This window comes from Salvelinus fontinalis, chromosome 6, assembly GCF_029448725.1.
Source record: "Salvelinus fontinalis isolate EN_2023a chromosome 6, ASM2944872v1, whole genome shotgun sequence".
Classification (NCBI taxonomy): Eukaryota; Metazoa; Chordata; class Actinopteri; order Salmoniformes; family Salmonidae; genus Salvelinus; species Salvelinus fontinalis.
Genome location: NC_074670.1, coordinates 31,935,410 through 31,997,833, shown reverse-complemented (window position 1 = coordinate 31,997,833; position 62,424 = coordinate 31,935,410). Strand labels below are relative to the sequence as shown.

At 43.5% G+C, this 62,424-nt stretch overlaps 2 protein-coding genes across 5 annotated transcripts in view; one reads left to right on the top strand and one right to left on the bottom strand.

The window, feature by feature from the left end:
- The first annotated feature begins 11,364 nt into the window (after positions 1-11,364).
- On the top strand, positions 11,365-27,567 carry LOC129857686 (PR domain zinc finger protein 1-like). Of its 2 annotated transcripts, none has more exons than XM_055926173.1 (7): positions 11,365-11,735; positions 18,393-18,710; positions 20,469-20,588; positions 21,581-21,833; positions 23,993-25,056; positions 25,165-25,293; positions 25,417-27,567. In XM_055926173.1, exons 2-7 carry the CDS (start codon positions 18,414-18,416, stop codon positions 26,008-26,010), a joined length of 2,457 nt encoding a protein of 818 aa, XP_055782148.1. In that variant the 5' UTR covers positions 11,365-11,735; positions 18,393-18,413; the 3' UTR covers positions 26,011-27,567. The 2 variants fall into 2 exon arrangements, with proteins under 2 accessions (XP_055782148.1, XP_055782147.1); XM_055926172.1 differs by lacking the exon at positions 11,365-11,735 and adding an exon at positions 15,994-16,187.
- Positions 27,568-32,303: 4,736 nt separating this feature from the next.
- LOC129857684 (autophagy protein 5-like) overlaps positions 32,304-62,424 on the bottom strand; it is a 44,438-nt gene continuing 14,317 nt past the window's right edge. For 2 of the 3 annotated variants that reach the window (XM_055926169.1, XM_055926168.1), the window contains exons 7-10: positions 58,383-58,545; positions 57,419-57,513; positions 48,227-48,344; positions 36,255-40,821 (exon numbers count right to left, since the gene is read on the bottom strand). In XM_055926169.1, coding sequence (XP_055782144.1) covers positions 40,685-40,821; positions 48,227-48,344; positions 57,419-57,513; positions 58,383-58,545 — 513 coding nt within the window. In that variant the 3' untranslated portion in view covers positions 36,255-40,684. Of the gene's footprint in view, positions 32,859-36,254; positions 40,822-48,226; positions 48,345-57,418; positions 57,514-58,382; positions 58,546-62,424 lie in introns of those variants that run through there. The other variant, XM_055926170.1, reaches the window with a different exon arrangement.

Below are 62,424 nucleotides of genomic sequence, written 5' to 3'. Positions count from 1 at the left end.
CATTCTCTCAACTAGCTTCATGAGGTAGTCACCTGGAATTCCTTTCAATTAACAGGTGTGCCTTGTTAAAAGTTAATTTGTGGAATGTATCTCCTTCTTAATACGTTTGAGACAATTAGTTGTGTTGTGACAAGGTGGGGTTGGTATAAAGAAAATAGCCCTAGTTGGTAAAAGACCAAGTCCATATTATGGCAAGAACAGCTCAAATAAGCAAAGAGAAACGACAGACCATCATTACATTAAGACATAAAGGTTAGTCAATACGGAAAATATCAAGAACTTTGAACGTTTCTTCAAGTGCAGTCGCAAAAACCATCAAGCACTTTGATGAAACTAGCTCTCACGAGGACCGCCACAGGAAAGGAAGACCCAGAGTTACCTTTGCTGCAGAGGATAAGTTCATTAGAGTTACCAGCCTCAGAAATTGGCAATTAACTGCACCTCAGATTGCAGCCCAAATAAATGCTTCACAGAGTTCAAGTAATGACAATCACATCACACCATTTGCTCTGCCAACTGTTCAGAGGAGACTGCGTGGATGAGACCTTCATTGTCGAACTGCTGCGAACTAACCACTACTAAAGGACACCAATAAGAGACTTGCTTGGGCCAAGAAACACGAGCAATGGACAATAGACCACTGGAAATCTGTCCTTTGGTCTGATGAGTCCAAATTGGAGATTTTTGGTTCCAACCGTCGTGTCTTTGTGAGACGCAGAGTAGGTAAACGGATGATCGCCGCATGTGTGGTTCCTACCGTGAAGCATGGAGGAGGAGGTGTGATGGTGTTCTTTGCTGGTGACACTGTCTGTGATTTATTTCAAATTATTTAGAAGGCACACTTAACCAGCATGGCTACCACAGCATTCTGCAGCGATACGCCATCCCATCTGGTTTGCGCTTAGTGGGACTATAATTTGTTTTAAAACAGGACAATGACCCAATACACACCTCCAGGCTGTGTAAAGGCTATTTTACCAAGAAGGAGAGTGGTGGAGTGCTGCATCAGATGACCTGGCCTCCACAATCACCCGACCTCAACCCAATTGAGATGGTTTGGGATGAGTTGGACCGCAGAGTGAAGGAAAAGCAGCCAACAAATGTGGGAACTCCTTCAAGACTGCTGGAAAAGCATTCCTCATGAAGCTGGTTGAGAGAATGCCAAGAGTGTGTAAAGCTGTCATCAAGGCAAAGGGTGGCTACTTTGAAGAAACTAAAATCTAAAATATATTTTGATTTGTTTAACACTTTTTTGGTTACTGCATGATTCCATATGTGCTATTTCATAGTTTCGATGTCTTCACATGTAGAAAATAGTAAAAATAAAGAAAAACCTTTGAGAGAGTAGGTGTGTCTAAACTTTTGACTAGCACTGTATGACAATCACATCACACCATTTGCTCTGCCAGCACACACACATACATACACCTAATCTCCACTAATTTCCCTAATTTAATATTCATTCATTCAAAACACGCATGTGCACACAAACACACACACATGTGTGCAGACAGACATACATACACACACACACACACACACACACACACACACACACACACACACACACACACACACACACACACACACACACACACACACACACACTTCATTCAGCCCCCTTTCCAGTGAAAGTGCTTTTCTCCGCTTCCTTTGAGTTCAAAGTAAATGAATAAAATGTGTCGAACCGCGGGAGGAAGTGGTTTCCAGACCGCCTCGGCATGTTGGAGCTCACAGAGACATGTTTACAGCAGCTGTGTGCGTGCATGTGTGTGTGGAAACGTAGGGGTCCTATGACAAACAGACAGACAGACAGACAGAGGTAGAGGGCGCGATGGCCGAGCAGCCTCTGCAGAGGAAACCACAGCTCAGATGTTTCTCTGTGTCACTCTATTCAGCAGTAATTGAAGACCAAGTCTTCGCTGGAAGAGGCTAATGCTGACATCATACAGGCCATACGTTTCCCTGAAAAGGCATCTTGCTAACTGCATTGTAAGAACTCTAACACTAAAACATTGCTAGCTGTCCTCTTCTCTGGAAGTGGTTAACACTAATGTTAATACTAAATTACAAGAAAGGGGCCAACAAAAAGGCTCTTTCTTTGGTGGTTCACAGGTGGCTAATTGTAAGTGTCTCTGGGGAGCTTGATCATGGGCCAATAGTGTAGATAAAATGGGCTATATGAAACATGGCCTCATACTTACCACACTTGATTTGATCCATTTACACTTCAAATATACTTATTGAACACACTCATTCACTCAATGAATGATACTCTAATGGTCAATACAAATAGCCCTGATGTGTAATTAACATTAACTACTTAGCATTGTCACTCTGATCAATCCACAACTTAGCACTAACTCCATCTCACACGCTCAGAAGCAATTCACAACTTTCACTCACTTGTTGTCAGAGCCTAACCAGTTAACATGTACACAATACCCCTCACAGCTTGAGTAGTGGAGGGAACTGTTAACCCCCGCCTCAAACACACACACACACAATCACGCCCACTCACGGTTATTCAAAAACCAGTCCCCGACACACACTGACCAAGTAGAGCAGAAATAAGCGGAAGGGGGACAAGTGTCAAAGACTGGCTGGAAAGTGGGTCACAGTGGGGTGTCTTTACATCCTCACAGCCAAACACGCCAGTGAAAAGAACAAGTCCAACTGACCTACCTAATGAAGTCTAGTACGAACAGACTCAGTTTGTTATTAAAAAAACATACACATTAGGGTTGCCAACTACAACAGATTTGGAAAATGTATTGTTTTCTAAAAACAGGTATTCATTTTATTCAGAGATAATACATTTTTTTTAAATCCCAGAATACAGTGCGTTCCAAAAGTATTCAGACCCCTTGACTTTTTCAAAATGTTTGTTACGTTACAGCCTTATTCAAAAATAGATTAAATAGTTTCTTCTCTTCATCAACCTACACACAATACCCAATTATGACAAAGCAAAAACAGATTTTTTGCATTATTGTAAATGTATTAAAAATAAAAACTATTTAGACCCTTTACTCAGTACTTTGTTGAAGCACCTTTCGCAGCGATTACAGCCTCGAGTCTTCTTGGCTATGACGCTACAAGCTTGACACACCTGTATTTGGGGAGTTTCTCCCATTCTTCTCTGCAGATCCTCTCAAGCTCTGTCAGGTTGGATGGGGGGCGTTGTTGGACAGCTATTTTCAGGTTTGTCGAGAGATGTTCGATCGGGTTCAAGTGCTGGCTCTGGCTGGGCCACTCAAGGACATTCAGAGACATGTCCCGAATCCACTCCTGCGTTGTCTTGGTTGTGTGCTTAGGGCCGTTGTCCTGTTGAAAGGTGAACCTTCGCACCATTCTGAGGTCCTGAGCGCTCTGGAGCAGGTTTTCATCAAGGATCTCTCTCTACTTTTCTCTGTTCAGCTTTCCCTCGATCCTGACGAGTCTTTCAGTCTCTGCCACTGAAAAACATCCCCACAGCAGGATGCTGCCACCACCATGTTTCACCGTAGGGATGGTGCCAGGTTTCCTCCAGACGTAACGCTTGGCATTCAGGCCAAAGAGTTCAATCTTGGTTTCATCAGACCAGAGAATCTTGTTTCTTTGGCAAACTCCAAGCGGGCTGTCATGTGCCTTTTACTGAGGAGTGGTTTCCGTTTTGCCACTCTACCATTTAAGGCCTGATTGGTGGAGTGCTGCAGAGATGGTTGTCCTTCTGGAAGGTTTTCTCATCTCTACAGAGAAACTCTGAAGCTCTGTCAGAGTGACCATCAGGTTCTTGGTTACCTCACTGACCAAGGCCCTTCTCCCCCAATTGCTCAGTTTGGCTGGACAGCCAGCTCTAGGAAGAGACTTGATGTTTCCAAACTCCTTCCATTTAAGAATGATGGAGGCCACTGTGTTCTTGGGGACCTTAAATGCTGCAAAATGTTTTGGTAGCCTTCCCCAGATCTGTGCCTCAACATAATCCTGTTTCTGAGCTCTACGGACAATTCCTTCCATGGCTTGGTTTTTTCTCTGACATGCACTGTCAACTATATAGACAGGTGTGTGCCTTTCCATATCATGTCCAATCAATTGAATTTAGCACAGGTGACTCGAATCAAGTTGTAGAAACATCTCAGGGATGATCAATGGAAACAGGATGCACCTGAGCTCAATTTCGAGTCTCATAGCAAAGAGTTTGAGTACTTATGTAAATAAGGTATTTCTGTTTTTTAATTTTTTTATAAATAGGCAAAAATGTCTAAAAACCTGTTTTCGCTTCATCATTATGGGACATTGTGTGTAGATTGATGAAGAACATTTTTTATTTTATCAATTTTAAATTAAGGCTGTAACGTAACAAAATGTGGAAAAAGTTAAAGGCTCTGATTACTTTCCAAATGCACTGTAGATTTACTGTTCCCTAGGAGATAAAGTCCAAACCTTACACACATACACACACCACACACACACATACACAAATTATAACACTGACAAACTTAATAGACCTGTGGCCATGCTGATTAAAACTATTCAGTCACTCCAAACTGGCTCTCCCAGGGGGGTGAGTCTGAAAGGACTCCTGATAGTTCTATGGCAGTTTAATTACATCATGACAACAGCCAGTGATTATGATTAATAAACGATAAATCAATGATTGAGTGAATAGGCCAAATAGCAGGGGGTGGTCAGTAGTAGAGTGTGTGTGTGTGCGCTTGGATGGTTCTGTGCACTCGTGCGTGTGTGTGTGTGTGTGTGTGTGTGTGTGTGTGTGTGTGTGTGTGTGTGTGTGTGTGTGTGTGTGTGTGTGTGTGTGTGTGTGTGTGTGTGTGTGTGTGTGTGTGTGTGTGTGTGTGTGTGTGTGTGTGTGTGTGTGTGTGTGGCTAGATTGAGTGACCACTCATTAGGGGTTAAAGGGAGCCTTTGTCCAGGCCATGCTGATTAAGCTGGACTGGTGGCAGCAGCTCCCCTCCACCTGCCAGAACCCAACTCCAACTCATCCATCACTCACTTGACCTGGCCAGAGAAAGGCCTACAGCCCCAGACCAAGCAACATCACCAGCCAAGAGTTGGATATTAGTCAGAGTGCCAGCCTTAGACCAATTCCAAATCCCAGCCCTGCCTACCTTAGCCCCTAACCCAGGCCTGATATTTGCCCATCCTAAACCCCAGCAAGTACCTGACCCCAGTCCAGCCTTAGTATGTGAGGCTCAAACTGCTCTGCCTTAGACCCATCTAAACCCCAAGCCCCTGCTCTAGCCCCTATCCCAGCCACCCCAGACAGGCCAAAGAAGCTTAGCCACCACCCGCTACATGCAACAACCCATCAGCCCAAGGCAAGCGTCCGCCTGTCCTGCTCCAGTTTAATTTCATTGCCTTTAGCTGCAATTTAAAAAAAATAATCAATAACCATAATCAGCAGCATCCTCCCAGCCCCACGCCACAGATGGCAGCTATAAATCTGAATCAGATTAATAACTGGATTATTACCGACATCCAATCTGAATGAAAGCCTACATAATTGTTTTAATTAGGTCAAAAGACAATAGGACAGGGCTATATCCTCTTAATACATAGGAGACTCATAAAGACACGGAGACAAAGTGGTGAAAGTAAATCTCTGTCTGTAGATCGTATGGAGCATCACAGTTTGCTATTCATTATATATTATTGTATCTCTAAATTATTGATGTATTGGAGGAAACAATGGGGGTATCCGGCAAACAGAAAATGTTCCTAGAAAGTTAGGAAATTAGTATTGCTGTAGGCTTAAGTGATATAGACTGAGTGTACAAAACATTAAGGATACCTTCTTAAAACATTAAGGGTACCCCCCCCCCCCCCCCCCCAGTAGCGTTGCACTTCTTGACAAACCGGTGCCCCTGGCAGCTACTACCATATCCCATTCAAAGGCACTTAAATCTTTTGTCTTACTCATTCACCCTCTGAATGGCACACATACACAATCCATGTCTCAATGGTCTCAAGGCTTAAATATCCTTCTTTAACCTGTCTCCTCACCTTCATATTGAAGTGGATTTAACAAGTGACATCAATAAGAAAACATACACTACATCTTTTTCCAAAATCATGAGTATTAATATGTAGTTGGACCTCCCTTTGCTGCTATAACAGCCTCCACTCCTCTGGGAATGCTTTCCACTAGATGTTGGAACATTGCTGTGGGGACTTGCATCCATTCAGCCACAAGACCATTAATGAGGTTGGGCACTGATGTTGGGTGATTAGGCCTGGCTTGCAGTCGGTATTCCAATTCAACACAAAGGTCTTCGATGGGGTTGAGGTCAGGGCTCTGTGCAGGCCAGTCAAGTTCTTCCACACCAACCTTGTCAAACCATTTCTGTATGGACCTCGTTTTGTGCATGGGGGCATTGTCATGCTGAAACAGGAATGGGCCTTCCCCAAACTGTTGCCACAAAGTTGGAAGGACAGAATCGTGTAGAATGTCATTGTATTCTGTAGCGTTAAGATTTCCCTTCACTGGAACTAAGAGGCCTAGCCCGAACCATGAAAAACAGCCCCAGACCATTATTCCTCCTCCACCAAACCTTACAGTTGGTACTATGCATTCGGGCAGGTAGCATTCTCTTGGCATCTTCAAAACCCAAAATCGGCTGTTGGACTGCCAGAGAGTGAAGCGTGATTCATCACTCTAGAGAACCCGTTTCCACTGCTCCAGAGTCCAATAGCGGCAAGCTTTACACCACTCCAGCCGACGCTTGGCATTGTGCATGGTAATCTTAGGCTTGTGCCTGCTTGGCCATGGAAACCCATTTTATGTAGCTCCCGACGAACAGTTTTCTGACATTACTTCCAGAGGCAGTTTGGAACTCGGTAGGTCCCGTTCTGTGAGCTTGTGTGGCCTACCACTTCGCGGCTGAGCCGTTGTTGCTCCTAAACGTTTCCACTTCACAATAACAGCATTTACAGTTGACCGGGGAAGCTCTAGCATGGCAGAAAGAACTGACTTGTTGGAAAGGTGGCATCCTATGACAGTGCCACGTTGAAAGTCACTGAACTCTTCAGTAAAGGCCATTCTACTGCCAATGTTTATCTATGGAGAAGCATGGCTGTGTGCTCGATTTTATACACCTGTCAGCAACTGGTGTGGCTGAAATAGCCGAATCCACTAATTTGAAGGGGTGTCCACATACCTTTGGCCATGTAGTGTAGCTTTCACCTGGAGTCACCTGGGCAGTCTATGTCATGGAAAGAGCCGTTGTCCTTAATGTTTTGTACACTCAGTGTATACAAAGTTAGAGGAAAACGTTTGAAAATATTTAACATACATATAAAACCTGCTGTATAGCATAACATAATAATAGTTTACCTTATATAACCAGGAATATCAATATATTGTATTTACACAGCATATTTCACTAGGTCTCAAAGCACCAATGTATTTCATAGCACCCAACTATATAAAACAATCCTGAATAGGTTTATCGGTCTCATTCAGTGCGTGTCGAAAGTAGGTCTTTAGAGCACAATCCGATCACTGGACTTAGTTAGTTCAGGTGTGATCTGATACTAGGGGAGTTCAGTGGTTTTTCACACCCGGATCACTGATCTCTTATCAGTTCCTAGTCACAAGAAAAGACACAGTAGCACTTTGTAACACAAACCCACTGACCTCCTAGCATTGCAAAGTTAAATTGCTCTATTGCCGTTATATTTTCCCATTCATTCATCTGCACACACACACACACACACACCTCATTGTTGCTGTCGCGTCATTCCACCTCAAAAAGCACAAGAACGAGGATTTCGACACCCATCATCTCAGATTGTTCTGAAATTGTTGTTAGAAACAGGTAAGATTAGCTTTCCTTCCACATTGTTTTGTTGAAATATAATTTGATCTCGGAGAAATTAAGCTAATTGATTGCATACAAATTGGCCATTTTAATTTATAGCATTCATATAATATTCAAGAAATATAGTACCTATCATCCGATTTGGACCAAACTTGTTTCTAACAATGAGTTAGACAAGGAATCCAAAGAAATAGTCAAAAGCCACTCCCGGACCACCACGCTAATCCCACCCCAACAACATGCTCAAAAAAATTTGTCATTGAAGTTGTTAGGTTTATGTCCCATCCCACATGCTGATATTGCCAGGTTCTGACCACTAGATGGCGCTGTTCCTGATATTAGATTATGTTAAAGGATAGTTTAACCAAATTACAAAATTACATAATAGTTTCCTTACCCTGTAAGCAGTCTATGGACAAGGTATGACAGCAATTCATGCTTTGGTTCTGTTGTCCACTGTTTCAAATGCTAACTTTTTAACATTTAACTATCCCTTTAACACCTAATAGCAGGAACAACACCATCTAGTGGCCAGAACCTGGTAATATGAGGATGTAGGACGGAACATATACCTAACAACTTAGATTACTAATTTCTCTGAACAGGGAGGAAAAAAACATCACCAAATTAAATGAGAATACATTACATAGGATGAAGAAACAGTATTCTGAGGCGCAGCTCAATACTACTTGTCAAACATAAAGAACTGATACTGTATGTTTGTTGTTGAGGTGGGATTGCCGTGGGGTGTGGGGGGTCCGTGGTTTGTGGGGGTCCGTGGCTGGCTTTTGACCATTTACTTGGATTCCTCATGTCTTACTCATTGTTAGAAAAAAGTTGGTCCAAATTAGTTGTTAGGTCCTATATTTATTGAATATTATATATATATTTTAAAATGTAACCTTTATTGAACATGCAAGTCAGCTTCTTATTTACAAGGACCGCCTACACGAATCCTATCAATTAAAATAGACAATTTGGGTTTAATACAGGGGCGCAACTTTCACTGGGAAAGGGGGGGGGGGGGGGGGGGCATTTCCACCCACATGCTGAAATTGCATTTTTGTCCCCACCAGTTTTATCATTGCAATGTGATACAAAATGAGGCAAAGGTGTGCTTTAGGACCATGTAAACACCTCCGAGCGTCGGATAGGCTGTTTGGAGTGTTTCTCTGACTGCATTTAAAAATACAAATGATCAATTAGCTACATTTTTCAGAGATCAAATTATATTTCAACAAAATAATGTTGAAGGAATGCTAATCTTATCTGTTTACTACAGAAACGATTTCAGAATAATCTGAGATGGTGGGTGTCATGGCTTGCTGGAATGACATGGAACAACCCTGTCAACAAGTTTCTTTCTTACACACACACACGCAACACACACGCAACACACACGCACCCACACACAAAACACTCACACCCTCTTTATCTCTCTGTTCAGGCAAGGTCATGTTTTTTTGTTGACAAGAAGAGATAGACAAAAATAAAGAGAGAGAGTGAAAGAGAGTGACATACATTCTGTAACAAAACGGTGTTACTCAGCTCTGTGGTTTTGTGTGATAATCTTGTGGGACACATTTCCCTCAACACCTGACAAAATGTTGTCATCTGCAGACTGCAGTTTCTCTTATACAGATACACAAAGACAGCACTCAGCACTCACTTACACACAGCAAGACACATTTATAAGCCCACTAAGATTCAGATATATCAGATACACGCAAACCCACTGACACACACACACACGGAGTTGAGCTGGGGCGTGTGGCTGCCATTGTGGGTGAATCCCAGCTTGGCTCAGCTTTGCCTCGCTGGCAGCCTGCCAAGCTAAATATTTCTCCTGGACGAGAATGTACACACACTCACAGCTCAGCACCAAGCTGTGATAAAGCAAAGGGCTTCCCTCGAGCCAACTAGGTGTGTGTGCATGTGTGTGTGTGGGAGAGAGAGAGAGAGAAAGCGAGAGAGAGAGAGAGAGAGAGAGAGAGAGAGAGAGAGAGAGTTAGAGATAGAGATAGAGTTAGAGATAGAGAGTTAAGGAGGTCAACTATAGCAGCGGGAGCAAAGAGAGAAAGTGTTGATTAGTCACAGCTGTGACGTGACAGAGAGAGAGAAAGAGGGATGAAGAAAGAGAGCGAAATAGAGACAGGGACATAACGAAGGATGCGGTATACCTCTGAGCACCCAGGGTTAGAGGCTGGTAGGGGCAGGGCACTAGGAGTGGGTGGAATGTGTATGTCTGCTGTGCTCAAAGGGTTTGGATCCCCCCCCATCACATCCATCGTCCCACACACACTTCCACAGCTTTGATGAGGAGTGGGCTGCATCACTGTGTGTGTGTGTGTTGGTGGGGTGGAGACAGGAAGAGTGTGTAAGTGTGTCTGTTTTGCGTAAAGATCTGAGACTTCTGGGCACAGCGGAAGTGTGTCACTACAGCTAACCCTGCTCAGCATGGACTCCAATACCACAGAGATGGGGAGACTCAGTGGAGAGAGAGATACCTGAATAGAATAGAATAGAAGAGAGAGAGAGAGGGCGAGAGAGAGAGAGAGAGAGAGAGAGAGAGAGAGAGAGAGAGAGAGAGAGAGAGAGAGAGAGAGAGAGAGAGAGAAGGGGTACAGTACAGGCCCTCATATCAAATGGGATAAGGCTACAGGGGGTCAGTCAAAGCTCAACAGGTGCTCACGCTCCCCCTTCACTCAAACATGCAGGACAGATATAAAACATTGGATTCAAATGGCTTCCATTTTCACTCAGACATAAAACAAATTCCCTTTTACTTGGAACGATTTTAAAAGCACTTGACAATTATTATCATAACAATTTCCTAATAACTATAAAAACATGCTCAGCCCCCAAATAGAAAATACATGTAATATAGTAAGTAGTCAAACACACACATAAAAATGCAAAATTCTCATAAAAAGTTGCAATATGACTAGGCTACACAGGATATACCTTCACCAGACCGCAATATAACCAGACCGCTTCTGGTGGTCTAAGCCACATATTTACATTATTTGCCTACCAATAAAGATAACTTTTTTCAAGCAAATATTATGTATTTTATTAAAATGAAATGTGTTTAAGTTTTACAAAAAAAAATTGACCAAAAATGTCATCCAAACATTTGGATGCAATTTTAAAAAGAAAAACCTTCAGAAAATAGACTAATCCTGATCAAATGTATTTATGCTTGATGAAAAACGATCCTTTAAGAATATTTTTCTACCAAACAATAAAAGGCCTGACAGGGTAGAATATGGTAGGCCCGCCTCTGCCTAATAAATAGGCTAATTATTTCAGAATGGTCCTTGATTTCGTATCAATAAAGCGTTCAATGTCTTATATTAATCAATTCCGAATTTCACCTATTGCTTCGAATTTTCCCTTTTCTTTCAAGTTTTTTAATCGTTAAAATATGCACATTACAAAGACATGACTTTGTAACTATTGCCTATTGATTCATTGTCTCGTCTGTTAAATTTTAGCAGCCTTCACAGTGGGTGCAGAGGGGTGAAGACGTCTAAAACTTTCTCGACATTTAGGCTATCCTAAACGAACATGTTAATGTCCTTTAACACACTGCAAATGTTGGAAACGGGAGGTGTTACTTTAACTAACAATTGCGCCATCAGTTATCGAAAGCGTCGGGGCAGGGGAGTTTGTTTTGTTAATTGCTTGTCTTAATCCTAATTACAGTTTTGGGTGGAGCAGACTTGGGCGCGGAAAGAAGGGGTAGGCTACTTTGTATGGAAACTGTAGACTACAGACTCACCTCGACAATTCCATAGTATACTCGCACTACAAAGAGAAACGATCGGACCTAGGCCAGCAGCGCCTGAGTTTGGAAATTGGGATAAGAATATCTTCCAGCGCTCCGCGGCAGGAGCTTCATTGCGCGGACAGGTAAAAGAGCTTGCACCCCGCTTCGCTTCAGTCCCTGCCTTTCGATAAACAACGTTGAATAGATGACATGTATTTGCTACGTTGCTAATGTAGGCTAAAAGTTCGTCTTGAATTAAGACATTAGAGCAGCCGACATTATCACGTTGTCGCCTTTCATTCACATTCTTCTACCTTAGGTTATTGGCATGTTGTGTATGTAGCCTATAGGCAAGGGATAGGCTATATAACCTGTCGCCATAAGAAACATTGTATCCTAATTTAATTAAGCAGGCTAATTGCTTAATAGTAGGCCTACAGATAAACTACTCCGCAACACAGCCTAACAATATATTTTTTACAAATATTCACAATTGTTTGGCTAAATTAAATAATTTTCTGAAAATCCTCTTCCCTTTTGTTGCAACTCTGAGTCTCTATTAGCTTACTGATGAAAAAAACACTTAATTGTGTGGTCATTCAGTTAAGAATGCGATAAGGAATTGAATGAGTCGCATTGAATGACCCTGCTATGAATCGAAAGTGATTGCGCATAGTATACATGACTGGAAGTGAGCTTTTTTGCGTAGCCTACAGTTCAGTCCTTTTACATTCTTTAACTCGACAAAGAAGTCGGATAACAACCCGATCTTTTGACGAGTTGACCTGTTAGCTCTGTTTCGCGTCTTATCCGACAGTCTCGTCTTGCACAGGTTATTCATTGTCCTGATTCGATCTTTACACCATGGCGTTCGCTAAACTGGCAACTGTGCCCGACCGGGCATTTGACAGTTTTTAACAGTTGAACACCCGCTGCGCAACGCTTTGCTTGCTGTCACGGGCACGGGGGTATGGTACACACGCGGTATGGTCCATTAGCCTATATCTGTCCAGTGTAACACATACCACAACCTGACAACTAAATAAACATTGTTTTTTTAAGTACAGCTGTCCTGGGCGGTAGTTGGGCTATAGCAAAGGCCCTAGGATCATTTGTCCTATTGTTTTATGATTCGTTGCCCACTCTGCTCATAGGTGTATAAAACGTTTTAAAAAACATGGTGTGGTTTACATATGCTTATCAATGCTATCATACAAATGTCAGTAATTCGACATTTGTCCGATGACGCAGCCACGTTGGAAGGTTGTGTTATCACAAAGTGCTGTGCTCATCATTGTGTGTGCAGGCTTATGACTGCCCTCACATTGCCGAAAAGAAGAGGCATGTGATTCTGGTTGTGACTGAGCGCACGTTTCGGGTTGTTTACGGGAATGCACTGTGAACCTCGGTAAACATTTACCTGCGGAAAAGGTCTGCGAGCGTAAATAGGTTTCTCTATTTAGTGGTTGAAAGTTTCATTTATAGTTTCTAGAGTTGAGTCCGTTTTGCCCAGGGTATCAGTCATACACACACATCCGTTTCGCTCTGTGAAAAAGAAGAGAATCTCAATCATGTTACGCTAGTATTGTCATTCTACACTATTGTTCAGTCTTTGAGGTAATGCAAAACTAAGATTTCATAAGTAATATTTGGGAAATGTGGATTTGAGTTATGAAGCAAACGTTGTAGTATTTTTATTACAGGAAGTGATGAAGTCATTACATCATTTTGACGTTTGTGCCAGGCCAGCTCTATCTGGAATCCAGTGTTTGATGGACTAACTCCTACTCCCCCCTCTTTCCTTGCCTCATTGTCAGCAGTGTGTCAATGTCACTGGCCCCTGTTTCACTCTTAATGAAAAGTACAATGTAATCAGTGGCATGTGCCAAATAGACCATGATTAGCTCTTCCTCTGGGTTAAGGAGGGTGACTGTCTGGTGGTGGTGTTGATCGTAACACACAAGTGTTTGCCGTGTGGACAGTCCCTCCAGATGGCTGAGGGGGGAGAGTGTGTGTAGCCGCGGTGGATTGGCAAGATTAGGAGAGCTACTGCAATGCCCCAACCCCACCCTGCTCTACGCTGTAGGGGGGCTCGACCTGACGCATGCCACGCGTCCACACACACATGTCCCTCAGCCCAAACGGGATAATGGCTAGGTCTAACCTCCCTACTCCCCCCCCCCCCCTCTAATGGTTCCTCCATTGAGGGTCTAACTCTTTCCAGAACAACACCCAAATCCACTGTGCCTCCTCTGCGCGCACACACTTTTTGAGGAAAGTTCAAGCGGATACAAGCGTCGTTTGACACACACACGCCACAGGAAATGGTCAATAACAATCTTCTTGCTATGATCTTGTGAGAGGCATCCTGTAGACCGGAATTAAAACATATTGTGACAAAAGGGAGAACAATCAGTGACACTCCAGATCAACTCTCAAGATAAGATCCACTGCTGTTGTGGGGAAAGTTTTGGGAAGTTTGATTGTGAGAGTTTGAATATCACAATGTGAATAACAGTCAGGAAAGGGCATTTGCATGAGAAATGGACAGTGTAGCCAGTACTTCTCTTCTTGTGACAACCGGAACATGAAAAGCAGGACCGTTAAGCTGTATCTGCTATGAAGTCAATAAAGTTTGCTGCTTTTTGCCTCTTGCCTCAGAGGGAACCAGGAATTTGGAATGGCTGCTAATCTCACCTGTGGTTTAGCCACCCCCACCCATTCCACCCGCTCTCGTCCTCACCGCCTTTCTCTTCTTTCTTTTTATAATCCCTACCTCCTTCTGATGTGTTGGCACCACAATTATGCTGTGTGTGTGTTATACTCTTAGCCCTGATAGGAGCCCTCTGTAAAACTAACAGAGACAGGAGGTCCCCATGCCCTTCTTTGTGTGGCCCTCTTCCTCCCTCCCTCTCCTCCAGGCCTGCAGGCCACATTAAATACCCTCCTTGGCCTGCGCATAAACAAAAAGACCCATTTGAATTTGACTTCAGAGCAGAGGGACCCCCCCCCCAGCCTCAGGCCTGCCTGCGCCCCCTCCTTCCTCTACAGTTTAAGCAGAGAGAGGGATGAGGAGAGCCTACTGGGCCCAGATTGTTCCCAGCCAGCAAGCGGGTAGGGATGGACCACATGTGACTTTCAAAAGGGAAAATATGTTATTTTCGCTCTCGTTTTTTGTTTAGTTGAAATCTTAACTTGTTTTTCTGGAGGGAGGGAGATGTTTTTTTCGGTAGGGGTTGGTCGCTACAGAGCATGATCATGTAGACCAGCTGGGGTGCAGATCGTGTGTGTTTGGGGCCGGTGGGTCGTCTGTTGGCAGGAAGGAGTAGGCAGCGAGTGATGTGGTCAACTCTCTGTCACCAGTGGGAGGGGAGAAAGAGAGGAAGAGGGAGGGATTGAAGACCCGGTTCTGTCCTGTCTCTCCCTCCCTGCCCTCCTCCCCTGCCTCGTGTTTTATTTTCTTCATTATCATTCTTCATTAGCCCTCGCTCCACTCCGCCCCACTCAAGACTAATGTCAATCAAGAGAGAGAGAGTAGGGGATTTCCAGTTGAATTCCAGGACATGGTTGCTTGCTTTGAGTGGGCTTTGCTATGAGGATCTGATATACAGACCACGGATGGAGAAAAAGAGGAATAGATGGAGGAGGAGAGACAAAGTGTTTAGTGTTGTATTTAACCAGGGTCAGCAAGTCCTGGTCCTTTTATGCCTCAGTTTATTACCAGAGACAGAAAGGGAAGGAGAGAGAGGGAGTGTGTTGGTGAGACTGAGCCATGAGGTCAGTTCAGTGTCGCCCTCTAGAGGGTGTGTATCTGTCTGTGTGTGTGTGTATCTGTGTGTGTAAGAGGAACGTCCGTCTGTGGTTCTGTGCTGGGTAAACAGTATAGAGGCATTGAGTCACTGTCACAGGATGTCCTCCTTCTACAGGAAGACTCATAAACAACCCCCCCCCCCCCCCAAATCGATGTGTGTGTGTGGGGGGTTGTTGATATTTAACAGTTACACAACAAGCACCTATGTTGAGGGAATATGTTTTTGAGACTGATTTGGAACTGGCAACCTTTTCTAATGTATTAACGTTTTTTTGAAGACTGCAGGAGAATGTTTGAATTTATGTTAAGGTGTGTGATGGTACTTTTATGTGCCAATTGATATTGTTGTGTGTTTGTTTTGTGTGGAGCAGCAAGAGCTCATGCCTCAGGTGAAAGCGCCTGCTATTTCCATAGAGCATTGTGTGTGTTTGCCACTGCTACCCTGAATGAGCTGCAAGCGATCGTGTTCCTCGTGGTGGTGGGCGGTCCTTGAGAGGGGGAGTGGAGACCGAATGAGGGAGGGACCACTGAGTGAATCAACATCTCCCTCACTTGTCGAGGGGCAGTCAGTTAAACAGAAGGCACTCACTGGAGCAGACACACACACACACACACACACACACACGCTCACACACAGCACTCACACTCTGGAATAGTGCTTGGATCAGAGGGGGAGAGGGTGAACTGCACCTGTCCCACGTGCGCACACAAACACACACACAAACACACTCACCCAGGTGATAGATCATTCGGCCCTATGTGTGGCTGGGACCAAAGCTTCTCGGTGAGTACGCTACTGAACCCTAATCAATGGAGAAACAGAGTATTGTACATTAAAAATATATATAATAACAATAATATTTTGGTATTTTCACTTTATTTTTAAGGAAACATTTATAAAAAAAAATCCTAAATTATATTATTAGTTTTGAGTTTAATTTAAAGTTGTTGTATATTAAATTAGTTTTGCTTGTAATAAGGATCGAACAAAGACTTTTCTAAATGAATCCAGTGACAACAAATATGAAGGTTTATTTTATGACTTATTAATGTAAGTCAAAGTTTTCTCCTTGTTTGTCTGGCCACTCCATTATGCAATGAGTTTGTTAAACTTTCAATATATTGTTGAATAGAATATTTAAATGCAATCATTTTGAGTATTGAGATTGTTTAATTTGTTAAAGGCTAATTGCAGTTTGTCCACTTCAGAGGTATTATTTTAATTATTACAATTCTATAAATTGTCATTGGTTATAGCTTGCTTAAATTTAAACTTGTATTTTCAAAATCTGTTTTTAAACTATATCAGTAGTGTTTATCGAATATTTTAACAGAAGTGTGTGTGGGGGGAGTTGAATAAATCAGTTGCTTTTGGTCAGGTTCTCAGTTTCAGTATTAGTTTTGCACAGCTGTCATAGAAAGATGTTTTTATTAGCAGAAACAGATTTTGACTAGTGTTTGGTATTATATTTATCTATATATTTAAATCCCTTTAAAGGATATTCATGAAATCAATGTCTAATAAATAATATCACAATATTAATACATGTTTGAAAGGATCTACTCTAAATTGAAACGGAATATCCTAGTTTGTTGTATTATAATTTCATGTATGTAATTATTTGAGGTATTTAGGATATTGTTTGTCATACAGTTTGTTTTAAAGAGATGCTGGAAAAGTGATTTGTTGTTCTGTTACTCTTCGGGAATTTCATTAATTACATTAGTCTCCTAGGAACCTGTTCTGTTGGCTTGAGTGAATGTTGTTGAGTATAGGGTCATGTTGAATTTGGTCAAGGTTTGGGGAATTTTGTCAAGGTTTTGGAGATTGTTGGAGGGTAGAGTAGATTTCTGATGTGGGTTATGGTATGTTTTTCCTGAATCATATGTGAGTGAGTGACGGCGTATAAGGTTGCATTTCAGTCTATCATCGGCCTTGAAATTTGACAATCTATGTGACATACGATGATTTATTCTACGTACACAGTTTTGTGTGAGAGATGGTGTTGGGTGGGGAGTGTTGGAAGTTTGTTTGTGCTGCTGTGGCCCCCCAAATGGAAAAGTTTGGCGCTCCCTCCCGACTGTCCCACACACACTTGGGGATGATTTGCCGGTTCCGCTACTCTGCTTCCAATTTTAGCTCCATTCAGACCCAGACAGGATTTCCTTCCTCTGCCTTCCCCTGTTTGTGACTTTTTCCACCCTGGGGATATAGAGGGATAGGGACAGTGAGAGAGCATAAGAAAGAGGGGGATTAAGAGACTGATGTTGACAGTTTGACAAGGAGGGAGAATGAAGAAGGGTAGGCTAGATAGAAGTAGAGTGGGAGAAGGGTACAGAGGGAATGAAGAGGGTGAGGGAGGGTAGAGAGACCGAGGGGGAGGGGTAGCGTGGCTGGCCCTGACCTTATGCCAGCGTACATAGCCCACAGAAAGGACTCACAGCTTGGCTGCCATTGACCAATGACTTGTGCAGATAGGGCAAAACAGATTGGTCAACCTGAGACACTAGCCAGATCCGCATACAGTATATAACACATACATACTCTTGGGTCACAACTCATCTGTAATAAAACATTCATAGACTTTTCATTCTGGATTCAATAAGTATTTTTATGTAACTTATTTGAATAGAGTTGATGGTTTCCTGTGATTGAGTGTTTCCCTCTAAGTAGAGGGTAGTGGGGATCAGACTGTCCTGGGCTAGAGGCTAGTGGGTTCGGTCGGCAGTGGCTCTTCTTCCCACAGAGAGAGCACAGACACTGTCTGCTTAGTCAGCCAGTCTCAAAGGAACTCGCCACTCACTGACTCATACTGGATAATAACGCTCCCTCTTTTTTTTTTCTCCCCCTTGTCTTTCTGTTCTCTTTATCTCATCTCTCCCCTTCTACATTTTTTCCTTTCTCCTTCTTCTCTTCATCTGTCTGTTTATCTTGATCTTTTTTTCTCACTCGCTCTCCCTTTTATCGGTTTCCCTTTCCCTCTCTCAGGCTACCTCTCATAGCTCGGCCATGTTGACTACTGAGGGGGCCCACACCGTAGAGCACGACGTCGTCAAAATGGACACAGAACCCCATAGGGACACGGAAACTCAGATGGACATTGGATCCAAAATGGCCACCGACACAGACTCTAAGATGGAGGAGGCGGACATGATGAAGTGGACGGAGGCAGAGTTTGAGGAGAAGTGTACCTACATGGTCAAGGATACTACGCGGGAGGCAGGAACGGAGAGCGAGGGGTTAACGAGAGCAGAGGCCTCGCTGCCTCGTAACCTGGCCTTCAAACAACTAACTGATTCCAAAGAGGTAGGAGGACACATATATACATACACACACCGTCTGTAAACCCATATGCCCCCCCCAAACTCGCATGACTCCACTGTAGCTAATATGACAGCAGGAGAAATCTCAGCCAGGGGAAATAGTGGTGAGGAGCGTGTCTCGTTGTAAAAGATCGCACACTGGAGCACGGGGACGACCTGTATGTGTTGTAGGAGCGGTATGTAAACCCAGTGTGGAGGGGAATTCACACACACACTCTCTGAGGTGTGATGCAGGTTGCTACAGAGCCTCCACAGTGAGAAATGAGCTCCCACCCATCCATGAAGAGTCATTAATCATACTTAGCCCTGCTGTTGACAGGAGCTTCATCAACACACCCTGATAACCATTTTCCATACCTGTCTCTGTGTGTGTCTATCCCTCTATGTTCTCCAACTTTGTCGCAATGTCTCTATCCCCTAGAGGGCGCACTAGTCAGTCCTACACTAGACCAGACCCAGCTCTCCCTACCTACATACCTACCTGTCCACCTCTGTCCAAATATCACCTTCTTCACAACCCAAACTGATCCCCAGTCTAACTGTTGAACACTGTAGAATAAGTGTGAGGGAGCGTGTTGCGTTTTGTGGTTTTAACCTGATCAAGAGCGCATGATTTGGTTGCAATTAATAGATTTTCTCGTCATTGCTCATCTGTTTCTTATCACCCTGTGTGTGTGAGAATGAGCGTTTCCCACCACGTTTGTTTACGACCTGATACGGTATCAGTCAATATTTATTACCTTCACAGAAGGGACCACTAAGATTGATAGAGGAAAATGAGAGGATGTGGAAAGAATATAGCATTTACCAGTGATCAAAGGATATTGACTTAGTCATTTAGAGAGCATTGTAAAGTCAGTTAATAAGTTATCCTCAAAACACCCCTAATCTTGAGACGTGGTCTGGCCCTGGGGTGGAAGTGGGAAGGGGATTTCCCAATCCTTTAAGGGGTGGGGGGGGGGGGGGGGGTGTAGGATATGCATGAAGGGGGAAATGGGTGTGTGTGTGCAAGTGTAGACTGTAGGGGGTTTGGTGAATACATCAGTTTATCATGGTTAGGAGATAAGCTGAACGTCTAGGTTTGATAATCCCTCATTTTCAGACGGATGCACTTCCCTTGCTCTCCTTCCTCCCATTTCAAGTTTTTTTCTTCTATTTTTAATGTCAATTGATTTGAAAGGAACAAAAGCACTTCAATATCAGGTGTGGATATCTTTCTCCTTTAAGGTGGACAGTCTATTTAGATAATGAGTTGTTTTGATGTGGTAGGGTGTTGTGTGGTTAGGAGAGTGGGTATCGTAAGGGGTGTCAGAGGGAGTGGCCCTGTGGTCAATTAGAAAGGAACAGAGAAGGTGAGGCGAGAAGGGGGAGATGCTTTGTGTCAACCTGGGTGAGATGGAGGAAACTCTTTCCCTCAGGGTGTCTAACTCTACCTGTTGGCACTGGATAAGGGTTAGGTGTGTTTGCCTATGTTCACACACTTAAAACACACAGCAAATGTGGCTTGAGGAAAAAGTGTGACAGTCCAATTCCCACCTTAGGCCACAGATTTTTCTAGTACAGAGTAGTAATTAAACACACACAGAGAGGGAGGCAGCCTTGTTTGTTGATTTGATCATGATGGGTTCTTCCGGCCATCTTCATGTGAAGACTGACCTCCTGGCAGGATGTGATAACGTAAATCCTCTAACCACAGAACATACACACACTGCAACTAATGGTCTTTATCTCTGCCCTGTAGGTGATTGGAGTGGCCAGCAGAGAGTACGTCCCCAAAGGAACACGCTTCGGCCCCCTGGTGGGTCAGATTTACACTGTAGACAGCGTCCCCAAAGACGCCAACAGGAAGTACTTCTGGAGGGTGAGTGGTTTTCCCTCCTGTCCACTAACACACACACACACACAGAGCGAGCGCTTCACTTTCAGTAAAAGACAGCCACAGAGGAAGAAAAACAATCATAGGTCATTTCCTGTTCCACTGACAGACTTAGTGTGACGTCACGGCCAGGGTCTCTGCGTTCTGAAGAAGTTTGTGTGTGTGGAGACAGAAGGGGTTTTCTCTCTAATCATTCTGAGACTAAGGCTCTCCACTATGTGTGTGGTACATCCTGTGTGTATGCAGTTTTTATACACATACTTGTCTCAGACACACACACACACACACCCTCAACACCTATTTCATCATGATACATCTGCTGGGTGAAGCCTGCTATTCAGTAGTGGTTGTCTGATCAGTAAGTGTGGCAGCTAGTACAGTAAGAACTGTAGTGGAACAATGGAGGAGGAATATGACAATTTTACACTGTACACAAGAACAGTGCTTGTGTCACTTCCAGGAACGATGACAATGTAGCACTCGTACACCCCCCCCCCCCCCCCCCCCACACCCCCCCACACAGGCACTCACCTAGATTTAACAACATCCCAAAGCAATGTGTTCTATTCATGTCCCTTGCTCAGGCAAGCCACAACACAGAGTTATAGATCTCTCTCTCACTCTCTCTCTTGATGATGTTGATGGCCACAATCAGATAGGAGAGAGAGTGGTCTATGAGTGTCAGTGACATTGTCGCCATGACGTATTCTCTGACTCAACTCTTTTGAGTGGAGAGGCTCCTACCCTCTGTCTGTCTCGCCATCTCTGTCTGTATAACTGGCTATAAGGTCTGGAGTGTAGGGGGGAGATTTAACGAGTCTACACTTTAATGATATTACACTCACGCTGCTGAAAATATGATTTGTCAACATATTTAGTTGTGACTCAGCACAGTTTTCCTGGAGCGTTCTAAACTTGCCATTGAGACTTCCTTGCCCGTTAACCTTTGACCATTTCCTTACTCTCCGTCCCCTCAGATCTACTCGGAGGGCGACTTCCACCACTTTGTGGACGGCCTGGACGAGGAGCGTTCTAACTGGATGCGCTACGTCAACCCGGCCCACTCGGTGGGGGAGCAGAACCTGGCGGCGTGCCAAAATGGCACGAACATCTACTTCTACACGGTGAGGGCCATCCCCCCTGGCACCGAGCTGCTGGTGTGGTACTGCCCAGAGTTCGCTCACCGCCTCCACTACCCGCCCTCTGGAGAGCTCATGATGCAGAAACTCAGTAAGACCTATCATATGAAACCTTATTACACATGGATGTTATACCATAGTAATAACACTCTAAACTGTAAGTTATATAATGATGATCATATACTGTATGCAATGCTTTATTACATAGTAATAACACTGTATCCTTGGAAGTATAGTGTACTATTGGTGTTATGTTGATGAACTTTCCATGGTCATTTTGAGTGTGTGAGTTATTTTATTTAGCACTTACCTGCTCAGTGTTGGTGTGTGTCGTGAGAGTGTATATTTGTGAGAGCCTGACAGTGTTTCTTCTGGGAGCCACGTCTCCTTCTCTGAACATCAGCCTGGCATTAAAACACACAGCCCCTCGACCTTTCATCTCTGTCAGCGCCACCATTGCGTGTGTGTGGTCACGATGGTCATAAATAAAGTGAATCAGCTAAATGCAAATATGAATAAGTGTGTGAGGAAGAAAAAGAAAAAAAGTGAGATGGATCGGAGGGAAAAAATTGTGAGAGAGAGAGAGAGCGCCAGACAGAGTAGGGATGGGAGGAAGGAGCCAGCATTCTGCCTCCAGGTGTAGTAGGTAGTAACTACAGTTCCCCGGGAGATGCACATCTCCTGGGGCAGAGAGACACAGGGGCCTGGGCCCCCTCATGGTACTGGCCCCTCCTACTCTTTCTCTATGGCCCCTGTAATTAAACCACCCCACTACCGCAGGGGCCCCTGTTGACCTGGGAATGACATCATACTCACCTTTCTGTTTTTCTTCTCTCTGTCTCGGTCCATCTCACTCCCTGTGTCTTTCTCCATTAACGCAGTCATAGTAGAACCAGACGTGTGTGTTGGTTGTGTGAGTCAGCAGAACTGGCTGGTCTGAAATGACTGAACTGAAGCTCTTCTCGCTCTTCCTCTTTGTGACAGCTGTTTTTTTTCTTTCTCCATATTTGAGAGTGTGTGTGTGACAATCAATGACAAGTTTTGCACAGACATATGGCAACTGTTAGCATTTCCTGTTCTAAATGTGTGTTCGTTCAGACGCATACTATCCTACTCACACCCCCTCTCCCTTGCATGCAAGCACACACATACCCGGAGAGGCATTTCATTCCAACACACTCACTCTTTTAATCTCAAAAGTGTGTGTGCCCCTGTGCGTATTTGTGTTTGTGTGTGACGTGCTGACGGCTCCTTGGCATTCTCCCTAATTTATTTGGCACTTTAAAAGTGGAGAGACGGAGGGAAGGGAGGAGAGGAAGAAAAGCGTCTCCTCTATTGACTACTTGAACTTCCTGGCGGCGGGACCGTGCTGACAGATTGATATCTCCAAGATGGCCACCCTGTTTGTTTTCTGTAAGAAAGGAGGGGAAAGAGAGGAGGGCTGGGAGTGGTGTTATCTGAGGGGGAGGACAGGGAGGAGGAACGGGGGGAGGCACTGATAACCTCTGTGTTTACAAACTGCCACTGTAGTGGTGTGGGGGTCACTGTTGGTTGAAAGTCAGTCCAGTAATTCTGAGTGCTGGAAAGCTTAATGTATATACACGTTAGTGGACACATACAGAGATTCATGACCCTCTAGTAAAAGTTCAATGGGTAGTAAATGGATGGGATTATTGACGTCGGCTCTAAATCCCGACTCTGATGGAGGTTTAACAGGTGAGGATGTGCTAACCGACATGCAGAGGCTTTTAGTGTGTGTAGCCTGGAAGCGACAAAGGCCTCTTTGTCAGGAAGTGTGTGTGTGTGTGTGTGAGAGAGACAGGGGGAGAGAGTCAGGAGGAGAGGGCAGGTTGAGGCCAAACTTTGGAGAGGAAACTTTCAATCAGCCCTGCCCCCATTTGGATTTTATCTTGATTTTTATCTGCCCCCAGACCACCACCTCTACACACACACACCCTGCCCAGAGGCAGCTGTCACGCCTCACTTCCTGTCTTTTAGCCCCCCATGATCGTTCGTCAAATCTGTCGCTCTAATTGGACCACTGGGTTACTGTGTTCCTAACCCCTCCTCCCCCCTCACACACTCTACAGCTGAAAGACCATTATTTCTCCTAAGCTAAAGACATGTCTGGATAAGTTTTTCTTCCTGTGGGCACTTTAAAATGCTCCTGACACCAAGTCAAAGGGAAACGTGGTCTTCAGTCAGAGGGAGAACAGTGTGTCTGACCTCTCTCTCTCTCTCCGTCTACAGAGCAGTCTCTGCTGGAAGCCAAGCAGCAGGCCAGTGAGGAGCATGTCAGCAGCAGCAGCGCCCCAGTCAAGATGGAACACAGTGTCTCCTCCATCCTCAGGGGCCCCACCACCTCCAGCAAGAGGGAGCCCAGCCGGCCACTGGCCACACGACCCTGCTGTGCTGACAGCCCCGAGCGACCCCTGTACCCCCGTGCCCTCTACCCCCCATTCCGCCCCCACCCTCATCTGACTGAAGAGTTCCTGAGTCTTAAGACCAGCCCGGTACAGTTTGGTTACACAGCAATCAGATCACCAGGCAACCAGTCGTCAGCGACCCCGAGTCCTTCGGCGCGGAGCAGTCCGGAGAGTAGCCCCCACGGTAGCCCCGCAGCTCCCCAACCCACACCCCCATCCTCCTCTTTTTACCCCAGAGGTTTGGGTCCCTTCCCAGGCTACTCTCCACCAGCCGCCCCCCTTTCCTCGCCCTTCTACCCTCCCGGCCCCCACTACTCCCGCTACATGCTACCCCACCACTACCCACTACCTGGGGGTGGGGTGCCCGCTGTTGGGGGCATGTTTCCAAGAATGTACCCTCTCTTCAGCAGCCTGCTGCCCCCCCACATGCCCCTGCTGCCTGGGGAGGTGGGGAGAAGGTTCTTACTGCCTGATTCCTCCCACCCCTCATTCTCCACCCACAGGGACTTCCTCCTCTCCGCCCCCACCAGTGCCTTCTCGGCCGCCACCACCCTCAAGGACAAGGCCGCCCCCCACTACCCCAATCACCCCTACCCTGGCCATGCTCATCCTCACCCACACGGGCACCCCCACGCCCCCACCAGCGGCTCCCCTACAGCGGGCACGGCGGCCCCTAGCGAGCGTGTACCCACCAAGCCTACCTCAGCCCTGCTGGGTAGTGCCAGCGTCCGGCAAGAGGAGGAGGCCATGAACCTGAGCAAGATGAAGCGTGGTGGTGGCTCTACAGGCTACAAGACCCTGCCTTACCCACTCAAGAAGCAGAACGGCAAGATCAAGTACGAGTGTAACGTCTGCAGCAAGACCTTCGGCCAGCTCTCTAACCTCAAGGTGAGACTGGCGACATTCTGTTCGCTCCCTTCATTCCATGCATCCAGACTACTTTGTTCCCTTGCATTGAACCGAACTGATGTATCATTGTGTCCTTTCTGTGTGTAGGTGCACTTGCGTGTCCACAGTGGTGAGCGACCCTTCAAGTGTTCGACCTGCAGTAAGGGTTTCACCCAGCTGGCCCACCTGCAGAAACACTTCCTGGTGCACACTGGAGAGAAGCCCCATGAGTGCTCGGTAAAGACCACCACAAATTCTATGCTAGCCGCTAAGTCTGTTAAGCTAGCTAGCTGCAGCAGCATATACATAAGCAACGCTGAACTTCCTCCTCTAACCCTTCACTTGTCCTCTTTCCCCCAGGTGTGCCATAAGCGCTTCAGCAGCACCAGCAACCTAAAGACCCACCTGCGCCTCCACTCGGGTGAAAAGCCCTACTCGTGCAAGCTCTGCCCTGCCAAGTTCACCCAGTTTGTCCACCTCAAGCTGCACAAGCGCCTTCACTCCCGCGAGCGGCCACACAAGTGCCCCCACTGCCACCGCCACTACATTCACCTGTGCAGCCTACGGCTACACCTGAAGGGCTACTGCCTGGCTGCCGTCACCTCCTCAGGTGGCCCTACCCCCAGCCCCTCCACCCAGGAAGAGCTCCAGCGCATCAACGAGGAGATTGAGCGCTTCGACATGAGCGACCACGCTGAGAGGCTGGACCAGCTCCAGGGAGGGGTTGAGGTCGAGGCTGTCCTGGAGAAGCAGGTCTTGGGGATGCTGTGGAGGGAGATGGACCTCAAGACCTCCGGCTACCACCACCACAAGGGCGGCGCAAGCGAACTCCAGTCTACAGGTTGCGGCCTGTACAATTCAGTCAATGAGACGTCGGTTATCAAACTGCGCAGAAGCAGTCCGCTTCTTCCCTCCAACGTTACGATCAAGCAGGAGTCAGAGGAACAGGCTTGAGCTCACTGTTTGAAGGACGTTGAGTCAGACTGTGGCTCTGAGAACTTGGTTGGCAGGAGCAACGAGTGTAAATATATTTTTGATGGTTGTAGCGACTGGGGTTTTCAAACTTTCAGGGACTTCTGTACTCAGGGCTCCAAGAGACACTGTCCCCAGACTACTAAACTGTTCCACTGTGTCCTACACTTAAGACAGGACAATCATCCACCCTGGATTTCATATCATTATTGTTATTGTTACTATTATTTGTCTCTTTTCAAATGTTATTTTTGTTCAATTTATTATATAACCTCCTTAATTTATTATGCAATTCTTTTGTCTTCAAAAAGCAATATGTGGAAGTAATGTTGACAATGACCAGGTAATTCATTGTTAATTTACTGTTTGTTTTTCTGGTTTTGATTTCACTCTGGGGCCATTTCTTTGTATATACTTTCTCTCTCTGCCTGTATCTGTCCTGTGTGACCTGTTGAGAAGCAGGGGTGCCCACTTCTCATTTTTATTTAAACGATATAGCAGGTTAAAAAGGGTCAAAGGTCACAACTTTGTTTTGCCAAAGGTGAACACAAACTGTTGATTAGAAAGAAAAGGTGTTGCTTGACCTTCTGACCCTTCCAGCAAGCTTCCCTATGTCCACGCTCATCCCGAGCTCTACAAGAAAGGGCATTTTTTTGTTTGTATATTTTCAACAACAGTTACCTCAGTGTGTGTATGATTGTATGCCTGTGAGTAGGAGTGTGTCTGTCCATTCAGAGGGAAACTGAAGGCGAGTGTGTTTCTATTTATTGCTTTTGCTACTTGAAGAAACCAAAATGAACTGGAGTGCAGCTCCACATGATCCAAAGTGCAGACAAGTCTGCTCAATATGTAGCATATAAAGACTGTGAGTCTGGGAATCCTTCCCCCCACAGTCCAAGGGAACTTCAAAACACTGTCAATAGCAAAAGGAGACAAATTAACCTTCTCAAATGGGATTTGTCAGATTCGAGGCGAGTAACCAAAGTTTACTTGGCTTTAGTTTCAAACACACCAAAAAGAAGAGACTTTTAAAGAATTGAAAAGAAGACCAAGAGAGTACTGTTTGTCTGTGATGAAGTGTTAGCTCTTTAGCAGTGGTTTTGTAGTTTGTTTTTTGTTTGAGAAAAATGTATCCCCCTTCTCATTTTTAAATGGCACAGACCAAAGCACCTCGGCCTTCTTATGCACTGGCGCCTCCCCTTTACGACTTAATTGCCGGTGCTTGCTCCTCCCACTATTCAATATGATTGGACTGTTATAATGGCTTTAAGACTACATATGGTTTGTCTCCATAGCAACTGACCCCATGCCGGTGACCTGGAAGCAGTTGCACATCAGTCCCCATCCCCTCGCTTTCTCTCTCTCTTTTTTTTCTCTCTCCCTCTCTTCCTCCAACCCTGAAGTATGACCAAAGCGTCCCCTTTCATCTTTAGCCCTAGAAGAGGAGAAATTGAAAAAAATACTGTCTCTGTTTACATACTGGTTTACATAGTTATTTATGTGCAAAATGTATGATAAATGTCCACAGTTCTAATCTGACTCTTTGTGTGTGAGTTTTTATCTGCCTCCTGTTTTGGGTATTGTGCTTTAGGAGAAGCAGCTAGCAGACATTAGGGTCTCGGTATTCTATGGCTTCCGGTAGATCATGTTGCTTCCACCTCTCATGTAGCCCCAGATCAGTGATCATGGAGGAAAGGACAGAAGGAGAGGTAGCTAGTTAAAACTAATGAGACACCACTTTGCCTAGGACAATATGAGGCATCATCAAAGTGGTAAGCATATGCCTTTTTGGTTTAGATCAAGACACTGGAAGAATTTCCAAGGGATGGAATGAATGGAGAATAGTGTATTTAGAAGACACACAAACCTTTCATTGACCCCAACACAAGATTTCTATGAATGTTCCAGTCATGCATGCATGGTCGGTATGTAGTAAAGAGGATTGAAGGTTTGTTTGTTTTTGCTTTTTTTTTGCGTGCTGTGCTAAACTAAAAGAGAGGAAAAGGAAATAGGAGTCCATTAGGAACACATCCCCCTACCCCACGGCAATAGTAACTGTGGTCGGTCTTTTATCCTCAGTTTATCCTGCACCATTTCCTCATGAGCGTCTGCTCATTGAAAAAGTGAATAATTCAGTACAGACTGCAGGCTCTGTACAATCAAACCCACAGTGTAGTATACACAGCGGCATACCATACCCGTTTTCCTCATGGTCAAGTAAAACAGCAGAATGGTTTTGGGCAGTGTAAAAATACTAGACATCACCTTACTCTGGTGTCAGAGTAAGGCACGTACAGGTAACTGACAAAGTAAAGGAAACACCAACATTAAGTGCTTAAGGGGTTGAGTGGACCTAAACCATAACAGATCCGCTAGAACCCTCATTTACTTGTTTCCTTTATTTTGGCAGTTGCCTGTATGTAGGCCTACAAGGCACAATCATGAACAACCTCTATTATAATGTAAAAGTTAAGCTAGCTTGCACATCTGAGCTATTCATGTCTGACCTAGCATTTATTTGGTTTATTTCAAGACTGGCTGGAATGTAGCCATTACCATTTGCCTATACACTTGCTCCTGTTTGTGAATCTTCTGCATTAGCAAACAAGAACTGTCGTCTGAGTTTGTAGCGTAGCCTACGTGCTCTTTGTCAAACCGAAAACATCCTGTGCTCTCACCTTCTGACTCAATGGTTTTCGCTTTAACGTAGCATGGGCTATTTGCTCTCTCTCCAACATCCTATTATTACTATCAGGGAAACTGAACAATCAGATGTTGACACAGCAAGTTCCACTGCCCCAGCTAGCATGACTTAGGGATGGTACTTTTTTTGACTGACTGAGTGGGCAAAAACAGACTTACCGGGCTTCCCTAAACCTAACTGGGGACCTCACCTCAACTGGTTGGTAATGTGAGTAACACGTTATTGGTTTATGGTGTTGTCAAACATTGTGAAATTAAATACTTTTTGGTGGAGTCACCCTTGAGACATGCAAACATTGGTGCTATTCATGTTACTAAATGAACATTGGATATAAATCTCTTAAACTCAGTTGGCAACATGTTGCCTCAAAACAGTATGGCTCTGGACCTTACAACTCTCCCTCTTTCCCTCTCACAGACACACACTCTGGCTGTGTGACAGAGGAGTAAATATAGCTAAGCGATAGTTTACACACAAAAGTGTCAGTTGTATTTAGCGTCTCCATCGGCAAGTTAATGTTCTCTCCACAAGACTCTTTGGTTATGTGTCTTAGTTTCTATCAATGAAACCGTAGACGAAACAGACCCCCCGACACACACGCATACGCACACAACGAACGAAATACCAACTTATGAGTTTTCCTTCCAGGCTGACGCCATCGATGAGGATGTTTCCGGAAAACAAACCCTAGCTTTGCCATAAATATACTGTAACAAGGACAGCATTACGCAAGCAGAAGGGGGGTCATCAAACTCAATGGGATGTGATACATCTCTCTCTGCCTCATAGAACTTCCCGAACCTGTCCCCTTTAGCCCATCTTGACAGGAAGTCGACCCCATTTTAGGACGAAAACAGAAACCAGATGAGGACCAGATGAGGACCAGAAGAGGCGTAGTTACAGATAAGGACCAGAACACATGGTGACCGGGTCATATGGACCACAGAGAAGGGAGAAATTATGAGCAGTACAGTACAGTTGGTCACTTAAACACATGGACATACCGCTGTGCCACTAGCATCTGGGAAACAAGGGGAACTGTGGTTGAATACAAAGGAGCAGCAAATGAAGCTCATCTGTCCCAATGAAGCTAGAGGCTGAACAAAGATGGGTGCAGTGATGTAGTGCTGAGTCACCGCCATCGTGCATAGGTGGCATGCATCTGCGTAAGTATGTGAGTGTGTGTCTGTGCGAGGTGCAGATTTATCACAGATGTATTTATTTAACCTTTATTTAACTAGGCAAGTCAGTTAAGAACAAATTCTTATTTACAATGACGGCCTACCCCGGCCAAACCCTCCCCTAACCCAGACGACACTGGGCCAATTGTGCGCCGCCCTATGGGATACACCAGGCTTGAATAGATTTGCTGAGTAACTTTCTCTTGCTGAGACACCCAAAAAAATGAATTTATATGAACTAACGTCTTTACATAATCATGAGAAAGGAATCTTCTTAGTCCCTTATGGGACTAGTGGCCCACAGATTTCCATAGTGTTGTCATCGGCCCTATCCAGATGACACAGATGGAGTAAGGATGGGAAGAGGAGTGAGTTGTTCGGGCATTATAGCAATTAGTGTTCTGCTGTGTGAATTTACGAGCCACATGTGAAGCCCTCCGATTAAGAATTATGATTACCTTCCCTCGCTTCCTGCCACCACACCGCTCCTTTTGTCTCCCTCCCTCAATCCTGGCTCAGACACTGTACGTGACACACACACAAACTCTCTCTCTCTCTCTCTCTCTCTCTCTCTCTCTCCATACCACATCATATGCACATATGCAAACAATATCCTTGCTACTTCAATGAGAGAGGTTATGTATTATGTGTGACTGTAATTGTGTGTGAAGTGGGCTTATAGCTGGTGCTATATATCAATGTGGGTGAGTGTACTGTGAGCATGTATTGGTTCTGTGAGCGGGGCCTAAAATTAACACACGCCACCTGCCGAATGCAGGTAGATTTTGGCATTGGTGGGTCTATTTCACCAGCCACGTTGGAGGGTAGTCAGGGGTCCACAGTGCGAGCATTTCAATAGCATTTGTGAATAGAAATAGTAAATGATGATCACATTTATAGCTAAATAAATGCTGCAGTAGTTGTTTTAAAGTATTTCTGCTGTTTTGTTTCATTTCATAGGTGGTAAATTAATTGCAACTACGATCCACCTGATTCAAATAATCAAAGCTTGATGACTAGTTGGTTATTTGAATCAGCTGTGTAGAGCTAGAGCAAAAAGTGTGTGTGTGTGTGTGGGGTGGGGGCTGGTCCGACTTTGGGAAACTCTGCTTTTGCTTATACCACCTCGCGCTGCAACACTGCCTGGCTGGGGGCTGTGTGCGCACTTGAAGAGCCGAGTGAAAGATTCGTTTTTAGAAGCGTTGCGCACAGGCATAAAAATTGGTCTAATTTACTTGGGACGCACGTCAACTGAAATTATACTTTGTTATTGTGTTTCTTGGCTATTTACATTGTTTTGTTCACAGGCCACGTTATTTTTAAATGTTTGCGTTTCAACTGCTAGAGAAGAGAAGACAACGCAACTATTAGTCAGATTCTCAACCTCACAGGCACATGAATCTCTAGTCACATTACCACGGTAACCTCCCACCTTTTTTGTTGGTAAAAATAACGGTAATGAAAATATGTAATTCATTGTTATTTTAACATGTTGGTAATAGTTTTGTGAAAGCAATTAGGCAAGCGAGGCAGTGCTGTATCATGAATATAGTCACATGCAAATGAAGCTGTTCGGCCCGACGCGATAGACAAGGGCCAGTCAACCCATCTACCTGCGACTGTATTTATGATACAGAACCGCCTCTTGTTCCCCACGGCTTAATTATCCACCTCATTTTCGAACGGTGCAATAGGCACAGCCAAACAACGGAAGTGATGTATTTACATTTTTTATTAACAAACAAATATCAACAATGTTCATTAATAAAACAAGTTTTAATTGCCTTTTTGTTTTTCATTTTAGTTAAAGTAGTGCCATACTGTTTAAATGTATATATAAAGTGAACAAAGTTAGATTTTGAATTAGGTCATTTGCATTTGTTAAAGGGGTAGGTGAAGATTTTTTGTCTCATCTGTGATATTTTGGTTAAGGCTCAGGTCACAAAAATTATATGAAATTAAACAATGTACCACATTCATTTTCACTAGTAATACATTTGTTTTAGAAACAATACAAAGCATGCTCATCCGTGTTCTTATTTTAATTATTGTTGAAAACATTTTTATTTTGGCTGGTAAAAAATCTGAGTGGCTGGTAGATTTTTTAAATCTACCTAACACAGTGGCTGGTGGACCAAAAAGGCCCTGTTTGTGAGTGCATTTTACAAAACTTTTCATGTACTCAGATGGGCCAGAGAAAAAGTCCCAATGGACTAATATAAATATTTACATCATTGCATTTTGTTTATTTCAGGAAGTTTTCAAAAATACTGTAAACAGTAGGGGTGAAACGGTTCACAAAACTCACAGTTCGGTACGATACGGTACAGTGGTGTCACGGTTCGGTACGGTTTCGATACATCGACAAAATAAATGCCTGAGAAAATATGTAATTTAGATTTTCTATTTATTATAATAGTAAACATGGGTAGCTTGAATTCCCAGGAGCATATGGAAACAAAGAGACAACAAAAAAACAACAGTGCCTGCCTTGTAACATGAAAAAAAATAGTCATTTAAAACAGAACTTCAACAACAGTGCATAGTCCAGCAGCATATATCCAAAATTAAGTCACATAGCAGTGCCTTAAACAAAATAGGACCACTTGAGACTGGTTACTTGAAAAAAAATGAAATGTAATCAGATTTTCAAGTTTTTCTTTAAGAAGATTAGTCTTTCCACATGATCTGCAGTGAGCACAGATTGGTTTACTGTGACTATGTCAGCCGCTGTGGAGAACACCCTCTCGCTAGGGACAGAGGTCCCAGGCTCAGCCAGGTAGCGCCTTGCTAACATGGCAACATGAAGGTATGTTAACTCTTTGGTCTTCCACCCTGTAAGTGGATTAGCATCCAGGGGAAGACAGTCCACTTCCCTGTATGAGGTCACCTCCTTTTCTGGAGTAGAACCCCTGTCGTCTGCCATCTCCGGAGAGGGCTTGACCCTGCAGAATTAAATTAGATGAAAATTACTATCTCTGAAGTGACTTTACAAATATGATTTGTTGTTAGAAATATATATCAGACACTATTATGACAATTACAATTATTACTTAATAATTCATTGTTAAATTCCTAATTAATAAAATAATGAATGTCACGTTAACAAAATAAATACAATAACTGTTGTATATTGGTCTCAATTTCTGCTGTGAGTTCATTGACTCTCAGACGAGCAGCAGCATCCATGTGCAGCAGGGACTTGAACCGGGGGTCCAAAGTGGTGCTCTTGCGTAAGAAGTCTTGGACACCAGGGTCAGCATATCAAGGCTCCAGGTTAACTCTGATAGCAGTCTTGACATCCCTTACTGCGGGTTCCTCTTCATCAGATGCCACCATTGATTTCAGGATCATTGTTTTCATAGGTAGGACCATGGAAACTGATGGAATGTTCTCAGTGCATATAAGTGTTGTGACTGTGCAAACCTCCCAAAACACTTTGATAACTTCCTCTGCTAGTCTTATGTCATTTTCAGACAAGGTCACAATATCTTTGACATTCTTCCTCACAGCTTGATCAGTCAGTGTAGAATACACCGCAACTTTTTGCTCAAGGTATTTCTCAACCATGTCATGGCTTGAATTCCATCTAGTAGGGACATCTTGGTTTAGTTTGTAGTTTGGCAGCTCCAGCATCTCCTGTTTTGTCTTGAAAACATGTGCAGCAGTTGTGCTTTTATGAAAGAAGGATACCACCTTCCTGATCTTCGCTGGGAGGCGAGAGATTGGATTCACTGACATTGCTTTTTGAGATGCTAGATTAATAACATGAGCAAAGCCTCCTATATGTGGCCCCAATCCAGCTAGTGCAACTATTTACAATATTTCTAGCGTTGTCAGTGGTCACAGGAATAGTTACATTATCCCTCTCCAACTTCCACAATGCAACTACTTCTCTTAGCTCTTCCCCCAAGTTTACACTGGTGTGACTACTCTCAAGGGGACGTGTTTGAAAGACATGGTTTTGTAATCCCCATTCTGCCGTAATGAAATGAACCGTTACAGTAAGGAAATTCTCTGTAGCTCTAGACGTCCAACTGTCTGTTGTTAGAGCAACAGACCGCGTTCCTGACAACTCGCGCTCAAGTTTTTTGTTGTTGTTGTATAAGGCAGGCATTAATGTCTGGGCAAAATGTGTACGGGAAGGAACAGTGAAGCGCGCTCGATCCGCATTATCTACCACAGATATGGGTCTCATACCTGCTGCTATGAATTTTGCTATCGCTGCGTTGATTTCTTTAGTCAGACGCATATTGTTGTCTGAAGGCTGTGGGGAGAAGTGTTTGTCGTTTAATTTTTTCGCCTAGTCCCACGGATTGGCACTTTGGGGTGATGTCGGCGCAAATGAGTAGTCATGTTACTTGTATTGCCACTCGAATAGGCTATCGGCAAAATGAACTGAGCCTACATGTTGTAGAAGTTTTATCCACCACTCGTTGGAAATCCCCGTCATAGTTTATAGGGAAACCTAAATGTTCCCAGACGGCAGACCTGAATGATACTGGGCCGTCTTCTTGTTCTGGCTCGCCAAGTTGCTCCTTTGCATTTAGCTAACTGCTAATTCCTTCATTGGCGAATTGCTGCTACAGCGGTCTCAGCTCTGTTCTCGTTGGAGTGAAATAACTCATGAGCGGAGCTGCAGACAACTATAAACAACTTTATTACTATGTGGATATTGTTCCCACGTTAATTTATACGCCACTGGTTTATGCAAAACATTTTTTTTACAATTAAATATCTATAATATTTATATAACAATAATATATTATTAATGTATTGTTCGGTTCGCAGTGCGTACCGAACAGTGCACTGTGGACCCTGTACCGGACGGTTCAATACGAATACGCATACCGTTTCACCCCTAGTAAGCAGTGAATCAACATTTTACATTTTTGTCACACACACACACACACACACACACACACACACACACACACAGGGTCAAATTCTCTAGTCTATTAAAGACAAATTACAGTCTTCCTCTTTACTTACTTACTCACCCTGAGCCAGAGGCTACAGCTGGGAAGTGGGTACAGCAGTTATTAGAGAGAGAGGATACAGTAAACTCAGCCACTGCGACTGAGACAATGGCGGGAGGATGTAGATGAAGGCGAGTGACCGTAAAGGCCTTGAAGTGACTCTTTCTTTCTCTGCCTTCAGCACCTGCCCATTAGGGGCCTAGGTTAATGACAGGTTGGCCCCTGTGTGGGGCGAGGGGAGGGGGACGCACTCAAAATGAGAGGGCACCCCCGGGAACGAGAGAGGAGAGAGAGTTATTTGCTCCTCTGACAGCCATTCTTACCCCTGGCTACAGGTATGCTTGAGGTACGGAGGGAACCTGTGTGTGTGTGTGTGTGTGAGAGAGAGAATATGTGTAAGAAAGATAAGGTTTGTATTCGTGTGTTTGTGTAGTCACAGTGTGGAGGGGGGTGGGGTGAGGGTGGAAGAGGGGAAAGTTTTCTCCAGTCACCTCATAACTTCACATGAGACTTATGGTCTCCAGCATCTCTGGTTTACCTCAACATCCTCATCAACAGAGAGCGAGAGGAGGGGGGACTCTTTGGCTAGACAGTAGTTTATTTTTTTCCTTTTGAACTAACAATACAATTTGAGTTTGACTTTCATCAACTCAATACTTGTCATTAAAAGGTATACAAAAGCAGAAAAGTGTGTGACAGAGAGAAAAGACAAAGGGAATGAGAGAGGGAGTGACTAAAAGCAAATGAAAGAGCTAGGGTTGCTAACATCCAGAGAGCTGAACTCTGTCCTTTTAATAATTACAAACTTCAAAGGCTGTTTCCTCGTTAAAACAGACATAATTCTCTCCATCCTTTGAAGCAGGAGGAAAAGAGAGAGATGGACAGAGGGAAGGCGCACTGTGTTTGTAGTGCCAAGAATTGAAAGAGAAAGAAACAATGACGAGAGTAATCTCTTAGATGTGTTTGGTGACTAGTTTACAACAAGTGGAGACTGGGACGGGATGGCCATTTCCTTATTCCACAGAGAGAGAGACCACATCCCTCTTGAAAAGAGATTCGATCGGGAGATAAACATGGAATAATAAGGGTAGACAATAGTGATTCAGAAACGGGCTGAAGCTATTCTTTTAAAGGATTGAAAATAAAACTAATAGTCTACGATTCTCAGATACATTTTGTACACCCTTTACCACCCCCTGAACCTCAAATAAACACCAATAAATGACGAAGACAAAATCTGGGAGATTAGGTTTTCATATAAAAGTAAAAACACTTGATGTAGAAATAAGACGCATATAACAACCCCATTCATCATAATTCAAACCAGAACAGGAACAAAAAGACACAGGCATAGCCCAGAACTACAGTATAAAACTATTTCATTTTTAATTCTACACAAAAACATTTTTACAGCATTGTATTGTAATCATTGCAGTAAGTAGCAAACGAAAGAAAAGCCAATGCAAAATAGTGTATTAGGAGAGAAAGAAAATTAAAAAACAGAAAAAGAAAGCACATTTTTGTTGTTTGTTGCAGAGTTAACAGTGAGAAAAACGCTGAATGCAGGTAAGATCTGATAGTTGAAGATAGCGTTCGTTAATCAAGAAATGTTTCATTAGTAACGTTTCCACTGACTGGATGGTTCTGTTTGTACCTGTGCTGTAAGTATGACCGCTGTCACCAAGAGAAAGTAGAGGAAGGGAGAAAAGACAAACAGCAGAGAGATGGAAAAGTATCTCAGAACTCGTTTGCATATTGACTAGTGTGTGTCTATGTGTGTGTGTGTGGTGGAAGGAAAACTACAGTATTTGTAAATAAGCTCAGAGTCCAAATGTAGAAATATAGAGCAGAAAATCCCCCCTAGTGAGCTTGTGCTGAGAAAAGGCCCGTTGGCCATCTCAGCTATGCACTCATCCTCTCTCCCTAATCTTGCTCTCTATCCCACGGGGATGCAGCATGGAGGGAATAGTCATGGATTCCTCTAAATTACTAATCACTCTCATGTGTCTGATACCCTCTGACTGCTCTCAGCCCCTTGTAACATGTTAAACACAAACAAATGTGTGTGTGTGAGAGAGAGCTCGGTTTCGCGGAATCTAGTGTCAATGACTAGGACAGTGAGGGTTTGGCTATTGTTGGAACACATTGGGGGAGCATTTGGGGTTGTTGTTGATGGTGAAAGCAAAAAAAACACACAAACGTCAATCATCACACCACCTAAGTACAGAGCATGCCCAGTGACCTGCTTAGTGACCTCTGACCTTTCGTTGCCACCTCAGCCTTAATGACGCATCACGGTCTGATTTCTAAGGGTCGGGGGGGGGGGGGGTTATGGCCATGAATTAAAACACGACAACAACCACAACAGGATGAACTAAGTGATGACCTGGGGAGCAGAGGGACAATTGGAGAACTGGGGTCAGACATTGTGTCCCACATATAGGTAACTCCCAAAATAAAAGGAAACACTTGAGTAAATGAGGGATACAAAGTATATTGAAAGCAGGCGCTTCCACACAGGTGTGGTTCCTGAGTTAATTAAGCAATTAACATCCCATCATGATCAGGGTCATGTATAAAAATACCCAGTTGCCCATTATTTTGGCTACCATGGCTAAAAAGATCTGAAAAAGAGCGCCTGCTAGACTGAAAGAGGGTCTCAAAAAAGCATAGGGGGTTTAAAGAACACTTATGGGAGATTCTGTAGTGGCGCCTGAGACGGCGTTTTCCACCACCAACAACACACCAAATGATGAAATTTCACGTGTAAAGACTGGTGCATCCCTCCAATAAAGTTCCAGACACTTGTAGAATCTATGCCAAAGTGCACTGAAGCTGTTCTGGTGGCCCACCGCCCTATTAAGGAACTTTATGTCATGGTTTCCTTTATTGTGGCAGTTACCTGTACTTCCCCATTGTAATGAATAATACATGGTTGCCGAGGATCCCTTTGGGTGAGTTGCGAGACATGCTGCCAAGGGCTTGGAGGAGGAATGGCAGGAGGAAAGGAGGAATTTAAAAGCTCTGCAATAGAGATACAGCCAGAGCTGTCAGTATTGAGCAACTCAATCCAATAGGTTGACTGGGAAATCCCAACAAAACAAATATGTCAGCAAGATGAGAGTCTAGCTCTGCTTTTCATCGTCGGCTTGTGTCTTTGTGACTGAGTCAAAAGTCTGTGTCCACTGTGTGCAGTCACACACACACACGCACAGACACGCACACACACACTGCCTTCAGAAAGTATTCACATCCCTTTACTTTTTCCACATTTAGTTATTAAATTGAGATTGTGTGTCACACACAATAACCCATAATGTTAAAGTGGAATTATAAAAAATATATGCATTTTTTTTATCTTAAGTGTTTTGAGTCAATAAGTATTCAACCCCTTTGTTATGGCAAGCCTAAATAAGTTCAGGAGTTAAAATGTGCTTAAAAACTCACATAAGTTGGACTCATTCTGTGTTCAATAATAGTGGTTTCACATGATTTTTGAATGACTACCCCCATCTCTGTACCGCACATACATTTAGCTAAGGTCCCTCAATCAAGTAGGACATTTTAAGCAGAGATTCAACCACAAAGACAGGGAGGATTTTCAATGCCGCGCAAAGAAGGGCACTGATTGGTACAGTAGACGCTGAATATCCCTTTGAGCATGGTGAAGTTATTAATTAGGCTTTAGAGGGTGTATCAATACACCCAATCACTACAAAGATACAGGCGTCCTTCCCAACTCAATTGCCGGAGAGGAAGGAAACTGTTCAGGAATTTCACCATGAGGCCAATGGTGATTTAAAAACAGTTACAGAGTTTAATAGTTGTGATATGAGAAAACTGAGGATGGATCAACAACATTGTAGATACTCCACAATACTAACTTAATTGACAGAGTGAAAAGAAGCATGTACAGAATAAAAATATTCTAAAACACACACCCTGTTTGCAACAAGGCACTTAAATAATACTGGAAAAAAATGTGGCAAAGAAATTAACTTTTTGTCCTTAATACAAAGCGTTATGTTTGGGGAAAATCCAATACAACACATTACTGAATACCAATCTCCATGTTTTCAAGCATTGTGGTGGCTGCATCATGTTATGGGTTTGCTTGTCATCAGCAAGGACTAGGGAGTTTTTCAGGATAAAAAGAAACAGAATACAGTTAAGCACAGGCAAAATCTGATTCAATGTTCTTTCCAACAGACACTGGGAGACAAACTCACCTTTCAGCAGAACAAGAACCTAAAACACAAGGCCAAATCTACACTGGAGTTGCTTACCAAGAACAGAGTGAATGTTCTTGAGTGGCCTAGTTACAGTTATGACTTAAATCTGCTTGAAAATGTATGGCAAGACATACAAATGGCTTGCCAACCAACTTGACAGAGCTTGAAGACTTTTTAAAAGAATAATTGGCAAATATTGTACAATCCAGGTGTGTAAAGCTCTTATATACTTAGCCAAAAAGACTCCCAGCTGTAATCACTGCCAAATGTGTTTCTAACATGTAGTCTCAGGGGGGAGAATACTTATTAAGATATAGTAGTGTTTAAATTTTTTGTATTTTGTTAATAAATGTTACAATTTGTCTTCCACTTTGACATTAGAGTGTTTTGTGTCAATCATTGACCAAAAATGACAATGAAATCCATTTTAATCCCACTTTGTAACAACAAAATTTGTAAAATGTACCCATACAGACATGTACATACACACACTTATGCACATGCCTACCCCTCAGACAGTACCCCACGTCGAGCCCAGCCCTGACTCAGAGCTGTAAACTCCCCTATCCCATCATCCTAGGCGGTGAATGAGGAAGCCTGACGTGCTAAGACAGGTGTGACATCACAAGTTTCCCTCCCCTTCGACTGCAAAAACACACTCCAAATTACATGTCTGGCTCCATCTCCCTTTGACACGAGACACAGAAGAGAGAAGACAGACAGGATTCCATTCGTACTCTTCACACCTTCCTCACCCCCTCCATGCCGCTCTATGAGACTTTAAATGATGTCTCTAACTACAACACACACACACACACAACCCCAAGGCTTGGCATGGAGACAGAAGTTTAGCGGTCTCATTAGTAGCAGGAGGAATTCCAATAGATAAATTAGCTATGGAGATGAGAGAGTATCGGCAGTAAATGACACGAGAGAGAAAGAGGGGGAGGGAGGAAGAGAGAGAAGAAAGAGACAGGAAATTCAGTGAGGAAGATGGAGAATATAAAGACAGAGTGAGAGAAAGAATGAAGAAGTGAAGTGTCTTTAAAAATCCCCTTTCACTCCTCAGTGGCATACAGTACAACCGTGTAAACTCAGTGTGACTTTATGAACGTCCTGCCGTGTAGCGCATGATGTGACTCGGGAAAACTAAGGCAACTTCTGTTTGTAGGGGTCCCACTAGGCATGTCGGGGCCCTGTCTCTTTCTCTAGGAGGAGGAAGAGGAGAGGAGGTGGTAAGCGGCATCTCACTGCCTCTCTTTTTAAACGGATCAGCTCTCTTTCAGCTTGGCCTTCCACATTTTGGGCTGAACAACTTTCCCCAAACACGTAAAGGTCCAAAAGAGACAGAGGGCGAAGGAGGAGAGGAAAAGAGATGGAGAACAGAAGGGTACATTTTCTCCTGGTGGGCTCCTTTGTGAGACAAGTTGAATGAGATGACGTCACACTGCGATTGCGTCACTCTTCACCCCCCCCTAGTCACGTGAGTTTTCCTGCTCTCTAAAGAGTCCGTTCGGAGTTTGCAACATCGCCAGGTGTTACCAAACTTTGCCAGGGGTGTCAGTCGCTAGGCGCGGGTATGACGCTGATGTGGAGGAAGTTATCAGGGTGACTGAGGTGCTCGCTCAGCCACTGCAATGGGGTCTCCAGCAGGGGCTCAATCCCATGGATCACCACCTGGTAGCGCTTGGACTCGTCTGTATAAGGAGAGAGAGAAGGGAGACATGGAGGGAGGGAGGGAGATGGAGGATGAGAGGGAGCTCCAACTTAAAAATCCTTTTGACTTTGTGTCGACTCCATATATTTCTATTTCTACAAACAGAAATGCTAGAATTTTCTTTAAAACATCACCACTCATAGATTATAGTGTGGGAGTTTGTGTGTGTGTGTGTGCAAGTGATAGTTAAGTGAGAGTGTGTTTAAGTTGTCCCTCTCACCTCAGAATGACCGAAGCCTCTCGGCTAGCGACAGACAGATTAATCAATCACAGTGACCAGGCCTGACCCAGGGACTGACCAAGGGTCACACAGCAAGACAAATGAGCCTCACTCACTCGGATGGCCCGACGAGGTGTGCACGTGTGTGTTTGTGTGTGCGTGAGAGAGGGAGTGTGTGTGCGTGTGTGAGTTAGTATGATAATCTGCATGCGCTCTGTGTTTGGATGTATGGCTACGTGCTTACAATGTGTGAAAGATTGCCAGCAGGTAGACGCATCTGAATGGGTGTCCATGTGAGTAAGTCTCAATGGGCATATGTTGTATGTGTGTACATCGATGTCTATAAGTTACTGGTTCACTCAAAGCAACAGTAGCCCCACCCCCTCAGAGACACTGGGCCCCAGGTCACGACCTTTCACCCACTCATATCAGAGCACTGAGGGGAAGGGCGGGGTCAAAAACACTAGAGGGGGCCGTAGCCAAGTCATGTAGGAGCTCAGTGTCTATATGACTACACACACATGCACTGACCGTTTCTCCTTATACGGTACCAAAAGATGCATACTGTTGCATGTACACGTAATATCTGAACGACCGTTACAATCGTTAGAAATATCTGTCTGAGTGAAGAATCCAGGGTTAGTAAGAAGCTCCTCAGGCACACCCACCACCTGCAGACTGGTATACAGTATGGATATACAGTGCAGTGAAAAAGTATTTGCCCCCTTTCTGTATTTTCACTATTTTTGCATATTTTTGATAATGATTGTTATCAGATTTTCAACCAAAACCTAATTAGATAAGAGGAACCTGAGTCTACAAAGAACACTTTTTTTTTTACAAATGTATTTAATAAACAAAATTATGCAACACCCAATACCCCTGAGTGAAAAAGTAATTGCTCCCTCAATAACTGGTTATGCCACTTTTAGCTGCAACCAAATGCTTCCTGTAGTTGTTGATCACTAACTCACGTCGCTGTGAAGGAATTTTGGCCAACTCTTGCATGCAAAACTGCTTAACTCAGCGACATTTGTGGGTTTTCAAGCATGAACTGCTTGTTTCAAGTTATGCCACATCTCAATTGGGATTAGGTCTGGACTTTGACTAGGCCATTCCAAAACTTTAAATTAGTTGCTTTTTAGCTATTTTCATGTCGACTTGATTGAGTGTTTGGATCATTGTCTTGCTGTATGACCCACCTGAGCTTCAGCTTCAGCTCACAGATGGATGGCCTGACATTCTCCTGTAGAATTCTCTGATACAGAGCAGAATTCATGGTTCCTTCTATTAAGACATGTCGTCCAGGTCCTGAGGCAGCAAAGCATCCCCAAACCATCACACAACCACCACCGTTGGTATAAGTTTCTTACTGTGGAATGCAGTGTTTTACCTTTGAATCATACAGTGGGGCAAAAAATTATTTAGTCAGCCACCAATTGTGCAAGTTCTCCCACTTAAAAAGATGAGAGAGGCCTGTAATTTTCATCATAGGTACACTTCAACTATGACAGACGAAATGAGAAAAAAAATCCAGAAAATCACACTGTAGGATTTTTAATGAATTTATTTGCAAATTATGGTGGAAAATAAGTATTTGGTCAATAACAAAAGTTTATCTCAATACTTTGTTATATACCCTTTGTTGGCAATGACAGAGGTCAAACGTTTCCTGTAAGTCTTCACAAGGTTTTCACACACTGTTGCTGGTATTTTGGCCCATTCCTCCATGCAGATCTCCTCTAGAGCAGTGATGTTTTGGGGCTGTTGCTGGGCAACACGAACTTTCAACTCCCTCCAAGGATTTTCTATGGGGTTGAGATCTGGAGACTGGCTAGGCCACTCCAGGACCTTGAAATGCTTCTTACGAAGCCACCCCTTCATTGCCCGGGCGGTGTGTTTGGGATCATTGTCATGCTGAAAGACCCAGCCACGTTTCATCTTCAATGCCCTTGCTGATGGAAGGAGGTTTTCACTCAAAATCTCACGATACATGGCCCCATTCATTCTTTCCTTTACACGGATCAGTCGTCCTGGTCCCTTTGCAGAAAAACAGCCCCAAAGCATGATGTTTCCACCCCCATGCTTCACAGTAGGTATGGTGTTCTTTGGACGCAACTCAGCATTCTTTGTCCTCCAAAGACGACGAGTTGAGTTTACCAAAAAGTTATATTTTGGTTTCATCTGACCATATGACATTCTCCCAATATTCTTCTGGATCATCCAAATGCTCTCTAGCAAACTTCAGATGGGCCTGGACATGTACTGGCTTAAGCAGGGGGACACGTCTGGCACTGCAGGATTTGAGTCCCTGGCTGCATAGTGTGTTACTGATGGTAGGCTTTGTTACTTTGGTCCCAGCTCTCTGCAGGTCATTCACTAGGTCCCCCCGTGTGATTCTGGGATTTTTGCTCACCGTTCATGTGATCATTTTGACCCCACAGGGTGAGAGCTTGCGTGGAGCCCCAGATCGAGGGAGATTATCAGTGGTCTTGTATGTCTTCCATTTCCTAATAATTGCTCACACAGTTGATTTCTTCATACCAAGCTGCTTACCTATTGCAGATTCAGTCTTCAATTTTGTTTCTGGTGTCCTTTGACAGCTCTTTGGTCTTGGCCATAGTGGAGTTTGGAGTGTGACTGTTTGAGGTTGTGGACAGGTGTCTTTTATACTGATAACAAGTTCAAACAGGTGCCATTAATACAGGTAACGAGTGGAGGACAGAGGAGCCTCTTAAAGAAGAAGTTACAGGTCTGTGAGAGCCAGAAATCTTGCTTGTTTGTAGGTGACCAAATACTTATTTTCCACCATAATTTGCAAATAAATTCATTAAAAATCCTACAATGTGATTTTCTGGATTTTTTCTTCTGATTTTGTCTGTCATAGTTGAAGTGTACATATGATGAAAATTACAGGCCTCTCTCATCTTTTTAAGTGGGAGAACTTGCACAATTGGTGGCTGACTAAATACTTTTTTGCCCCACTGTATGTCTGTAGAACATTCTTCCAAGAGTCTTGATGATCATCCAGGTTCTTCCAGGTGCTTTTTGGCAGACTTGAGTCAACTTTTTGGATGAGATGACATTATGTCTGCCGAAAATCAAACACTGCATTCCACAGTAAGAACCTCATACCAACGGTCAAGCATGGTGGTGGTAGTGGGATGGTTTGGGGATGCTTTACTGCCTCAGAACCTGGACGACTTGTCTTCATAGAAGGAACAATGAATTCTGCTCTGTCTCAGAGAATTCTACAGGAGAATGTCCGGCTATTCATCTGTGAGCTGAAACTGAAGCGCAGCTGGGTCATACAGCAAGACAATGATACAAAACACACAATCAAGTCTACATGGAATAAGTTAAAAAGCAAAACAAATTTGAAGTTCTGTAATGGCTTAGTCAAATTCCACACCTAATCCACAAATTTGGCTGAGTTAAAGCAGTTCTGCATGCAAGAGTGGGCCAAAATTCCTCCCCATCGATGTGAGAGACTGATCATCAACTACAGGAAGCATTTGGTTGCAGTAATTGCAGCTAAAGGTGCCACAACCAGTTATTGAGTGCCAGGGGGCAACTACTTTTTCACACAGGGGAATTGGGTGTTGCATAAGTTTGTTAATTCAATAAATTAAATAAGAATACATTTTTTGTGTTATTTGTTAACTCAGTTTCCCTTAGTCTAATATTAAGGCCTATTACATTGAAATAACTTGATCCCACTTTAAACCAACTACTGCTCTTGAGAAAGTAAAACAATGACTGCATTACCGATTGTGGCCTGTGTTCATGATGCCGTTCCAGCAATGTACATTTGAACATTTTAGTCATTTAGCAGATGCACTCATCCAGAGCGATTTACAGGAGCAATTAGGGTTATGTGCCTTGCTCAAGGGCACATTGTCAGATGTTTCACCTAGTTGGCTCTAGGATTTAAACCAGCGACCTTTCAGTTGCTGGCCCAACATTCTTAACCTCTAGGCCGCCCTACGTACAGCCATACATAGCAATTTATATGTATAGTCTATGATCACAGATACAATCACACACATACGATCAATACACTCACAAGTACTGACATTCATATTGCAATCACACTTTCTTCCACATACTGTGCCCCTGGTGACAGTAGCAGGCACACGTGGGGGGAGGTGGGGCGCTCCCCTGACAATCACTATGACAAGGGAAATTCATCCCAAATATACACAGCTTGAATACCTGCACACAGAATGTATGGTCTGGTAGGCCCTCTTATGGTTGTCATGTCTTTTTCAGAGGGTGGAGACCAAGGTGATTAATTTGTATTTCTCCTCTGAAACGTTGTGAAAGCGCTGTGTCATAGTGGACGGATTTTGAGTCCTCTAGATAGAATTCTATTGTGTATTTCCCATGGATCCTTCTATACTGTGGCCAGAAGGCATGGTCCCCTAGGTTTTACTGGAACATGACATAATATTAGGGCACTTAGGAAGACTGACAGAGATGTTTTCACATCTGAATCACACTATGCTGCTGTGAGCCATTAACATGGTCTGTGTTCCAAATGGAACCCTATTCCTGTCATAGTGCACTACTTTTGACCAAAGACCTATGGGCTCTTGTCCCAAGTAATGCACTATTTAGGGAATAGGGTGCCATTTGGGATTTCATACATGGTTGTTATACATTACTATAGTGTTTTTGGATTGTGGCCAATCAAGTTGTGTTTGATTAATGTTAATGGCATTAATCAAAACACATAACTTTTTTGGCCCCAATCCCAAAACACTATAGTAATGTATAACAACCATGCATGCATCCCAAATGGCACCCTATTCTCTAAATAGTATGTATAACTCCATAACAACGTATTTCTAAAGAGGAATATTGACCACCATATTTTGAATAAAAATAAAAGATGACACATTTTCACACTCATGAACACACATTGCGGTTGAGTATTGCGGCGACTAACAGTCAATACATGATGTTTTGTTACTTAAGTATAGCCAAGTCCAATTTAAGAAGGCCGCAATCCCATTCATCCCTGCAGTGAGGCCAGCCAAGACTAAACAGTTACACCAGAACTCAACCAACACACTGACCGGCCAATAAGAAATGTGTGTATGTTAGGGGGAACTGACAGATATAAATATATCAATAAATCTCTCTAGATCTGAAAAACATGTTTGTCTTATGATGTCTCATAAGAGTAATTTCCTTCAGCAAGTTAGGTAGTTTGTTCTTTCATGAATAAACTCCTCAACTGCATTTCAAAGAAAGAACAGGGAAATGGAGTTTGCAGGTATACAATAAACAGACCATAAGGTATTGACTTGGAGACCTCTGTCTCATTTCTGCCTCCCCCTACTCAACACCTCACACACCCACCGTCCCTCATTTCAAACTAACCACTGAAACCCAGAACACCCCCGCTCTCTGAACAGTGAGACGGCCCGTTTGATGAGAAGAGACTGGATTCGCTATTGATACTGACTGTGGTGTTCTGTGTGGGCGGATTGGCCAATAGTTTCACTCCTTTGTTCTGTGGGCTGTACCATGAATGAGTAAAATCAATAAGAGGGGTGAATAGGCGACTATTGGTGGCGCGTGGGCTTGTCAGTCGGGGGGATTTCTGTATTCTCCACTTATTATAAATATCACCACAAAAACAGTTTTTCTTTATAAAAGAAACATGTCACATTTGTAAAGGACATGACGGGGGATTTTTCAGAAGGCTTTGACCCGCCAAGGCAACTATTTCTGAGGCTTGTGCAACTGAACTTATCCTGCGTCATTCATGGGGAGAAACGTGTTACTGTTCAGACATCTCTCTCCTGTCTCTAACCCAGTTTAACCATGTCTAATACCTTGGTCAAAACAAAGCGTTCGCAGACGTCAAAGCTGACCAACCGACTGCTAATCAGAATAAGATGCTGACGTCCGATTTTCCTGCGTGGGTGGAAGAACGTCGGTCCGGTCCGGTAACAGTACGACTCATCTGAGTATCATGCTGCCATATGCTGGGAATCCCCAGTTAATATAACCCCTGGTTACATGTTTCGTTGGGTTAGTTCAGTTTGACGTGTTTCGGGATGCTTGAAGGGCCATCAAGGCTTCCAGACAAAACAGAGGGGAATGTTTAAAAAAAATTGGTTTGATGTTTGAAACGTCACAGAGTCGAGTGCTGGGACGTCCTTATCCGATAGGTACTCACAGGGAATCGGGTCCCCAGAATACGTCTGTGAACAATGCCACCATTAGGCTGCCTGAGTACCCCACCCAGTCCCTCTAATCCAAACACACCGCTATAATCCCCCGCTATCACACACCCATCTACCCAGTGAGGAAGAGAGGGAAACACAACAAACGATGGGAGACAAAGCAGCACTTTCACCTTTATCAAGCCAAGCCACCACCCTCCTCAGAGGAGAGGAGAGAAAGAATTAAGAAGAGAGAAATGGATAAAATAGATTATATAAGTACAGGAAGGGGATGAAAAGAAAATATAGAGATTCTTGATAAAGCAAGAGAGAGTGGGAGAGAAGAAGCGAGCAAGACGTGAGGGAGGCAGACAGAGAGCGAGAGAAAGAGATGCAGGCAGTCAGGCAGACAGAGCAGAAGTAATGGTAGTGGTGCATTGCTCCATGCAGGTGATTCTCCTGCAGGTCCTCTGTCTCACAGCTTCATTGTCTGCTTATCTACTTCCTCTGCACAGCCCTCCAGACACTACCCGTTTAGGCTGCCTCTCTCTCTCTTTCTCCATCGCTCCCTCTTCTCTACATCTAGCGCCGCTCCTCATTCCACTATGTATTTTCTTCCCCTCCCCCTTGCTTTTCACTCTTTCACATGAGGGCGACTATTTTCCCTCCTCGACCATCTCCTGTGTTTTATCTCTAAAAGTCCTCTTTTACTGTGTAAATAAAATAGACCTACATGGCTGATGTCTTTTATCCTCTGGCTTCCTGTGAGATGCAGAGCACCCTTTGATAGCACAGTGAGGAAGAAACAGGTCTGCTTTCTCTTGTGGGACTGTGTGTGTGTGTGTGTGTGTGTGTGTGTGTGTGTGTGTGTGTGTGTGTGTGTGTGTGTGTGTGTGTGTGTGTGTGTGTGTGTGTGTGTGTGAAAGAGAGGTATATGTAGTATAGGTGTAATTAGTGTAGTGCAATGTCTATGAGTAGGTAAGTACCGTCGTTGGATATGGCCACGGGGTACACCTCCTTCAGCAGATCCCCCAGCGTGTGTGTGTAGCCGTCGGGCGTGATGGGGCGAAACAACTTCTGGATGAACGGCCTGTCACTCATCGTCTACACGGAGAGTGGGGAGAGGAATCAGAGCATGACAAATAAATTACATACAGTGCCTTCGGGAACTATTCACACCCCTTGACATGTTCCACATTTTGTTGTGTTATAGCCTGAATTTAAAATTGATTAAATTGAGATTGTGTACCCGTGATCTACATGCAACACCCCACAATGTTAAAGATTAACAACTGTAATGTGTTGAGTCAATAAGTATTCAACCCTTTTGTTATGGCGAGCCTAAATACATTCAGGAGTAAAAATGTGCTTAAAAAGTCACAATAAGTTGCATGGGCTCACTCTGTGTGCAAAAAAAATGTTTACATTAATTTTGTAATGATTACCCCATCTCTGTACCCCACACATACAATTGTATGTAGGGTCCCTCGGTTGAGCAGTGAATTCAAGCACAGATTCAACCATAAAGACCAGGGAGGATTTCAAATGCCTTGCTAAGTAGGACACCTATTGGTAGGTGGGTAAAAATGGGTAAAAATGAAAAAAGCTGACACTGAATATCCCTTTGAGCCTGGTGAAGTTATTAATTAGGATTTGGATGGTATATCAATACACCCACTCACTACAAAGATACAGGCGTCCTTCCTAACTCAGTTGCCAGAGAGGAAGGAAACCGCTCAGGGATTTCACCACGAGGCCAATGGTAATTTTAAAACAGTTACAGAGTTTAATGGCCGTGACAGGAGAAAACTGAGGATGGATCAACAACATTGTAGTTACTCCACAATACTAACCTAAATGACAGATTGAAAAGAAGTCTGTACAGAAAACAAATATTCGAAAGCATGCATCCTGTTTGCAATAAGTTACTTAATTTATTACTCAAGTACTTTTATGCAATAGCTTGACAAAGCCACACAATAGCTCCAATGTAAGAACATAAAATTAAGTGCTTATTCTAGGCTACAAGTCATGACTTGATTATTTCTGGCACTGACCCAAGCCCTCGGGAACTGCGCCCAAAATGAATATACAATTAAATAAGCCAAAGTCTCTGACGATTCAATCACAGGCTACTCCAGTGATAAAAGTTAGGTGCAATTAATCATTTCATACATGAGGGTAGCCTCATGATATCTCTCAATATTGGCCGCCATTAACTGGATATTTGAGTGATAAAGTGAACTATACCTGACGAGTGTAAGTGGTTTAGGTTAATTTTCCCATCCTTTGTGGGCTCTGCCTGTCAATCAACAAAAGGGTGCATTTGCCGATGTACTGTTAGCTGTGTTTACAATGTTTACTTTGCAAGCTACCAGTAGAAACTTAGAACTTATCTTCTCCAACTGCAGCGTAGACCTATCTAGTGAAGTTAGCTAACATTATCCCCTTTTTAACATTGTTTTTAAGTGTTTAATTATGATTGCTGCTGACAGACATGACAGGCACTGAGGTAAACAATTATAATTGGCTAGCTAATAACAGATTACGTCAACATGGCTAGGTAACAAGCTAACTTTCAATAGACAAACTAGATGGCTATATTTGCTTGCCATCTATAGTAGTGATGACAGTAGTCTGATTGACAACTTCACCAGCACGAGGACTTGCCGATGTCAAGCTCTTTCCAAAAGCCTAATCTCTGATGATGCAAACTAAGTGACACGTTGTTTGGTTAGCTAGCTAGCTACATTTCAAATGGATAGGCTACCCTCACGCATCTGAAATTACATGATCAATTGATGTTTAATGATCATCAAAAGCACTCTGTTACTTGCTGTATAACTCTGACAGAGCTAAATGTGTGCAATTTATTTGCATGGAATAATCTAAAATGTCTAGTTCTGTCTATGCTCTTCTAGAGGTGATGATATTACAACCAAAAAGTTATAACATTTAACAATCCCCTGAAAATGGCATGCAGTTGTCAATGGTTTTAGTGGAGCTGGGGGTCTCCTTGCCCCACAGCAGCAAAATCGAACGCTCTGCACCGGTTTGAGACGTTTTATTGATAACAACCTATTGAAGACAAGAGTCCACCTACAGACACATCTACTAAAATATTAAAAGTGGTGCTTGCTACCCAGTCTCTGATCTGAGGGCACATGAGAAAGGTGACGCTCGCTGGATATGGTCCAGAAGATCAGGCGTTCGTACACGGACACCGGCGATCGGGTTGCTATCAGTTCTGGGAAACCAGTTTGTCTATCAGTTCGGGGAAACCAGGGGCCTCCGAGGTGACAAACAGGGTGACAAACGGCGAGTCTGACACACAATAGCAACTAATCATGGGAGCTGTGAAAAGGAAACCGGCAAAGGGAGGATTCGAGTAACGGAGCGGTAACTAACACCGCCGGGCGTGAGGTAGGGTAGTTGACTCTAAAGGCGCGAAGCTGGCTCTTGGGTTACCAGAAAGAGTGACTCACCGACAGGAAGCGTAGAGTTTGTGTGGGATTATGCCAGGAGCTGGAGTGGAGAGAGTGCGATAAGTGACAGCTACTTCGTTGCATTTTTAAAAACCGCCATGAATAATTGACCCGGGTACCATACAAAGAGGGGGCCATTGATCCTGGATAGAAGTGCGATACTCTTGGACAGAGACACTTTCTTTTCAGTTTGTGTGACACCAGAGCTAGCAGAGTACCACCTGGCGACACCCAAGAGCGATGCGTCATTAACTCTCCGACGATGAGAGGTCAGGGGAAAAGAGACTCGCTCTCCCTGACTGAAGCGAGCAAAGGAACTCTACCCATAGCCTAATTGCCGGTGTGGATTCAATCCGACTAATTGACAGTAAACTGGTGGCTGAGGTGCACAAACGTAAATCAATATAATAATAATAATTTTTGGCCCGTGACATGAATGAACAGAAGCGAAGGGAGGAGTGCCCTTCTCAAATGGAACAGTAATATGCGCCTCTCGGTCATGTTGTCAACAAGGCAGCATGGTGCATCGTCTAGAAACATATAAACTCAGCAAAAAAATAAACGTCCCATTGTCAGGACCCTGTCTTTCAAAGATAATTCGTAAAAATCCAAATAACTTCACAGATCTTCATTGTAAAGGGTTTAAACACAGTTTCCCATGCTTGTTCAATGAACCATAAACAATTAATGAACATGCACCTGTGGAACGGTCGTTAAGACACTAACCGCTTACAGACGGTAGGCAATTAAGGTCACAGTTATGAAAACTTAGGACACTAAAGGGACCTTTCTACTGACTCTGAAAAACACCAAAAGAAAGATGCCCAGGGTCCCTGCTCATCTGCGTGAACGTGCCTTAGGCATGCTGCAAGGAGGCATGAGGACTGCAGATGTGGCCAGGGCAATAAATTGCAATGTCCGTACTGTGAGAAAGCCTAAGACAGAGATACAGGGAGACAGGACGGACAGCTGATCGTCCTCGCAGTGGCAGACCACGTGTAACAACACCTGCACAGGATCGGTACATCCGAACATCACACCTGCGGGACAGGTACAGGATGGCAACAACAACTGCCCGAGTTACACCAGGAACGCACAATCCCTCCATCAGTGCTCAGACTGTCTGCAATAGGCTGAGAGAGGCTGGACTGAGGACTTGTAGGCCTGTTGTAAGGCAGGTCCTCACCAGACATCACCGGCAACAATGTCGCCTATGGGCACAAACCCACCGTCGCTGGACCAGACAGGACTGGCAAAAAGTGCTCTTAACCGACGAGTCGCGGTTTTGTCTCACTAGGGGTGATGGTCGGATTCTCATTTATCGTCGAAGGAATGAGCGTTACATCGAGGCCTGTCCTCTGGAGCGGGATCGATTTGGAGGTGGAGGGTCCGTCATGGTCTGGGGCGGTGTGTCACAGCATCATTGGACTGAGCTTGTTGTCTTTGCAGGCAATCTCAACGCTGTGCGTTACAGGGAAGACATCATCCTCCCTCATGTGGTACCCTTCCTGCAGACAGGAATGATTTCCTGCAAGACAGGAATGTCAGTATTCTGCCATGGCCAGCGAAGAGCCCGGATCTCAATCCCATTGAGCACGTCTGGGACCTGTTGGATCGGAGGGTGAGGGCTAGGGCCATTCCCCCCAGAAATGTCCCAGAATTTACAGGTGCCTTGGTGGAAGAGTGGGGTAACATCTCACAGCAAGAAGTGGCAAATCTGGTGCAGTCCATGAGGAGGAGATGCACTGCAGTACTTAATTCTTATGGCTGCAATCTCGTTTACGGGATGATGTGACAACAGCCAGTGAAAGTGCAGGGTGCCAAATTCAAACAACAGAAATCTCATAATTAAAATTCCTCAAACATACATGTATCTTTTACCATTTTAAAGGTAATCTTGTTGTTAATCCCACCAAAGTGTCCGATTTTAAATAGGCTTTACGGTGAAAGCACCACAAACTATTATGTTAGGTCACCGCAAAATCTCAGAAAAACAGTAATTTTTCCAGCCAAAGACAGGAATCACAAAAAGCAGAAATAAAGATTAAATTAATTACTAACCTTTGATGATCTTCATCAGATAACACTCATAGGACTTCATGTTACACAATACATATATGTTTTGTTCGATAAAGTTCATATTTATATCCAAAAACTTCAGTTTATATTGGCGCCATGTTCAGAAATGACTCCAAAATATCCTGAGAAATTGCAGAGAGCCACGTCAAATAACATAAATATCATCATAAACTTTGATGAAAGATACATGTTTTACATAGAATTAAAGATACACTTGTTCTTAATGCGAACGCTGTGTCAGCTTTCAAAAAGCTTTACGGCAAAAGCACAATATAAAATAATCTGAGAACAGCGTTCAGCCACAAAAGGAAGCCATTCAGTTACCCGCCAAATTGTGCAGTCATCAAAACTCATAAAAAGCATTATAAATCTTCACTTACCTTTGCTGATCTTTGTTGGAATGCACTCCCAGGACTCCCACAAGAAATTTTCGTTTTGTTCGGTAATGTCCATCGTTTATGTGCAAATAGCTATTTTTGTTAGCGTGTTTGGTAAACAAATCCAAAGTCTGGAAGTGCGTTCACTAAAAGCAGACAAAATGTCAAAAAGTTCCGTAACAGCCAGTAGAATTGAATCAATCTTTAGAATGTTTTTAACATAAATCTTCAGTAACGTTCCAACTGGAGAATTACATTGACTTCAGATTTGTGATGGAACAGAGCTCCCTCTCATGTGAACGCGCATGGTCAGAGCATGGTCAGGTCATGATACACCTGACTAATTCCTGTCTCCTTCGGCCCCACTTCACAGTAGAGGCATCAGACAAGGTTCTACAGACTGTTGACATCTAGTGGAAGCCGTAGGAAGTACAAACTTATCCATATCCCACTGTGTATTCAATAGGGGCTTGGTTGAAATCGTCCAACCTCAGAATCCCCACTTCCTGTTTGGATTTTTTCTCAGGTTTTTGCCTGCCATATGAGTTATGTTATACAGACATCATTCAAACAGTTTTAGAAACTTCAGAGTGTTTTCTATCCAATACTAATAATAATATGCATATATTAGCAACTGGGACTGAGGAGCAGGCAGTTTACTATGGGCACCTCTGGGCACCTTTCATCCAAGCTACTCAATACTGCCCCTGCAGCCATAATAAGTTAATGCAGCTGGTGGCCACACCAGATACTGACTGTTACTTTTGATTTTGACCCCACATTTGTTCAGAGACACATTATTCCATTTCTGCTAGTCACATGTCTGTGGAACTTGTTCAGTTTATGTCTCAGTTGTTGAATCTTGTTATGTTCATACAAATATTTACACATGTTAAGTTTGCTGAAAATAAACGCAGTTAGTTGACAGTGAGAGGATGTTTCTTTTTTTGCTGAGTTTCTCTCTTTTTCATAAAATATATGTTTGAATTTTCAAACTAGATTTCATTGGGAAGGCAATTACTCCACATGCTTAATCTAGTCTTGGCTACGTCACTTTTGTTTTGAGCCTACTTCACCGTGGGCTTTGAACGGGAGCCAGCCCAGTACAAAATGAATGCTATTCACTTTTCACCTGGTGTAAACTCTTCCCATCCGGCCCAGATAATCAAATCCCCTCCACTGAGGGAGTCAGTCGGAGAGAAAGCTTGACCACTTTTCCCAATGAGCCCAAGACCTTCCACTGGTAAATAAAAATTCCAAGGGGATTTTTTTGAGCTCTCATTTCCCTCAGCCACTGAGGCACCATGTAATGTACAGTATACATGTAGGCTACCTCATGTAATTGGATGTCTCCCTCTCTTCCATGGAGGAGCCAATCTGTTTAGCTTAAACATCATAATCATAACACCTAGGTCTATAGCTTAACACTATACTGTAGCCTACAATATGCCATGGGTTTGATTCCCTTTCCATTCCAGCTTGTCCTAATTTCTCCCACAGTAGTCCACACATACACAACAGGGAAAAATAATATTGAAGAATATTTTGTAGGCCTGGGTATTCTGAGTGTTATGTAACATAATAAGTGAGCAAGAAATTCTTGCAACAGTATGCCCAGTGGCTTTCACATCTGTTGCCTTAACACCCACAAGCAGGGCTTGTAAACAGATGTGTCACTGTAAAATCATCCCCTAGAGACATTTAAGAAACTATCAACCTAGTTTCCTAGAAGGTGCCTCTCAAAACCAACATAAAAAAAGGTTAGTGGGGCTGCCATTCGATTGATGAGTAAACATTTAGTCACAGGAGAAAAAGGCATACCTGCCGAGAAACAATGTAACCGGTCTATAATACAAGCATCCCACTGGACACAGACATCAGTTCAACGTCTAGTTTTGATTTACATTTGGTTGAGTTGTCAACTAACGTAAATTCAAAAAACAAATTCACCATGTCATTCGATTTAGGTTAAAAGTTGGGAAAGAAAAATACGAAATGCCCTTTACGTTAATGACTTTTTGCAAATCCAATCAGTTTTCCACAATGATTCAACGTCATCACATTGATCTTTTGGGTTGAAATTACACGGAAACAACGTTGATTCAACCTGTTTTTGCCCAGAAGGATTATTATTTTCACTTTCCGCAAGATTGAGTGGCTCTGGAACTTTGTAACACAGTGGCATCCCTTTTAGAGCGGGAAACTAGCGGCCGATTAAGACTGGCGCGAAGACACGCACAGACACAGATAAATCCATCCCCTCGAAATCTCTTCCCTTTTCCATAAGGAACACAGTCTAGGGGAAGTGAGTGCTCTGTTATTTAGAGTCAATGTTGTCATTAATTCTGTCTGCATCAAAAGCAGCACATGTCATTTACACTAAATACCGCAATTTGCCATTAAGGGGGGCCTGCAGGTTGAAATATAGTCATCAATCGTGACTTCTGCATCCGGACCCGGATAGCTTTGTCCGCCGTTGGTTCAGTTAACTTTGGGGTACACAACTACATTTCTGTCTAGACCCAAGGAGTCCTGTTGCGCATGGTGCGTCTGTGGTTTTACAACCACTGTTTTATTATTGTGTTGGACCGTTTTATTATAGGCGAAATAAAAAACGATTTGTTGAAGTGTGAAATGAGTTACATATGTACCTAGTTTTGGGACACAACATTGGGAGTCTGTATTGGTTGTCCAACCAATACAGAGACGTCCAATATTGTGTCCCAAAGCAAATTAGTACCAAGCTTTTGTTTAATTTTGCTTTTTTTTTTTTTTTTTAAGCCATATAAGCACGTGACAGAATTGGCCACAATATTATAATTGAAGACTAGGCATTACATCGCATTTTCCTGGAAGTTGCAAAAAATATTCATCACCTCATTTTGTGGTAACATTTTGTTTCCTTTACCAACTAAGTCAATATAGGCCAAGACGTTTTTATAATGTTTTAGCCAACACTTGAATGATATGTTTTAGTCAACACTTGAATGATATATTTTATTGTTCTGTTTGGTCGTCTTTAATTTTGAATAGATTTATGATTGTAACATTCCAGTAAAAACATTGATGAGAGATTTCATGGGCATAAAGGCTGACATCTGTTATAACACAGCAGCAAAGCCCTGACAACCTACTCTGATTCCCCTGGAGAAATTTCCACATCAATCTATACTCATTTGTTTATTCTTGTTGAGAAGAGATGGCCTCAAATACTATGGAATAAGGTAGGCAAAGCTATATACCAGTCGAGCTGATCCGAGGGCTTATTGAATGCAGTCTTGGGTAAAATCATGCCCATTCCAGGCGCGCCGTTTCCCCACGCAGTTTTCCTACACTATGGGATACACATGGCCTAATGTTTTCCAGACCTTCAGGGCGAGACACTGGTGCTTATTCATCATTTTGAGGGAATTTCATCTGAGTCATGGATGCGCGGGATCCCCCTTAGGAATTCACCTGTGCCCACGGTTTGGGAACGCTTCATTTGAGTTGCCCACATCCAACTATATACTAGTCAAACTAAACGATGGCCAAGCACACGCTCAGAACAAACATTAAGCTAACACATTTGTAGTTTAATGGGTGGGTGATATCTGGGAAAAGATGAGGATTGTTTGATTTATCTGCTGTTATCAAAGGAGTTTGACAAAATAATTTTTGGAGGGAAAAAGTTATTCACTCAACATCTCCAGGAAACATTTTTGCAACTGAGCACTTCTGTAGGGTTGTTTCTGTCACTGGATCACAATAAATTACAAGCTTACTAACAAATAAAAAGTTGCTCAACAGCAGCCCACTTTAATCATAACCATAGGACTAGGCGGTATCCTATTCATGAAGCGCCTTACTAGTCAGTCATACAGCACCATCTACGGGACAGTTCAGGTACTAGACTGCATCGTCATAATACCAGGCAGTGGAGTGACAATTAATTCATGATTGTGTTGATAAGTGGTTTGTGCTGCACATTTCAGTTGTAACATTATATTTCTGTGTACTGCGTATTTTGTTTCATTTTTACTCTGATTTTCATATTCACTTAATGCTTTCTCATATTCCTAAAAGCACTATCATGTTCCATCTGCTTCTCAGATGATAAAAGAGTATTCTTTCATTACTATGATCAGCCGTATTCTTTTGATTGCATCGATGACATCATCTATTAACAGTACTAGTGATGCCGCACTGCAGGTCACACTGGCTGTGATGTCAAAAAGGCACGTATTAGCCCATTTACCAGGTATATCCTGAAGGGGATGTAGCGGAAGCCTCCCTCCTCTGTGGGGTATTCCATCAGCTTGCGGTTCATTGCCCAGAACTGGTCAAACTTATCTGAGGAACACAACACAACTACATTTACATACAAACTGTCCCCATCTCCTTTTACAGTGGGGCAAAAAAGTATTTAGTCAGCCACCAATTGTGCAAGTTCTCCCACTTAAAAAGATGAGAGAGGCCTGTAATTTAGGAGATCTGCATGGAGGAATGGGCCAAAATACCAGCAACAGTGTGTGAAAATCTTGTGAAGACTTACAGAAAACGTTTGACCTCTGTCATTGCCAACAAAGGGTATATAACAAAGTATTGAGATAAACTTTTGTTATTGACCAAATACTTATTTTCCACCATAATTTGCAAATAAATTCATTAAAAATACTACAATGTGATTTTCTGGATTTGTTTTTCTCATTTTGTCTGTCATAGTTGAAGTGTACCTATGATGAAAATTACAGGCCTCTCTCATCTTTTTAAGTGGGAGAACTTGCACAATTGGTGGCTGACTAAATACTTTTTTGCCCCACTGTATGTTTTTAAACCAGCTCTATGAGGCTTCTGAAACCCTGGTAACCTTTCCTGGTTTCTAACTCCCCTCCCCTGTATCTCACTTTCACACAATTTTAGCTTTTGAAATATTTCAGATCTGTTTTCTCTTCTGGGTGGAGTTGTAACTGTCTCTTTCTCTCTCTGTTTCTGGTCTGGTTTGGTTATGGAAGCCTCCAAAAGAGTATATTTTGGTAAGTGAGAAGAGAAAAAAGCTTTGCAGCTGAGGCAAAGACACTGTTCAGAGAGCGTGGGTGGCATGGTTTTGACTGGTTGGCTTGGAGGTGTGTAAGTTGTTGAGTAGAGGGGAAAAAGAAGGGTACAGAGTCTAAAAAGTCAATACTTACATATGTGTGTGTGTATGTGTGTGGGGCCCTCACCGTTCTGCAGACCCATCCACAGCTGCTTGTGGTCTTTCTTCTGCATGTCGTTGATGACCTGGCTCTTGTGTTTGAGGGCATCCGCCTCCTTGATGCTGGACATGAAGTGGGCCTCGATCACAGAGTTAGAGGGGCAGTGGAGCAGGTCACGCTCTGGGAAATTCTACCTCAGAGAAACCACACAGGCAGGACTGCTTTTTAGCACTGTATACCAAGGGTTGGAACCGGTTCAGGGAACAGAACCGAAAACTGGAAAATAACATTTTTCAAGGAACAAAAGTGATCCATACTGTTTCAGGAATAGAACCGTAATTTTAAAATCATGGGAACCGGTTAATAACGTACTTTTACGTTCCAGGCATTTTTTTCTAGTCCCACAACAAAACACAATAAAGTCCTCACGCTGTCACTCAGGAAAGTAGCATAACTAGTGCCTCCAGAGATGCAACCTCTCTTATCGTCACTCAATACCTAGGTTTAGCTCCACTGTACCCACACTCTACCATACCCGTCTGTACATTATGCCCTGAATCTATTCTACCACGCCCAGAAATCTGCTCCTTTTACTCTCTGTCCCCAACGCACTAGACGACCAGTTTTGATAGCCTTTAGCCATACCCTCATCCTACTCCTCCTCTGTTCCTCGGGTGATGTAGAGGTTAACACAGGCCCTGTGTGTCCCCAGGCGCTCTAATTTTTTTACTTCTGTAACTGTAAAAGCCTTGGTTTCATGCATGTTAACATCAGAAGCCTCCTCCCTAAGTTTGTTTTACTCACTGCTTTAGCACACTCGCCCAAATCAAATGTATTTATAAAGCCCTTCTTACATCAGCTGATATCTCAAAGTGCTGTACAGAAACTAGAGGTCGACCGGAATGGCCGATTAATTAGTGGACACCGATTTGGCCGAATTATATATATTTTTACACCTTTATTTAATAGGCAAGTCAGTTAAGAACACATTCTTATTTTCAATGATGGCCTAGGAACGGTGGGTTAACTGCCTTGTTCAGGGGCAGAACGACAGAGTTTTACCTTGTCAGCTCGGGGATTCAATCTTGCAACCTTACGGTTAACTAGTCCAACGCTCTAACCACCTGCCTCTCATTGCACTCCACGAGGAACCTGCCTGTTACGCGAATCCAGTAAGAAGCCAAGGTAAGTTGCTAGCTAGCATTACACTTTTCTTATAAAAAACAATCAATAAATCATAATCACTAGTTAACTACACATGGTTGATGATATTACTAGTTTATCTAGCGTGTCCTGCGTTGCATATAATCGATGCGGTGCGCATTCGCGATAAAGGTACCTAACCATATACATCAATGCCTTTCTTGAAATAAATACACAGAAGTATATATTTTTAAACCTGCATATTTAGCTAAAAGAAATCCAGGGTAGCAGGCAATATTAACCAGGTGAAATTGCGTCACTTCTCTTGCGTTTATTGCACGCAGAGTCAGGGTATATGCAACAGTTTGGTCCACCTGGCTCGTTGCGAACTAATTTGACAGAATTGTACATAATTATGACATAACATTGAAGGTTGTGCAATGTGACAGGAATATTTAGACTTATGGATGCCACCCGTTAGATAAAATACGGACCGGTTCCGTATTTCAATGACAGAATAAACGTTTTGTTTTCGAGATGATAGTTTCCGAATTCAACCATATTAATGACCTAAGGCTCGTATTTCTGTGTGTTATTATGTTATAATTAAGTCTATGATTTGATAGAGCAGTCTGACTGAGCGATGATAGGCACCAGCAGGCTCGTAATCATTCATTCAAACAGCACTTTTGTGCGTTTTGCCAGCAGCTCTAATGTTTATGACTTCAAGCCTGTCAACTCCCGAGATTAGGCTGGTGTAACCGATGTGAAATGGCTAGCTAGTTAGCGGGGTGCGCGCTAATAGCGTTTCAAACATCACTCGCTCTGAGACTTGACGTAGTTGTTCCCCTTGCTCTGCATGGGGTAACGCTGCTTCGAGGGTGGCTGTTGTCGATGTGTTCCTCATTCCTCGAGGGACGGAAGCTATACTGTTACACTGACAATACTAAAGTGCCTATAAGAACATCCAATAGTCAAAGGTATATGAAATACAAATGGTATAGAGAGAAATAGTCCTATAATTCCTATAATAACTACAACCTAAAACTTCTTACCTGGGAATATTGAAGACTCATGTTAAAAGGAACCATGTTCTCATGTTCTGAGCAAGGAACTTAAACGTTAGCTTTCTTACATGGCACATATTGCACTTTTACTTTCTTCTCCAACACTTTGTTTTTGCATTATTTAAACCAAATTGAACATGTTTAATTATTTGAGGCTAAATTGATTTGATTGATGTATTATATTAAGTTAAAATAAATGTTAATTCAGTATTGTTGTAATTGTCATTATTACAAATACATTTTTTAAAATATTTTTTTATTAATCAATCGATTAATTGGCATCGGCTTTTTTTGGTCCTTCAATAATCAGTATCGGCGTTGAAAAATCATAATCGGTCGACCTCTAACAGAAACCCAGCCTAAAACCCCAAACAGTAAGCAATGCAGGTGTAGAAGCATAGTGGCTAGGAAAAAACTCCCTATAAAGGCCAGAACCTAGGAATAAACCTAGAGAGGAACCAGGCTATGAGGAGTGGCCAGTCCTCTTCTGGTTGTGCCGGGTGGAGATTATAACAGAACATGGCCAAGATGTTCAAATGTTCATAGATGACCAGCAGGGTCAAATAATAATAATCACAGTGGTTGTCGAGGGTGCAACAGGTCAGCACCTCAGGAGTAAATGTCAGTTGGCTTTTCATAGCCGCCCACCCTGATGTCCTTGCCGTGTCTGAATCCTTGCTTAGGAAGGCCACCAAAAATTCTGAGATTTCCATCCCCAACTACAACATTTTCCGTCAAGATAGAACTGCCAAAGGGGGAGGAGTTGTAATCTACTGCAGAGAGTTCTGTCATACTTTCCAGGTCTACGTCCAAACAGTTCGAGCTTCTAATTTAAAAAATGAATCTCTCCAGAAATAAGTCTCTCTCTGTTGCTGCCTGTTATAGATCCCCCTCAGCTCCCAGCTGTGCCCTGGACACCATATGTGAATTGATTGCCCCCCCATCTATCTTCAGACCTAAACTGGGATATGCTTAACACACCGGCCATCCTACAATCTAAGCTAGATTCCCTCAATCGCACACAAATTACCAAGGAACCCACCAGGTACAACCCTAAATCCGTAAAAATGGGCACCCTCATAGATATTATCTTGACCAACTTGCCATCCAAATACACCTCTGCTGTTTTCAATCAGGATCTCAGCGATCACTGCCTCATTGCCTGCATCCGTTATGGGTCCGTGGTCAAACGACCACCCCTCATCACTGTCAAACGCTCCCTAAAACTATTCTGCGAGCAGGCCTTTCTAATCGACCTGGCCCGGGTATCCTGGAAGGATATTGACCTCATCCCGTCAGTAGAGGATGCATGGTTGTTCTTTAAAAGTAATTTCCTCACCATCTTAAATAAGCATGCCCCATTCAAACAATGTAGAACTAAGAACAGATATAGCCCAGGGTTCACTCCAGACCTGACTGTCCTCGACCAGCACAAAAACATCCTGTGGCGTACTGCACTAGCATCGAATAGACCCCGCGATATGCAACTTTTCAGGGAAGTCAAGAACCATTACACACAGTCAGTTAGGAAAGCAAAGGCTAGCTTTATCAAACAGAAATTTGCATCGTGTAGCTCTAACTCCAAAAAGTTCTGTGACACTGTAAAGTCCATGGAGAATTATAGCACCTCCTCCCAGCTGCCCACTGCACTGAGGCTGGGAAACACTGTCACCACCGATAAATCCACGATAATCGAGAATTTCAATAAGCATTTCTCTACGGTTGGCCATGCTTTCCTCCTGGCTACCCCAACCCCAGCCAACAGCTCCGTACCCCCCGCAGCTACTTGCCCAAGCCTCCCCAGCTTCCCCTTCACCCAAATCCAGACAGCAGATGTTCTGAAAGAGCTGCAAAACCTG

Excerpts from the sequence above, each read along its gene's own strand:
- LOC129857686 (XM_055926172.1), top strand. The coding sequence starts at position 16,161 with ATGTGTGGCTGGGACCAAAGCTTCTCG. Across the intron at positions 20,589-21,580 it reads ACAGGAAGTACTTCTGGAGG|ATCTACTCGGAGGGCGACTT; the intron begins GTGAGTGGTTTT and ends CCGTCCCCTCAG. Across the intron at positions 21,834-23,992 it reads GCTCATGATGCAGAAACTCA|AGCAGTCTCTGCTGGAAGCC; the intron begins GTAAGACCTATC and ends CTCCGTCTACAG.